At 47.2% G+C, this 72,089-nt stretch overlaps 3 protein-coding genes across 3 annotated transcripts; all 3 read left to right on the top strand.

Annotated features, from left to right (window-relative positions):
* The first annotated feature begins 29,142 nt into the window (after nt 1–29,142).
* On the top strand, nt 29,143–30,729 carry LOC135384788 (uncharacterized). Its single transcript, XM_064613974.1, has one exon. The coding sequence runs from the start codon at nt 29,143–29,145 to the stop codon at nt 30,727–30,729; it is 1,587 nt and encodes a 528-aa protein (XP_064470044.1).
* A 160-nt stretch (nt 30,730–30,889) lies between these two features.
* On the top strand, nt 30,890–34,495 carry LOC135384789 (uncharacterized). The gene has a single exon (XM_064613975.1). It carries the CDS (start codon nt 30,890–30,892, stop codon nt 34,493–34,495), a length of 3,606 nt encoding a protein of 1,201 aa, XP_064470045.1.
* A 14,382-nt stretch (nt 34,496–48,877) lies between these two features.
* On the top strand, nt 48,878–49,669 carry LOC135384790 (uncharacterized). Its single transcript, XM_064613976.1, has one exon. It carries the CDS (start codon nt 48,878–48,880, stop codon nt 49,667–49,669), a length of 792 nt encoding a protein of 263 aa, XP_064470046.1.
* The last annotated feature ends 22,420 nt before the right edge of the window (nt 49,670–72,089 follow it).

Here is a 72,089-nt window from a genome sequence, read left to right on the forward strand (position 1 = left end):
AATATCATTGCTGGCGGTCAACATCTGCACATGGGAAAGCATACCCTATTCGCGTGGCGACTGCAGAACTCTCTGCAGACTCTCTGCGCATGACTGATATATGTATTTACTATTTCCTAGAATAAATGTTTAGTTGGAAGTCTTGAATCGCTGGTCCGTGACGTACTGTGGTGTCCTTGTCCTTGTGGGCTGTTCAGTCATGATACCATACCAACTAGGCCAGACTGCCATCTTGTTGAAGCTTCTAGTTCCTAGATTGCAATTCCTCCCCATTTTATTCCCCTGGTCCTGAAACCTACTCTCCAGCACTACAAATAGTCCCTAAACCTGCCATAAACCTTGGTGCGTTTAGTCCCGAAACGGAGTCGTGTTTGTGGCAGTACATCTAGTCTAGCATAAGAATGACATTACTCTTCCCTACCTTTCCTTTCTTAGGCGGAATATGCAATTGTTAAACTACCACTGTTAGGATGGAATAAAACGCGACAATATCATTGCTGGCGGTCAACATCTGCACATGGGAAAGCATACCCTATTCGCGTGGCGAGTGCAGAACTCTCTGCAGTTGGCAGCACTCTATGCCGATGTATACTTTCTGCAGCACCTAAGTAGTTTATTTTAGCTCGCGAGAATGGACACTGTTCACCGACTCAAATTCTACTAACTGCAAGCTATTGAGGACACAGGCATACGAGGCTCGTCCGTAGTGACGGATACGCTAATGGCTTACGAGCATGTGTGCGAAAAAGGATACAGGCTGTCTCATGAGCAGGTTGCAGCCCATTTTGGTGCCGTGGGGAATGAGCAGGCCAGGTCCCCCAAGGTCGCCATTTTCCCTTGTATTTGTTCCTATCCCGATGCGTGCAATACCGGAGGCCGCCCTTAGATACCCCATTGTTACCAGACGTTGGCTTGCGGGGATTGTAGCGCGCTAAAGTTCCAGTTGAAGCACAATCCAAGCCAGGCGAAGTCACCGAAGGAGAAATGGACGACTGTAGCGCCTGCGGCGCCTGGTACGACAGGTACACGATGTGATGCACGCAGCCGTACACTAGATCCTTCCGATCGCTCAACACGTTTAAAACCGGGACCAAAAAGTGAAACACGACACAGAAAGTTGTTATACGCGTTTTATTTGGACATATAAAGACTAGATTCATTCGCAGAAACAACAAAAACATTTTGCCGCTAAACTTAGCGCGCTGAAGTGATCCGGAACGGCAACAGTGGGGTATCTAGTGGCGGCCTTCTTCGTTGCACGCTTTTCCGAGGTGAGTTTGGGGGACCTGGAGCAGGCTGACAGCGCTATATAGAAGCAACTCTCTCATCTAGGAGACGAACGAGTATTGCACTGCTGAGAGGAGACCGTTGTTCCATTCTTCGACGTCTAGTGGTACCCTTGGCTTACCGCCAATGAACAACTGACATTCTCCCGCACCCAGACTTGCAAGAGTTCATCCAACGCTAGCTTTCCGGAGGCCACGAAACACTTCTCGTCAAGGTGCCGCCGCATTAATTCATCGGATGCGAGAAAATGTGGCTTTTACATCTCAATGGCGTTACTGCTTGTGACAAGTTTACTCTCCAAGATGCCGTCACTACGGTGACCTGGAAGATCTAGATCACATCCTCCTTTATTGCTCGCACTGACAACCTTTCAGAACCGCACTTTCAGTGTCTCCAAATCAGCTGGACTCTCACCCTTTCACTGTGTCAAAATTGCCTGGTTCATGGCCAAATCTAGCCCACCACGAACGCTCTGCCCTAATAGCACTTCTACACTTTTTGGACACCGTAGCGCTTAGGTCGTCACTGTGAGGCGATTCATTATTCCAGCTCACCACATTACATCCAGCAGTACGGTACAGTGTCGCCCCCGGTGATGAACCTCCACACACATCATCATTAAAACAGAGTTATTTTTATTTTGCTGCGGAGTCATTCGTACTGAACTCTCCTAAAGCAGTTACCAGCTCGAACATCTTCAGAACTTCGAACATAATCGCAAGAGGTAAACAGAGGGGAGCCGGACAATGTGGGCTTGGGTACAAATTTGTTTTCTTTCTCATCTTGCACGATATTGCGTTTTGGCCCCAAGCAGTGGGCTACGGTGGTCTGTCGTTCGTTTTTTTTTTTTTTTGTGTGTGTGTGTGTAGGTATGACTCCGTTCTGCTATACGTCATGTACGTTGCTATATCGCGATCAAGAGGTGACACGGGACATTCACTCTCCAGGCTTTAATATAAGCTTCTGGGTGGACATGGTGAGCCCTCTGCTGCAATTCGTTACTTGCGCCCGACAAATCCCTTGTCGCTTGTGAGGCGCATACACTAGTAGCAGCGATATCTGATTCTGATCAAGATATACTACCAGTGCCAGTTGTTAGAATGTGCGGCCCGTGTCGTTTTCTTGTGATATCACCCCGTTGTAGATAATAAAGGTAATTGGAGCAGATTTGCACGTACGGAGTGTCAGACTATTTGTGTGGCGGCATGCTGCACGTACCAGCTCGCGTGGCTCAGTGGTTAGCATGTCCGTGTCAGCTGGCCATGTCGCAGCGTCCACACCTTGTCAACTATATACATGGGGATTAGGCACAGTACTTTTGGAGCCGTTATAGAACAGTGTGGAAAATGCTTACTGTACCATTAAGGACACCATTAAGTAGAATGAAAACATGTTTAGTCTTTCGCGTAGGGTTCAGTTTATTCTTAAATTGTTTTTTTTTCATTAGTAATTACTACAGGCCTTTTTCTGAATGTCATGGTGGAGTGGGACACACAATGCGTCGTAACAAGAACAAACAACACCCAAAATCGGGTTGCGAGTGGGAAACGTATCACGAAAGCACCAAGTATCAAAGTGACATGAAACACGTGCGGCATACATCATACTACCAAGCGTAATTCACTAACCTAGTACTCTATTTTTTCTTTAAATCAATCAATCAGACCAGCTGAAGTTGTAGCATGTTCCATTGCGTAAAAAAAGAATGGGCGAAGGCATCCGTTCTAGAATTACACCGTTTTAATTGCTTGAACTTGTGAGACGCAGCTGTCGTTGTAGGGACGGCTAAGCATAGGGGTCGACGTTACCTTTTATCTTGTGGTTGACATACGAGTTAACAGAATCTTGAGCGATGCATTTCTCGTCAACTTTGAATGGCATACATTTCTGCCCTCTTCTATAGGTCTTCGTATGAGTAAGAGATTCATAATGTTGAAAAATAAATCTTAAATGAGGGATAGTTCACTCCCCAGGAAAACTGAAAACAACGTGCTGGACGTGTGCAATAAGCATTGATCAACTGCTCGCCAGCCCCTTTCGTTCGAAGTCGATTTATTTTCTGCGTTTTCAGTATTTTCCCATGGGCACCTGCAGCAAGACCGGGCGCAGGGGTAGGACTATATGACGGCAGGCCGCGATCGGCTCCTTGACATTTCGTGACATTGCTTGAAGGTTGGCGATAGGAAGCCGCATCTCTACCAGGGAAACGAGAACGCCCTCTTGTGGTCACATTCTTGTCAGACTGACGTCGCGCGTACGTCATTCTTTGCGGGAAAGCCTACTTATGTGGATCTCGTTGCTTTGAGGTGCCTGCAATAAATCATGCCAGTGGAGCTGCAGGAAACTAATATATGAACCTGATAAAGTGCGAAATACACTACCGTTTGCAGAAATCAACGAATCCATGCTTGGAGAGTGAACTATCCGATTAAGACTCCTTTTTTGACACAGCTGCCATATTTCTGATATCCTGCGTGGTGACGAATTCAGTGTTGTACACGTTGCACGAAACAGCTAATTGATTCCCGTTGCTGGTACTGTTCTCGCAAAAGTAATATCCACTATTTCAAATATTTCAAATTACTCGGTTAAAGCTGGAATCAGGTAACGGCGAAAATGTAAAAGTAATGCGTTACGTTTGACAGTTAGTTTCGATAATAATATGTCACATTGCTAGAAAAACATAATATACACATACCTTGATGTCTTACATCGGAGTTAGTCGCTTTCGAAAAGGACTTTTCTCTTGGTAAACACATTATGCATTTAAACACCGAATTGTTAGGCAGCAAACTACGAACTCAGTTTTCTGCGCAACTTCTATGCGCATCTCCTACCAAGGCGTTGAAAGTCTCTCAGGGCCTCAACAATGGAATGTCGTCATTCCAACTCAGGATTTGCAAGTGACTCACTATGTCAGAAGCATGACCTACTGTACACACAGTAATGTATGCTAGGAAGGGATTAGTGTGTCCCCGGGTCTCCGCACGAGCGAAATGATGTTTCAGTGACTTCTATTCATTACGATGGGATACCGGAGTACCGGAAAGACTGGGATGGAGCCTAATGCTATTGATTACTCGGTCATCGATACCCAAAATTGTAATCAGATTATTCAAAAAAAAATTACTTCCTTGGAAACTGCCAACATAATCGATTACGCGCAAATATTATTCAAAAAGTGACTGATTATTACAGTAACGCAATTAATTGGGACGCGTTACATACAAGTCTGTCCTCTACGAATTGATATCTCCGCGAACTCAGCGAGTAGTAGAAGGACATCGATAACTCCTTTAGGTTCCGACTGACGACGCTTCATCGAACGTATCGCGACGTGTGATGAGAAATCTAGTTGTTATTTTTCTCTTCTTTTTTTTTTTTTGTCGCAGTTTAGAAACGGTGTGTACTGTCATGAAGTAGGATAACCACAGATGCAGGCAGCCCCCTTGACACGGGATGTGTATTGTCATCAACTAAGAAACCTCCCTATGGAGGTAGGCCCCTTTATGCGTACTAAATATCTAATTCACGTACACACTGGGTAGGGATTGCTGTGTGTAACCGCCAGACCATGCCCGAACAAACAAGATCTCAGGAAGGGTCGGTTCGGAGGCTAGTACTTCCCTAGCACGGCGACTAGAGCATGATCTCCCTCTCACCTTGAACATGGCGCGAAAAAGACGTGTGGAAGACAACCACCGCCGAGAGCACTCCAGGTTTCCATACAGGCTATGCTCATGTCCCCATGTGCGCACGGATGCCAGCACAAATGACTAGACGGGATATACAAGGCGTGTTTTTTTAAACTTTTACAGAATTATAATAAAGCTAAGAGAGGTGTACCTAGATGCGGTTTTTACAGGTTGCTCATCCGGCCAGACGGGCATCCTGTTGGTAGAATCAAGTAACTACTGGACGACTGATTGCCTAAAATTCACTACCGTATTTTTCGGTGTATAACGCGCACCCCTAAAAATGGGCCGAATTTGAGAAAAGTGTCATGTATAACGCGCATGTGTAGCAACATTGCGGTGCGAGTTATACATGGAACGTTTTTCAAATTCGGCCCGTTTTTAGGGGTGCGCGTTATACACTGAAAAATACGGTAGTAATCAACCAGGGATGGGTAGTATTTAAATACATTGTAATTAAAATACAATTTAAAATATAGAGACATGTATTTATATTTTGTATTTAAATACAGACCCGAAAAATTTATTTATAATTACATTTAAATACCAATTTCCGTGTATTTATTCTTGTAAATACTTTATAAATACCCCTAAATACAGTATATAGTGACGTTGCCTTGCGTTTGATCTTTCGGGAAGAAGGGTGAGTTTGGGGCGCAGTTATGCCATGTTTGCGCTAGCATGCGCATGCGATAAACCATTTCAGATGGCAAGTTCCTCACTTGTTGCGAACAACAGTCGCGACTACCCAATCACCTTGTTGTACAATGCATCTTCGTCAAATTTAGTACAAACCTTTGTTCATCGGCACCTGTGGAGATGTTGTTCTCCTTTGCGAATCCGATTGTACGGCCGAACACAAGATGCAGTCTTCGAGAAACTTCTAATATTAAAATCGCCATGATAATCAAATAAATAAATGCTATTGTTCGCTGCTGATTTGTTGTTATGATCATCGTCATTTCTGTAATTCCGGATGATATTTTTCTCACAGTATTTAGGGTAGTAGTTACGGTATTTAAATACTGTATTTATATTTTGTATTTAAATACTCATGTGGAAAAGTATCTATGAAGGGTATTTAAATACCCCTTTCAACAAAGTATTTTGTATTTATATTTAAATACTTAAAAAATTTATTTAGGCCCATCCCTGTAATCAACGTATTAATTAAATGTTCTCGGGGAATTGCGAGATAGTAGAACTGGAGCCCGCCATTATTCAAATCCGTCCTGTTTTTTTTTTTTTTCTTATACCCTGAAACAAGCTCATACTTTGAGATATAAATCGCAAAATTTTGCTAAGCAAATGACCCGACACTGAAACCACGCACTTCTGGAGCGCAAAAAGAGGGAAGGCCGTTTGCGTCGAAGGGCCACGTGTTCTGTATAGCGATCGGGCTGATTGGAATAAACGCTCATCTGTTGGCCAGATAGACCGCTTTCAGGCCCAGACAAGGCGGAGGTCATGTCATTTCTGCGCTCGAGAAGTGCGTATTTTTTTATTCATCTCATTTACATATCAAATTTCGGCAATTTCTATCTCAAAGTACGTGCTTGTTTCAGGATTTTAAAGAAGGAGGGTGGATTCAAATAATGGTTGCCTCCAATTCTGCTGGATGAGAGTATCATTAGCCACTTTCCACTGCTGTGGTAATGCGCAAGTATCGAGACACATGTTGAAAAAATAGTACGAAAATTTGGACTCCACCACTCAGCATAACATCCTAAGAAAGTAGACTGGATTTCATCAACACCTATGGCTCTCTTTCTTCGAGCTTATGAAGCATGTTCAAAACTCATTTTGCAAATAATATGTACAGTTGGGAGAATACCTACAGGTTGACAGTCTTATGAACAGAGTAAATCACTACCTGTTGCAAAAACAAAAATATAAAAAATACTGGACGGTGACGAATCGCGTGACGTGAAATTCAGCGTCATCTGTGCGTGTGGTAAAATGAGGCGGAATGGAAGTGTGTAGACAAATTTATTTAAGCGTGATGAGTATTGATTTGTGGTCGCTGAAATGGTTGGCGAGGTGAGTGGTGTCCTGAACGAGGGGGCTATTCTGGAACACCAAGTCTATGCATGAGCCATGTGTAGTTGTGGATTGGAATATGTCGGTGCAGTTTGTTCGGACATATCACTTAGGAGTGTGATGTTCTTGGCCGATGAAACGTCCACGTTGAAGTATCCGTCGACGAGAAGCTTGTGCGTGCGGCAAGGCGCGAGTTCATACACGATAAAGTCGCGTACGCGTTCCGGCGCGGCGCGAAGTAGCACACAGCCACCACGAGCCCTGTGGGAAGGTGCAATTTCTCCGACGTCGTCTCCAGGAAGAGCGACCTCAAGTGGTGTAGCCAGTATGCCGGCACGCAGGTAAATGGCAACTCCGGCCGCTCGGTTGCCCTTGCCACTGCGTCGCGCTGCGCAGCTGGACTTGAAGCCGTCGACTTGTATCGGTCTCTCCGTCTTCATCCATGTCTCGGAAAGACAAAGACGTGATGTCTTACGGAGGACACAGTTGTGTGCACGTCTTCTGCTTGGAGCTGTACGGAGCGTACATTTAGGGCTTCTAGTGTCAACGAGTGGGGCTTGTCTATAGTTGTTCCACGCACTGTGTAGTGATGGTGCGTAGGGCGGTGCTTTTGCAGTCGATGAAATTCGGCCGCCAAAGTTCTGTCTATATTCGCCTTTCCGTAATAGAAGTTGTAGTCATTGCTAGAATTTGTCAGGTAGAGATTACGGATATCGGTTGCACGGCTGCGCGCAACGTACACCACTTTTTGAGGGTGCTTTTTTGAGTATTCATACACCACATGTGAGTAGGTGCCTTCCTAGGACTTGTGTATGGTTATAGCACTACCTTGCACCAGGGGAACTGGGTGCGACGGCAGGCAACCTTAGTCTTTTGGTTGACCGTGCACGTCACGGTCCACTTCTCGACGGGGACCCATTCGGACCTTATGAGACGATTTTGTTTGCTGCCGTGCTTCGTCTGACGCCGCGCAACATTTTCCACGCCACCGGCAAACTTGCACCAGAGTCTTGGGAAAGTCTGCAGTATGCAGCTGGCGCTGTAAAACTGACGTATTACAGCGTCAGCTGTATAGTGGAGATTTTCCCGAGATCGCGTCGGCGTCGTCCGCATTCGCATGTCCGCGCAAAACTCTTATCGCATGTGCGCTCAACGCTGGGAGTAACAGTGGGAGTAACAGAACTGGGAGTAACTGGGAGTAACAGAACAAGAAATTAAAAAATGCAGATTGTCTCATCTTGCTCCAACCCTCGGGGCAAGACGCGACATCGCGTGGGGCAAGATGAAACACGCCGTGGTTATAAACTATATAATTTTTGCAATCCAAGCAGACAATGAGAAGCCCGTGGGCCCCTACATAACCCCCCTGAGCCCACAGCACACATGATGTGCAATAAAACCTCACAGAACCTGTGCTATTTTGCTTGACCGTCCTTCGCAAGCAGGGCAGCGCCCGTCTGATGTGTCGCTGGTCGCTCGCCCTTGTGTGCGCTTCTTTTTTGCTGGAAATATCCTGGGAAAACAGGAAAATTTGCTGAAATATCCTATAGGCAATTTGCAAAAAAAAAAAAAAAGAAATCTCCGAGGAACACATAAAGCCACCTAATAGTTGACTTACCCGTTTCTAAACCACATTAAATTTAAATTGCATTAAATTATAATTACATTAAATTGTCGCGTCTTGCCCCGTGAATATCATAGGATGCATTAATTTTTCTGCTCAACACCGGATAACCAAGAGTGTCCGTATTTTGCATATGTCTAGACGAATCAATAAAGAAATAGGATGTTAACTTACATTGACAGAAAAAGCCTGCGAAACGCTGCTGTGCAGACTACAAGAAAAAAGAGTACAGAAAATCGTACTTTTTTTTTGGGGGGGGGGGGGGCTTTACATTCGAGGCAGCAGTGTCCGATTTTTTTTTTTCTCTTCAACGCATACACCAATACGTACAATTCTCACGTGCAATAAAGCGGACATGTAGACCCACCTGTGAGTAAAGTTTCAAGTGCATGGAGCAACGCGTCTCTGAGACAGGCGGCGTCGAGCAATAAATGTCGCGCCTTGCCCCGTGTGTCATCTTGCACCACCTTTTCTTTTTTGTTTAGGGAATAGCAAGCCGGCATGCTCCATGGCTGACCTTTCCCCTTTCTTTTTCTGCCAATAAATCCCCCCCCCCCACCTGCCATTAGCCGGCATTAGCCTGACTGCCATTGTAATTTTTTTCTTTCTTTTCATTCTATTAAACGCCCCCCTCCCCACCTTATCCTATATAGCCGAAAGCGTACACAAGCGCCGAGAAGGAGAGATAGGGAGCGCAAACGCCTTGCACTGCAGAAGTCAGAGGATTGCGCAAACCAGGCTGGTGCTAGCCATGCCCATCGACCAGATCCCACCACCGCCGCCGCCGCCTGACGGGACCTTACTCTGTGCACCGACATCCGTGAACCCACAAGTAGACATGGATCATGCATAGACTTGGTGTTCCAGAACAGCCCCCTCGTTCAGGACACCACTCACCTCGCCAACCATTTCAGCGACCACTCATCACGCTTAAATAAATTTGTCTACACACTTTCATCCGGCCTCATTTGACCACGTTGAAGCGTTACACGCGTCGTAACCGTCCTGTAATTATTTACCTCACTTTCTATCGATAGCCGTTGTAAACTGCCATGATTCCCCTCCTTATTCCCAGTGCTGAGCGCACATGCGACAATGGTTTTGTGAGGACATGCGAATGCCGACTACGCCCACGCGATCTCGGGAAAGTCTCCACTATACAGCTGTCGCTGTAAAAACCCGTGTGGCTGGCTATTTGTACAGGACTACTAGCGAAACTCTTATTAACTCAAAGTTTTTCGACTTCCCATCGATTCTCGGGGCAAATATCTTCAAAACGGAGTGGGTCTTTAAAAACTGACTCAACATTTCGTTTAAGAAGCGGTGCTTAGGCATCAAGGCACTTATGCTGAGTAAATAAAGATGAGACCCTTGCTTTCAAACTCTCATCGTGTTTACACTTCTTACGCGGGCTTTCTTCCATTTCGGGTGAATAATATGTGTTTACCAATGGACTAAATCGTTCGTGTGGGGACACACAAATATACACTTATACGCTGCGTGCACAAGCGCTGCCCATGAACGGTCTAGAGCACACGTCGGTCATTAATACAGATGCACAAATGCGCCGGGGGGCAGCCATGAATACTTTAAAGGTCAGCTACGCCGATTTCCCGATGTGTTGAAACGGTTGTGATATTCAGAACGAGCACATCCTACTGCCCCCGAAACGCACCTTCGTTTCTCAATTTTGTCTTCCTATTACGAAAATTAATTCATCAAAGAAACCAAAACAAGCCATGGGTGCAGCCATTTTTGTGACGTAGATGGGATAAACCTGCTCCATCTACGTAGATAGAGAATCGTGCGTCTGATTGGATGAAAGCTGAGGCTTTCTCTGACTTCCCTGGCGTCTTCTCCCGTTTGCGAGGAAATCCAGTTATGGCCGCCGGGGCTACGATGAGCGTTTCGTCCGAGGTAATCCCGAGAACTATTGAACGATGGAAACAACAACCGGGAATTCACCTCAACATCATTTTCGGCGTGAAATTGTGATTATGTGCTCGAGAACTTCGCAGTTCAACCGTTCACCTGCCATTCACGTCAACCCGTTTGCTGGTTTTACTACAAGTGCAGGAATGGGAGCGATTGAGCAACAACGTGAGACTTTGTGATTGTTTGAGCATATACCTGCAGAGGACTGGTCTTCAAAGAAAGGCCGTATTTCTGCCCATGCACATCGTGCGATTGCCAGGCTTGTTACACGAGATACATATATCGTGCAGCATCATAGCGCGACTGCAATGAACGACGTAGGAATGTATCGTGACCACTCGAACTGCATTCGTTGAACCATTCGTCGGTTATATGAAAGTGCTCATTAGAGTTGCCCCGCACAAAAAGTGTTGGATGTAGTTTTGTAGTGTGTTGTTTATCTCGTAGAGCGCATCGCGGCATGTAGGTCGAGAAACCTTATACGTATTTTTTGCATGTTTACTTGAGTGTGCGCATTGTTCTATACCACACAGGTCATATTTCATTCATAATAGTTTCGCAAATAAAGACGTACGGGTCGATCTCATATTGCTTTTGAGTTAGGCATAGTGTCTTCAGATCAGGGTATGTGTATCCTGTTTGCTGGGCCCAACAGATGTTATTAAGGGTAGTGCAACATTTCCCACCTCTTGAACCATGCTGACATTGCCAGAATAAGGAACATTACACTGTGCTGTGTATTCCACACTCAGTTGTCTCGCGACGTAAACCCCCAATTATTATATTGGGTACTCCACATGTTCAACCAGTCAGCACTTCCCATATCCTATTTTTTTTAACATGTGCTTAAAATTGCACAACTGCCACTCAAGTAACTTTGCCACCAAATTAGTCAATGACAAAAGGTATATGTACTTTATCACAAATTTAATAACCTTGGTGGAAATGGTTGATGGTGTCCCCTGCCTTGTATGGTGCACTGCATAGCAAAATACACAATTGTCCAAATGTTTCCTTGTCCACAAATGCCCTGTCAAAGCTGAAAGACTCTTATCAAAATGGGGAAGCGGGCTTGCTTGTCCAGAGAAACAAATATGAAACTGCAGTGCTCAACGTAAATAACTGCATGCTCAGCAACTAAGGATGGTGATGCCGAAGACCTAATATTTCTAGGTTAAAAGGAACAAAGGAGAAAAGACCACTGTGGCATATTAATGTTGTTTCAAAAGTATAACACCACAAAATTTGTGAGAGTCAGTTGGTTTATTTAGTTATGTTGGTCACCTCCTGCACAAATTTTTAATAAGATTCAAATGCGTTGCTACCAACCAGGACCTAAGCCTGACCTATGATCTAATAATAATAATAGTATCTATCTATGACCTATATGGACCTTCACCACTAGTTTGGTCTATGTTTCACACGTGGCTTCTAGTGAAATTCGAAGCTGCTCTGTAGAGCTGACAGGAGACTTGCAGAGTAGAGTATTTTTTATTTATATTTTCCAAAGAACATGTAAAAAACAATGTGCTGTACCAACTGTATTCAAAGAAATACAAATATACTTTGTTTTAGCTATGTGCATGTTAGCAGATTACAGGTGACCAATGACACACAATGGGCGTCAAGGGTGGGAACACAAGAATACCACTGCAGGCACTGTCTTGAAATTCTAAGTCACCATTTGTCAGAAAGCAGTGACCACGCACAGCCTAAGGATCATATTGAGCTCCTTCCATTATTCTTTTTATTGACAGCATGTTGGCTGCCATCCAGTCCATGAAAGTGACCCTTATCGTTGAAAGAACGGTTCAACAGCAAGCGAGCTGGTGATAGTGTCCATGATGGCGAGACCTGAAGAGGAGATACAAGAAGGGACATAAACACGCTATGTTGAGACATTGTGTATGTCCCTTCCTATCCCTCGTCTCAGGATTTTTCGCTATGGACCTTCATGATGTTTCCTTCAGCAAACTTTACATATTTTTATGCAGAACTGTGAAGGTACAGCCAGGCGCTGTTAGCAAATCACACAGTACTTTTCTTGAATCAAGAATCCATAGAAGGTACACAGTCTTCTTCAGCATTGCACACATCTATGGGACATGTTAATCACTTTGGAATGTCACAGACATGTCATGGAGGCCGGCACATGATTAGTGGTGCTGAACAGACGACTATTTGTCATAGTTTAGGCATAAAAAGCAGTTTTGTCACCTGCATGTTGAGACAGATGTATCTCTACATACTTTGCCATGACACAAATATATGAAGCAACAAATGTACCCTCTACTTTATTATGGCTATTAGTCAACACTGCCAAGAATGTGGGAACACAGTCTTGTACCACCTACACTCTTCAAAATGACCTTCACACACGACACATTGTAGGTCAACGAGACTCCAGAAAGATGTCCTCTCCCTCCCCATTAGCTGAAAACATTTTTCTACAACCTTGCATAAGAGGAAGTTAGTACAAGAAACACACACATTCCTTTTTTGAGCAAATCAGTATTCAGAGCGTTACCATACTGTGGTAGGCCTGCAGTGCATTACGTGGTACAGCACACACTGTAAAAAATGTCACCGTAGAACATGTCCCCCATTCTAATGACAGTCTTCTCCAGTTTTTCAAACTGCCATTTCCCATAGTGCTTTATGGTATGACACAGTATTTCTAAATCTTTACTGTAGTTTACTGGTTGTAGCAGAAAAAAGACACCACTGTTTCTGATCACAGGACGCAAGCCATAAGTGCTATACGGAAACAGTACATGCTGCTCTCTAGCAGTTGTTTGTGTTTGGACATGGTATGGTGCATGCAGGGTAAATTCCATGGTTAAAATATCCAAACGTGAACAATTGTTAGATTACATGATGTAGAATGCTCTGTAGTACAGTAAATCCTCCAAAGCCGGACACCTCCCTACTTCGGACAACTCCCCATGATTTCATTGCACGGGCAGGCTCCCATTGAAACTACATGGGGACGAAACTCTCTATGTCAGACACCTCCCTATCTTGGAAGTAGGATAGGGTTTTCCCTGCAAAGTCGGACAAAACCCTGGCCAAATTACCTCAATATCGGCCCACCTTTGCACCAAAAAGACCTAAAATGAGCCAGTAGCCTTGACTTTTGCCCCTTTTTTCCCCTATAATGGTCTCAGCATTTTGTTGCTTTAGTTTTTAGAGTCGAAAAACAAGTGCTGTCAGTCTACATTGTAATTCTTTATGTGAGCACTTGTCTTCAGTTTGTCTAGAGCCTCTGAACGAGCACTGCACCAAAGCTATGAGAAGTGGGCTGACGCTTCAGAGAAAAGGCCTTGCTGCTCGAAAAGCTCCAGAGGTAATGCCATTGAGTAGAATCTGAACGGAATTGAATATACTAAAATCAGTAATAATTATCAGTGAAGAGTGGGTAGAGGTACCACTACCAGGCACCACCACCAGGTACCACTAAGGACCTTAAATTGAAGAAGGGGGACATTTCTCACAGCTGTGATCTCTTCCATTTTTTGTTACCGTCATATTCTGTAACTCGGACACCTCTATAAGTAGGAGACGCTTCGGCTGCACCGTGGGTGTCCAACATAGGAAGGTTTCACTGTATTTATGTTCCGTGTCATGTGACCACAAACAATATATGCTTTTGCTCATGCTGCACAGCACAGGCGAATTGAGCTGCATGTGAGGATAATAACATGAAACCCGAGGCGCGGAGGAAAAGGCATGACTTTACGGTCTCTGTGTCAGTTGTTTCATGTTGTAATTGCGTACCAGCTGGCCTGTACCTGAGAATAGGTTTGATGCATTGTACACACACCATAGACATGCAGTATGTGGTGTGTTGTGATAGTAATGCCACTGCCAATTGAAGAATAATGCTCCAGGTGGATTGTTTTGGTACAAGCTTGAACTATGCATACCAAGGGGTAGGGCGTCTGCATGACAGGTTTACCTGGAAGTAAGAATGTAAATGTTAGCTGAAGTCATAGAATAATTAACATTATCAATATACTGCTGCAGATGATACAAACAATAGCACACAAGATGCTCCGATATGTTCTGCAGGAATGTCTCTGCACTCACAATATTAGTACAGCAGCTACAGAAAGGCATAAAACAAGTTTTTGTATACATGATACCACTTGAATGCAACCAAAGCTTCTGCTGCACTGGCAGAACACCACGGCGGACAGATTTACCTTACTTCACCTGAGAAAAAGTATGTACTGTTGCACACATGATGCTGTTTGAATGTCTCGAAAAACATAATTTATGACCGAAAGACATCAACTGGAAGATTTCGATTTACCTTAGTCAAAACTGAGAAAAAGTATGTGCTGTTGCACACATGAAACTGCTTGAACTGCCCTTGGGCACTCTGGAAGAACACCTTATTTGTGACCAAAATACAACAGCTGAGCCAACATTGAATTTATACCTTACTCAAAATACACAAGATGTGCTGCCGTGCATATGATACGATGATACTGCTTAAATGTACTCTGAAAGCGCTGACACCTCAGGCATGGTTGCTCTAAGCTAGCGAGCAACAGCAAGGGTATACGAACACAAGAAGTCGAGCACAAGTGATGGAATGCAGTTGATTAATCAGAAAATGAAATGGCTCAGTACCAGGTGTTACTGTTCCGTCAACAAAAACAGATGAACTTTTAAGGGGCGACTGGTGACAGCCTTCAGCTTGAAACCCAGACGGTGATAGTTGAGACGTGGTGCGCAAGCTTTTCGGTGGTGCCAGAATGCCTGCGAAATCATAAGGCAATTCCAAATCTGTACTGAGAATACACTCGCTGGGCGTAATCTCTAAAGGATGAAGCAGTAACTGACAGATAGCGTATTTTTCTCTTCTACGTGATGCGATTTGCACCGCATGACTGACTTGTCTAACATTACGCGTCTTACCTTTATCTGCTGCCTAATCCTGCCCCTGCAATCTCCTGCTGCAGATAAGGTTGGCACAGCATCCCGGACGAGACATCTTCGGCTTCTTGTGAAACAAGTTGCGCATTGCTTCCGTAACATTCGTACGAGCCAAATGAACAGATCAAATCGCTGTTTCGAAGGTGGCACCCAGTCGGAGTTGTAACCGATTGTTGCAGTCAATAGATTTCTCTTTCGCCTTTCGGAGAATTGTGGTTTGAAACATTGGAACTGCATGCTGAGGTGTTCTTGCAGACGGGAGCAAAACGCTCACGCATTCTCGGCACGCAGCACAGAACACGAATCACACCAGGAAGACTGTACTGGCCTAGCAAATGCTTTGCAGTCGAAGGAAGCAAAACTCACGTTCCTCGTGGGTTTAGTGAAGTCCAGAAATATACTGGCGCTCTAATAGCGAACTGTTTATCACTTCCCCAATGTGAATCTGCGCAGCAGACGGCTCGGCAGAAGAAACTGGCCGGCTTGGCGGAAGAAACCAAGCCAAAAGTCATGCCAAGCCGGAGCGCGGGCAGACCACCAATGTGTCGTCGACACAGGGTTTGCGGGCCACAAGACGGGATGTCAGTGAAACTAAAAATTCACTTTTTCGGAAAACCGCGAGGAGTTTGGGATAACTATTTTGCATACATAATCAGTGTTCCCTTATGAACACATCGTGTGAGTACCATTCCATTCTGTAACACTCGAAAATCGGCGTAGCTGAGCTTTAAGTCATATAGCATTCATGCCTTGTACGAGAAAAAAATCAAAATTTTTATCGCTTCTCGTACGGTTCACAATCTGACATGACGATGCTATAGTTCCAATATTACCAACAAATGATCTGAGATTCCTCGTACGCGGTGAGTACGATATAGTTGTTGTACGAACCACTCAGTCCAAAGTCTAGTACTCCAGCCATACTGACAGGGTGGAACTCCTTTGAAGTAGGGGTCCGTTACAGCTTTGAAGGTCTCCTTATTGATGAAAGGGGTTTGCGCTGCCGAAGCAAAACACTGCCGATCTTCTTTAATTTATCTACTAACGCACGCTGGCGGTTCAAAGAATCTTATATTTTCAAGCATTAAATTTTATATTGCTAAATGTGTACTATTTCATTCAAATAGTCCCGCGGGTGACCTTAGTTGCGAACTAGCAACAAAGGTCCCAAGCGCCGTGCTGGAAACGAAAATGCGGTGATATCGATACTGACCAGCTTCTTGCGAGATCATTGAGTTAAAAATCCGTTATTAGGCGTCATGAGACTCTGATAAGTTTAAGAAACTGTTTTGCCGATTTATAAAATTTTCAACTAGTGTGTTTAGACCTCTCATATACAGATCACCGGTTGACCCTATAGCGAGATGTCAAATCTCTCCTTCGGGAGAGGAACAGCATCGAAGAGGAGATTATATCTGCGTTGTCTGTGTAGTGGACACAAACGCCGTTGGTACGCTCTAGGCAAATTCGCGAGCTGTCTGCGCCAGTTCGCCAGGTTTCATCTCTCCTCTGTTCCCGGTGGAGCGGCTTCGTTGGTTCAATTGCCAATTTGGCGCAATATGGCAATTGTCCGATTGGCCCAATGTGGCACCTTGTCCCGCAATCAGGTGTCTGTAACTACTAAGAAATCTGGGCCGTGGGACAATAAGAGAAATTTAATGTCCTTTACTTTATTGACCGTGCTACGAGCATTGAAAATTTTCAATGTAATGGACGCGCCACGATTTGTGACTTGTCATTCCAAGCGGCTGCTTGAATGGCGATCGCTTATTTGGTTCCTTGCTCCAAACAGGAAATCATCATTGACTTTAAGTTTTGTGATGCACAGTAACAATCTGTCTTTGATTTGGCAGTTTTCCAATTCATTATCCCATAATTTTCCTTTCTGATTGCCCGTACTTCCTGGAAATTTCCTCACTGATTGACGTCGCCGAGCACTTCCACATACAGCACACTTCTTGAGTGCCTTCACCTCCTTAGTGTAACTTTGAAATTACATTAGCATCGCAGTAACTGCAAACGCGTTATTGTCACGCAACTACTGGTCCACGGTTCGATATATTAACATTTCCATTATTGAATACACACTCACGCAAGCACATAAGGGGATGATGTGTAGGGCCACATCATTTCATTGAGATAAAGGGGTTCAAAACCAAACAAATAGCACAATGTGAAAAGAATGGTAATAACGTCATTATTGCATCGATACAGTCCAGTGAGGATTTTCATTTTGATTTCCGTGTGAAGAAAGGTGGGACGCGAAGCCTAATGAAGAGTACGGAACGCTCACAGAGCGACACATAACTCGCGATGCTGAAGGCCAAAATGAGGAATTCGCCGCCTTTCTCGCGCTGATTAAGGTTTCCTGCTTTGAGATGCACAGCTGCGGAGATTGGAATGCAAATGGGATTCATTGCACTCCGTTTTGCGAGCGCTCTCATCACAGATGAGCCACCAAAGAGAGACTTTGAAACGAAGTACAGGCGGCCAGTTTGCATAAGCATGCCGTGCCAACTGCAAACAAAAGGCGGTAAGCTAGCTTACGTCCGGGAACAACGTCAGGGAAGTTCAGAGGCGTGTGTTTAAATGCTTTACTTGTCTTGGAACGAGGCGACAGGCCTAAATGCTTTACGTTCGGCGTCCAAGGATTCTGAGGTCTGTCGAACGTTGGGTGCTTCCAGGCCTTTAGCAGGGAATTAGTGGGCTGAAGCAGGGTAGCTGGTAACATTGCATAACGAAAAACTGCAGCAAACTAGACCAATGTCAGAACTAGAAAGATCAATGCTACTGCGGACTCATAACTAGCGTTTATTAAGAAAAAACGGCTAGGTAAGAACAGACAAATGCTGCTCTCAGGAGTATATCAACAGCCAATTGCTGTTGATTTATAATATATATATATATATATATATATATATATATATAGATACTCATTGAACGATGCGACAGCACCAGAGGACACGTGTTTCGCCGTGTTTGCGGCTCGTCGGCCCTGGGTAGCTGCGCATCGTTCGGGATTGGCAAACCAGGGGTCACTCAGCGAGCGATATACACCTGGGAGGGTGACCAAGCACTCCTCAATGCCACAGTGCAAGCCAGTGTCTTTATATATATATATATATATATATGTGATATTTTCTTTTTATAGTGTTGTATGAATTGCGTATGAAAAGTTAAGTTTTTACCCCTTCGTCATGTAACGCCCGCAGGGCCCTTGACGTAAATAAATAAATAAATATACTCCTTGTGGTTGTGGTGGTGACGAAAACCGGCTTGCCGTTGTTGGCCTCACGTATGTGGGCTGCGTCACGACTGCAGCCGGGATGAGATGAGATGGTGTGATAACAGATGGAGGAATATACTCCTTGTGACACCCTACAAGGTGTCACAAGGACCAATGCCAATGTTTTCATCATGCCGTGATGACAACGGCGTTTTCTTTATTGATCAAATAATTGAAAACGTGATCTCTCGTTCACAGAGTCAAGGAGAGAGAGAGAGAGAGATACATGATGACGATGATATGGGGATGACTTCCGCTCAGAGTGAAGGAACAGGAAGTCTAACTTCGAAGTATTTCCCTATATGCACACTGCTCAGAACCAAGCGCAACCTGAAGAATGTTGCGCAGAAATTTGATGTAGATGTGGTGTTTTCGGCCCCTCATAAGACAGCTCTGCAACGTGCTCAATGACCAATAAGGGCCGGTGAGAAAGGGAGTCTCGTAACAAAAAACATCCGAAAAAGTTTGTCCCCTGCGTAAGAACTCATTTATAGGATTCCGCTCAGTATAGCGGGTGAGTATATGTCGGACAAACCGGCAGATTGCTTAAACGATCACTTAAGGGAGCATGCGGCTTCACTGAAAGCAGTGGGAGGCGCACACCTATGTATTGCAGAAAGTACCAGCGTAGCCCGGTATGTGAACGAACCCAGGTCCTAGTGAAAGCAAAAAAAAAAAAAAATAGCTTGAAAGAGTGGTAATTGAGGCAGCTGAAATAAGAAGTGGCTCATCTAGTTGTATTATAGTGAAGTTCCATTTTTTAAAATGACTTTTATTTCAGTTATAGAATTTTTCACTTGTGTCATGCCTTATCAGTTTGTACCGAGATTATGTTTCTCGTGCATAACTCATTGTCTGTTTTTCCTATGTGACTTTTCTGACATACATGTTTTTGTACTTGTTTGTACTTGTAGGGACAACGTGCGACAACTCCAATTTGAGCCGATAATACGGACGACTCGCTTTATGGGCATTTTTTGTCGGTGACAAAAGTTTCCATATTTATGGGGCACAACGGTGTTTATTTTACAAAAGCATCTATCAAATTATCGAAGTGCATATTGGCTCCTGACTGCCTCCACTGGCGAACAGTTCAATTCAACATCCCTTCTGAGCCACGTTGGGTCACATATTATCTGATCCACTAGGACTTTGCAAAATACTTTGTAGCTCGACAAGATATAAATGGGCCTGTCTCGAGCTTTTGAGCCGTTGTGCGTTCCCCCGTCGCATGCACTCGAGCGAGATTGTGCACCACAATGAATCCGTAACATTTTTCTCCAGAGATGCCAGCACCGTACGGTCATAACTTAGGGACCTTCGAACGCAATAGCCTAGCGTTACGAATGTAGCATCGGAAGCTTTATCAGCAGAAAAGCCGTCAGGGCGTGCAGAAATACGCGCTGTGAGTGGAAAGCCTATCCGGGACGATGCCTTCGTGAAAGAGGTGGTTAACAAGAGCACCAACGGCAATCCCACTTGATCCTTCGCATCTTCCACGTGGAATCAGAGGTCGTTAGCTTGGTGGCCATAAGGTCGAAACAGACAGTGTTGGTTGTTGGGAATGAGAAGTGTACATATTTGATGGCACTATATATGCTCGGATGTAATACGTGTGCAGCACAGAGCGGGTGAACAAAAGTATCCTCTTCAGGAGCCTCATTCTGCCGTTGTGTTTTCTCTCAAAGTAATCGAAAACATTACCTAGAACTGCCGTTAAAGGGGCTATGAACTCTATCAAGCTAGTCCGCCGACTGTGTCGGCTCCAAATGGCGATTTTCACTTGCGATTTTAACTTTAATGCGCCATCAAGGCAGCCTTGAGGTGCCAATGAAACCTCTCCACCCAACTGTTCGACGCTGGGTGGTACGAAGTTGTTCTTACGCGTGAGGTGCCAAGAAGATTGGTGAACGCGGTCAAAAGGCAGCTTTCAAACTGAGGACCTCGGTCTGTTGTTACTCTTGAGGGCACACCGAAACGGGCTGATCCAACTGCTTAGGAAGGTGATGGCTACGGCTTCGGAGGTTGTGTCGGTGATGGGCTTAGCCTCTTGCCAGCGGGTGAACCGGTCAACGGCCGTGAGAAGGTACCGGTATCCGCGTGAGATGGGGAGAGGACCAACTATGTCCAGATGGACGGAATCGAAGCGGGTGTCGGGCGGCGCGAACTTGCGGGGCGGGGTGACGGTGTGACGCTGGATCTTTGAGCGCTGACAAGCGACGCAGCACCTCACCCAAGCTCGAATGTCCGCATTCATTGATGGCCACACGTAGCGCTCGGCGATGAGTTTCTGAGTAGGTCGGGCGCCGGGGTGGGACAGGTCGTGAACAGAAGAGAAGATAGCGCGCCGGGGCTCTGCTGGCACGAAAGGTCTTCCACGGCCGATCGAAGTCTCGCAGCACACAGCGTGATGTCCGTGCCGAGCAGCGGAATGTCTTCCAGCCGTAGGGAAAACGACTGCGTCTCACGGAGTCGGAGGAGCTCTTGGTCGGAGGGTTGAGCGGATGCGAGGTCTTTCGGCGAGACGGATGTGGCACGTACAGAGAGCGGCGCGATGCGGTTGAGGGCATCGGCTGGACCGTTGGCGCTTCTCTGCACATACTGGATTTTCGTGCAGAATTCCGCCAGCTAGGACAACTGCCGGGTCTCACGAGGCCACTAGCAGCCACTAGCAGAACGAAAAGCATAGGAGAGAGGCTTGTGGTCCGAGAGGATCGTGAAGTCTCGGCCCTCCAAAAAGTGGCGAAAGTGCCTGACCGCAAGGTAAGCTGCAAGGAGCTCCCAGCCGAACGTGCTGTATTACTGTTCGGCGGGTTTCAACTTCTTACTGAAGAAGGCTATAGGGCGCCAGCTGTCGTCGAACTTCTGATTCAAGGCCACGCCCACGGCCACGTTGGAGGCATCCACCATTAGTGCGGTCGGAGCGCCATGCTTCGGATGGTACAGCTGTATCTGCGCGCTGAGGTCCACCTTGATCTTCGAGAAGGCGGCTTCGGCTTCAGCTGACCAGGGAAGGGCTTCGATCCGCCGCGATAACTAAGTAGAACTTCTAGCAGGCGCAAAGTAGTGGCACCGTGAGTGATGAATCACTGGTAAAAGTTCATTAAACCGAGGAAACGTCGCAACTTGGCGGAGAGACGAGGCTGCGGAAAGCTGGTGATCGCGTCGACCTTGCTTGCGAGAGGAGCGATGCCTGTGGAAGAGACCATGTGACCAATTAACTCGGTGGACTCGACGCCAAATTCGTGGACGTTTATGACGACGCCATAGGCGGCCAGTTGAGCGAAAAGTTGACGGAGGTGGTTGGCATGCTGCTCGGGGGTAGAACTTGCAACAAGCAGGTCGTCTATATAGGCAAGGAGGAAGGGAAGGCTTCTGGTGACAGAATGAATGAACCACTGGAAGGCCTGTGCTGCGTTGCGCGGCCCGAAAGGCATCCATTGGAATTCAAACAGGCCGAATGGGGTGGTAATGGCGGTCTTCTTGATGTCTTCGTGGGCAACGGGAATTTGATGGTATGCCTTCATTAGGTCGATTTTAGAAAAGATGGTAGCGCCATGCAAGTTGAAGTCTCCTCGGGAAGCTTCTTCTTTGTGGTTATTTTGCACGTTGTGAGCGCTCACGTGTTGTGATGTCACCGCCCTGAGCGAAGAGCAGGCTGGCAGCGAGGCTGCATCTTCTCTGACCAATAGGACTTTTTCATTTCTTCCGATAGCTCGCATTCTCGTAAGATAAGTTTAACTGGATGTGGTGTATTGAAGCTAGGTGACTGCCCTAGGGCGCCTGCAGCTCCAGTTCTTACGCGTTAAAATATAATAATTGGGAGTGATGGAATTTAGAAGCGGTCTTTTATACCGCTGTCTTTTAAGAAAGCACAGAGCGCTTTCAGTGCTTTGGATTGTTGGTGCCTTGTGGGCCATCTTCCGGTAATCTTGCAGAAGGAGAAAGGCCTGTTGTCCAGTGCCACAGGAGTCTGTTGGAGTTTAAGTCTGGCTTGGCTATATTCTGGGGAGTTCATGATTATGTGGTGTGTATCCTCTGGGACTTTGCATCGTTTGCAAAGGTCTGAGTCGTAGAACTTTAGCTGGCGCCTTGTAGTTCCTTCAAGTCGTGTGCGATGTATGGCTGTTTTGACTGATCGTTCAATTCCATTTGGAATTATGCTGTCTGCTTCAGGGTCGATGAATGCAAGGTGGTCCTTTGGTCTCATTGATTGTTTCCAAATTGTGCGCGATCTTCTTTCTGTACTTTTACGGAGAAGGCTCTTGGCATCTGCCTTTGTAAAGGGGATTGCAGATATCCTACTTTTGCTAAGGGCTTCCTTTGCAGCTCTGTATGCGCATTCATTTCCGGAGATGTCGCAGAGAAACGGTATCCATTGGAGTGATATATTGTGTCCTAAGGCTTCGGCTTCGCTGTGCGCCTTCATGATGTTGTAGACAATACGGTCTTGTGGGGGGGGGGGATATGTTTATTAAGAAAAAGAAAGGAAAGGTCAGCCAGACGAAGGTCGGCTTGCTATTCCAAACAAAAAAGGCAAAAGAAGGTGAAGGGAAAGGAAAGAAAAGGGGACGAAAAGAAAAATAAAAAAAAGGAAAAGGAAAGGAGAAGAAGAAATGAAAAGGAAAGGAAAAGGAAAGGAGAAGAAGAAATGAAAAGGAAAGGAAAAGAAGAAACGGTCTTGTGGGTCCTGCTTTTGGATGGAGTAGAGGGCCGCTCTGGAGTCGGAGCACACTACCCATGTCCAGCTTGGGATTTTCTGATGTGGCGTAGAGCTTTCAAAATTGCATGTTGCTCTGCTGCTGTGGATGTTGTCTTGTGGGACAACCTGTACGCTTTTGTTATGCCGTCGGTTACGAAAGCACTGGATGATCTGTTTTTTTTTTATGTGGAACTGTCGGTATACACCTGCATTGCTACCGGGTAGTTTTCTTCAATATGTGCCATGGCTAGTGCTTTTAGGGCCACTTGTGGTGTTTCGTTTTTCTTGTCAATCCCTGGTACTTCAGTGAATATCTTTGGTGGGAGTAGGAGCCAGAGGGCCGTGTCCTGATAGTGTCTTTTTGCACAATGCTTAGGAAGGATGCGGTCAATGTATCGGATGGCCTTGTAGATGCTACATTTGGTGTGTTGCTTTATCTTGTCGATGAGGGGGTGCCCGTAGTGTCTTGTGAGGAGACGGATAAGGTGGCGCTCAGTTTCTTATTTGCGAAGGGTTTGGATGGGTGGCTCTCTTCCTTCGGCAAGTATTATATCCGTTCTGACAGTTCTAGGAAGTCCCAGGCAGATGCGTAGACTGCGACTTAGGATACTTTGCAGTCTGTTATCCTGAGACGGAGAGAGATTTTGAAGACAAGGGATGCTGTAGGCTATTGTTTGCCTGATGAGGCCACGGTGCATTGCTTGAAGAGCCTTGCTGTTACCCCATCCGTATCCACCAAGGATTTTAATTATGTTTGTGTAGGTTCTTGTGGATTTGTCCAGGTGTTTAACTTGGTGACCCCATGTTGCATTCCTGTTGATGGTGACTCCCAGGTATTTGTGCTTGGTGACCCGCCTTATTTCGGTTCCGGCCACTGTGAGTTTAAAGTTTTTCAGCCGTTTTCCTGTAAAGGGTAAGTAGACGGTTTTGCCGGTTGAGAGGTCCATGGCTCTTTCTTCAAGGAAGATGGCGATGGTTACTAGGGCATGCTGAAGTGTGTTTTCTATTGTCTGTATCTGTCTTCCACTGCTCCATATGCAGAGGTCGTCGGCATACATGGTATATTTTACTTTGGGTGGTAGTAAGCTGGCGAGCTCCGACATGAGCAGATTGAAGAGTGTCGGGCTGAGAACTGCTCCTTGCGGAACTCCTTGTACGAGTGTGACTGGGGGTGTACTCCCTTCGTTGGTGTCCATAAAGACCTTTCTGTCGGTGAGAAAGCTGTTGAGCCATGCGAATGTTTTTCCATTCAGCCCTGATTTTCTTGCTGCTTGCAGTACGTGGGCCCTTACGAGGTCTGTGATGCAGTCTGTTGTACAGCGGGATGTTCTAAATCCGGCGAATTCTTCGGGTAGGTAGTTTGTTTGCTCCAACCACCATTGTATTCGAGACAGAACCATTCGCTCCATGATTTTGGCAATGCAGCTTGTGAGGCTGATTGGTCTGTAGGCGGTAATTTCCTCCTTTGGCTTCTGGGGTTTTCTGACTGGAATTACGCGTGCCGTTTGCCATTTTTCTGGTACGTTTCCTGTCCTCCAGCTCTTGTTGTAGATTTTGAGGAGGATCTTCAAGGCTTTGGGTCCTATGTTTGCTAGGCACTTATATGATATCCCGTCTGGACCTGGGGCTGTCTTTTTGTTGGAGGCTGCTTGTATAGCACGTTGAAGTTCATGGACTGTAAAGTCCATTCCCAGTTCTTTGGGGGCGGCTTTGCCTTGCATACTGTTGGCCACAATTGCTGACCGTAGAGATTGGTGGTAAAGGGCACTTATGGAGGCCTCTGACGTCTTGTTTAGGGCTGCCAGGAAACTGTTGGCAATTTCTTTTTCTGTGCTGTTCGTTTTCAGAGAGATGGTGCGGAAGGGTGCTGTGTGGGAGGGGACACATTTGAGGCTTTTTACCATGGTCCACATCTTATTCGCGGTAGGTGTGGGGGCAAGTTGTTGCAGGTATCTGTCCAGCTCTTGATCGATAGTTTCTTTAGGTGTCGTTTTATTTTGGCTTTTGTAGCTTTAGATTCGATCCAGCACTTTATGTCCCCGTTTCTCCTGTATTTTCTCTCTGCGCGGCGGCGAATTGCTCGCAGCCGTTCATACTCTATGTCGATACTTGTATACGACTTTGGAACGTTGATCTGCTTGCTGGTTGCTTTTAGGTTATTTGCAATTTTCTGGGCAAATTCTTTCGGCGTGTGTCCTTCATGGAGGGATGCTGTATTGTGCTGTCTGAAGTTTTTCCAGTTGTATATTCCTAACGTTCTCCTGTGAGGCTTTGGCTTGTATTCATCATAGGAGATGAGGATTGGTATATGGTCGCTTCCTCTTGTCTCAACGTCAAGTGTCCAGCCTAGGTGCGACGCAATATCACGTGTGCATATGGTGAGGTCCAGTGGAGAAAAATAGGTGGGTCCTTTCAAGTATGTTGGGGAGCCACCATTGAGCAGGCAGAGGTCGTTTTGCTCAATTGCGGACTCGATTAGCCGTCCTCTTCTGTCTGTCTTGTGTCCCCCCCCCAGAGCTGTGAGTGAGCGTTTAGATCTCCGCAGATGACAGTATGGGAGGGTAGATTCCCAAGTAGGTTATTTATTTCCCGTAGAGAGACTGTGCAATGAGGGGGTATGTAAACGCTAATAACAGTGACTGTTCTCCCTTTCAGTTTGATCTTTGCGGCGACGTATTCCATATCACATGCATTGGAGACGTAGAGGAGGCAGGAAGGGAGGTCTTTGCGAACTGCCAGTAAGGTACGAGGGTTGTTGCCTTGTGAGAGGTTCACTTCAGAGTTAGCCAAGCGAATAGTCCCCTTGATGTTTCCTTCGCATATAGCTAGGACTGGGACGGGGATGCAGGAAGTTTCTTAGGTCGTTGAGCTTGTTTTGCAGTCCATTTGTATTCCATTGGATGGCGAAAGCTGTGGAGTAGAGCTTATCCATGATGGGTTGCGGTGAGTACTCTGAGAAGCTCCGGTTCAAGTGCGAGAACTTGCTTGACTTCTGGGATATCCCGTGCATTTGGGAGCGAGGCTACTACTGCTTTGAGTGCAGCTATTACGAAGGGTATTATCTGCATAACCAGTGTGGATCCATCAAATGGGGTTTATTTGCTGGCGGGCATCTCGGCGGCTGTCGTGTGAAGCTACAGCCTCTTTGTCTTGCATGATTATTTGCTTTGTATTCTGTTGCTCGGCGTTGTGTTGCTCAAGTTGAGTGCGCCTTTTACGTCTTGGGGCTGGCACAGGGTTTTTGGCCCTTTTCTTTGTGTCTTCTGTTTCCCACACGCTTGTCTTAGGCTTTGCAGCAGGGTGGGGCTGAGATCCACTTGTGTTAGCCTTTTGTGTTTCGGGTTTCTTAGAGGTGTGCGGAAGATTTGGGAAGTTTTCTTCTGGTATATGGACCAACTCAGCATTCATGGTCCGGATTCCTTTTCTGGTTACTTTCTCTTCGCACGCATTATGCTTGACTGACCTTGCAGCAATCTTTCGTTTGGGGCAGCCTCCGTATGTGGCAGTGTGAGGCCCCTGGCAGTTAGCACATTTCTTTTCACGTTTAGTTGTACATTCTTTGTGTTAGTGGGGGCCGGCGCAGTACTTGCAACGTGTGTGCCCCCTACAGTTTCTAGCCAGGTGGCCGAAACGTAGGCATTTAAAACATTGCGTAGGAGTAAAATACTCTTTTAACTTGGTATGTGTGAAATCCATTCTCGTGCTCTCATACATGCTCATTGCGTTCCAATGTTCGTTCCCAGGCTCGTTCGTCATTTTCTTTTTCTTCCCGTCTCAATATATAGCTCGCTAGTCGTGTGAAAATAATTAACAAACATGTACATCACTGTAAGGATAATCGTCGAGCTATACGCAAAAAATTGTAAATCATTTTCCTACCCTGACGATGGTGTCGGGTGAGAATGGTCTTAAGTATGATACGAGAACTAGTGTGTGCTAAGTTCTAGTTCACGTGGGAGTCCGAAACCAGAAAGGAAAGACGTAGTGGTATCAGAAGTATCAAAAGAAGAAAGAGGAGGAGGCTGCCCGTTCTCCTCAACGTGTACACTTATTTCATAAACTTTATGTAACTTTTTCTTCAAGCATGGAAGTACAAGGCGCAGCCTTACAGTCAGGCTTCATAAACAGTGCGAACAGCATTTCTTCCCGGACGGAACAACTTTACAAAATCTATCTGGTCCAGTTGAAAGGCATCCTGACGCCTAAAATAAATTCGCAGTGCAACAATTTTCTAGTGAGCTTGAACAGAACGTCAGTGAACTGTTTTAATTCCATGTTAGCAGCGCGAAGCAAGAGAATGGTATGAAACTATTCAAGACAATCGACCTCAGAAAATCCACAGAATCCTTTGCTCTTCCTTTCATTGCTACACCAACACTATGTCCGCAATGTACTATTAAAGAGAACAATTCGAACACTACTATATGCATTCATTTCGCCTTTGTTGTTCATCACAACACCCGTAGCTATTAAGACGGACTGAAGTACACGGTCACAAGTCCTCACAAATGGTGCGGAAAGCGTTTCTTGGCGGACGGAAGAACTTAACAGAATCCGTCTCGTCCAGTTGAAAGGCATCCTGACGCCATCACGTCCATGGGCACAGTTAGCTGCTTGTGTGATCGCCCAAGCGAAGAATCACTCCGCCATCTCTCTTGGGCAGCTTCAACGTCAACGTGTCGTTACGAATAACGAAACGAAGAAACTTATCGACGCCCTGCTGTGGCACAATCCCTGCTCCTCGTTTAGCTTCTTCGTTGAGGCTCTTGTGCTCGTAACGAGCCGTTACGTGTTGTGATGTCACCGCCCTGAACGAACTACAACTGCCAACGAGGCTGTAATCTTGTCGACCAATGAGGTTGTTTAATTTTGTTTGGATAGCTCGCATGGTTTGTCTATGGTTTGTCTATGGCTTGTCATTGTCACTTCTTCGTCTTCTTTCTCGTCTTCATCTGCATCTTCTCGAGAATATCTCGCAGCCCTCATATAACCACTGGTGTAAATATGATGAAAGGGGGAGCATGTCATTTTGTACACAGTGTTGGAGCAATGCATGTTCGTTTCCGCAGGAATTCCGTTTCTGCAAATCTCCAAATGAAGATGTTTCACATTCCAACGAGTGGGTAGACCCACTCGTTAGGCAAACGATCTAATTTGATCGTAACTGGACCGAGAAGTTACGCCCCTGTCACTTTAACGAAAAGAGCGCGTCATACACCACGTGCTCGAGCTCCCGAGTGCCTCACGCCTCGTTAGATCATGAGGCATGTAGGCGATGAAGCCTGTGAGCACGTGAACACATTCGTTAGGCAGACGACACCGTCGGTCGTTACGCGAGCAAGAGATTACGCCTTCGTCCCGTTAACGAAAAAAGCGCGTCACGTGAAACGTGTCACGTGTTCGTGTTAACGAGAGCTCCGCCCCGCGTTGGCTCGCGAACGATGGAAGTGATTGTGGAAGAAAGAGGAGGAGGAGAGGGCTCTTAGGCTCAGCTGTGGACGAAGGCGAGGAGCGCGAGAGAGAGGAATAAAGGTTCAGTTTGTAGAAGGCATCAGAACCGATGGTCACGAATTCTTGGGTCCGATTCGAAACATTTTGGTGCCGAAACCCGGGACGACGACCCTTCCCGATGCCCGTTGACCTGTTAGACGGCCTGAAGCGGTCACGAGCCGGGACCCGAGCAGCAGTCACTCGCACCGTCAATCGACTACGTGAACCCCGGACAGGGGAGGTTTCCCTCGAAGATGTTGAAGTCGACGTCGAGTATTTAGTGGTGAGGAAGGCTGCGCTGCAAGACTTGGACAGTCAGATCCTGGCGCTGACCGGCGAAGAGCAGTATGACCAGGAAGTCCAAGGCATCCTGGAATGCGAGCAGCAGCTCGAAGCCGCCATCACGCGCGCGAGGCGGGTCCTTCGAACGGCAGGACAGCTCACATCGCCAGTTGCGCCGTCTGCCGCACTGGGCGATTCCACTCCTAGAGAATCAACCAGCCGTTCTGTTTCCTTGCCGAAGCTGCAAATTCCAAAGTTCGGAGGGAAGTTGCAAGACTGGGCCAGGTTCTGGGAACACTTCCAGGCAACGATCCACAACAACGGTGCGCTAGCTACAGTGGAGAAGTTTAAGTATCTCCTGTGTTACGTTACCGATGAGGCCAAGCGCGCTATTGATGGGATCAGCCTTAGTGGAGCGAATTACCAGATAGCTGTTGACGCCCTGAAGCAGCGGTTCGGACGAACCGATCTCCTTGCAGCCGAGCACGTCGACAAGCTGTTGTCGCTCCGCGCAGTGCAAGGTTCTGGGTACGTGACTCAGCTACGTCACTTGTTCGACGAAGTCTCGCGCCACACGAGGGCCCTGGAATCACTGGAGATTCCGCAGTCTGGCTATGATGTCGTGCTCTATAGGGTTGTTACTCGCTGCCTTCCACCCGATCTCTTCGTGCTGTTTCGGCAGAGAAGGAAGGAATTGGCCTCTCCTAGCGAGAGCGGAACAGCGCCCTCCACAGAGTCTACTCGCATGTCGCCCACTGCCGCGGAGGTTCACGCACTGATGGATTTCCTACTCATTCAAGTGGAAGCAAGGGAAGAAGTCGCTCTTCACCGGCCTCGGCATACGCCTCCGGTCCACGCGGAAGACGAAGCGCCAGCCCCCTTTCCTTCGGCCGCAGCGCTGCCAGCTGGTGTGCGCACAGACTCCACACGCCCTGATGGAGCTCCACCAGCACCACCGTCCGATGTCGCTTCGTGTGCCCTTTGCCGCGCGTGCGATCACCGCACGGCGACTTGTCCAGCGCCGCTCACACCCGAGGGAAAACGGCGAAGCCTCACGTCAGCGCGTCGATGCTTCCGCTGTGCCAAGCGGAACCACTTGGCCCGTCAGTGTCGCTCTTCAGCTAGTCTCACGTGTACCAGATGCCACGGACAACATCTGACTGTGCTCTGCGACATACAATCGAAACGCGAAACGCGACAGCGCACCGCCAGGAGCGTTGGATCGGCTTCAGCATCGCCAGCGCAAACACCTGAAATCCAAGCCACCACCGCGTCAACCTCGTCTACTGTCACATTTCTGCAGACCGCTGTGGTTCAGGTTGCCGGCCCTGGCGGATCCGCGTCCGTACGTATTCTTCTCGACAACGGAAGTCAGAGAACATTCATCACCGAGGAACTCGCTCAGCGGCTTCGATGCCCGGGATTGGCATACGAAAACATGTAGATCTTTGCGTTTTGGCTCCACGCAACCGTCCACGCATCGCACATACCAGAAGGTGTCCCTGCGTATCGATGGCTTACATCAGTCGTTGGAAGTAGAGGCCATCGCTATACCACAGATCTGCAGGTCGCTCAGCCCACCTGTGGATGCCCGGACCTTGCAAATGCTACACGATCGTGGTCTCTCTCCGGTCACAACGACTTGTCTATCGCAGAACGTCGACGTGCTGATAGGCGCGGACTACTACTGGCGATTTGTGTCTGGCAGAATAGAGCGCCTTCCCAACAATATCACAGCCGTCGAAACGGTATTTGGGTGGATCGTCCAAGGTGTTGCCCCACTGCGTTCCTCGCTATCAGACTATCCCGCCACCACGTCACTTTTGTGCTGCACGAACGACGCGCCCGAGCATGAGCTGACCAACCTGTGGCGACTAGATGCATTAGGTATCACGGATTCTGACGTAGCTGCTCCCACCGGAGCGGCAGACCTCCAAATGTTTCAAGAGAACATCAAGCGGCAGACAGATCGGTACGAGGTTCCCCTTACGATCCAGGCGCCTGGGCTACCACCAGAGGCACACAATCGGGTAACGGCCGAGACGAGACTCAACGCTCAACTCCGGCGGTTCCGAATGGCACCCGACGTTCTCAAGCAGTACGACGCCACAATGCGCGAATACTTCGTCGAAGGGCATGCCGAACCAGTCTCTGGCCCAGACCCAACCAGGAACGTATACTACCTGCCCCACCATGCCGTTATACGTATGGAGGCCGTCACGACCAAGGTCCGCATAGTCTTCGACGCCTCGTCCCATGTTCCCGGCCAACCGTCTCTTAATGAGGTTCTGTCGAAGGGTCCCAACTTAAACAGCAACCTCCTCCATCTCCTCATCACGTTTCGGTCTTCTCCCATTGTCTTGACCGCCGACATTCGCAAGGCGTATCTTCAAATTCAGATCCGACCAGAGGACCGAGACGCCCTCCGCTTTCTGTGGATCCAGGAGCTACCGTCATCATCCAACCCTTATCCTGCGACTCAGGAGTGGAGGATGACCAGAGTCCCGTTCGGAGCATCGTCCAGCCCCTTCCTACTCGCGGCAACTCTGCACCATCACTTCGACGCGGTCGCTTCGCGATACCCAGCCACCGCAGCTCGCCTCCGCACCAGCTTCTATGTTGACGACCTAGTAATTGGCTGCGACGACGTGCAAGATGCCGATACGATATATGCCGAGACCAGAGCTGTCCTGCGGGACGCAGGGATGGAAATCCGAAAATGGGCAGCGAACTCCACCGCACTTCAACAGAAATTTCTCGCAGACGAAACTGCCTACGATAACGTCGGTTGTACAAACCCAGTGCTTCGTATCTTAGGTGTACCATGGGACAGACAGGCGGATGTCATCCTAGCACCAGTCACCGCGGTTCACGAATTCGCGCAGAAAAATGAGCCCACGAAGCGCACGGTGCTCAGGACCTTTTCTAGACTGTACGATCCGTTGGGTTTGCTCCTTCCCTTTACGGTCACCGCGAGGCTCTTGTTTCAGGCAATGTGGAAGGAAGCAGTTCCTTGGGACCAACCCATGCACCCCCCGACACACCAAGCTTGGCGCGAATGGGTACGCGGCCTTCCCGCGCTCTCCACAATGCAAGCACCGAGATCTCCCTTCAATCCGGCCGGCACCGTCCCAGACCTTCACATCTTTGCAGACGCAAGCCCGCGGGCCTACGGAACGGTTGCATACGTACGCACCCACAAGGCTCCCGGGGGTGTCAGCTCCCACCTGCTCATCGCCAAAGGTCGCATTGCACCACTGAAGACGGTCACTCTTCCGCGTTTAGAGCTCCTTGGCTGCCTTCTCGCCGCTAGACTGTTCAAGAGCATCTGCGACGTCATACCTGCCCTGCAGTCACGGGTCACGTTGTGGACGGACTCTCAGATTGCACTGCACTGGATAAAGAATGGGAAGATGACTCAGTCGCAGAATCCTCAGTTTGTCGAGGGGCGCTTACGAGAGATTCGCCAGCTCACGGACCCGGCTAGATGGTGTCACTGCGACGGGAAAAGCAACCCCGCTGACTTGCTCACGAGGGGAATCACCGCGACTGAGCTGCTCCACAGCAAGCTGTGGTGGACCGGTCCACCCTGGTTATTTGGCAACGTGGATGGTCTCGTCGCGGCCCAAAACACATCTCCGCATTCCCGGATCGAGGAGACCTGTTGCGCCATCGCTGTTCAGCATCGGGACCCCCTTCTTCAACTCGAAGATCACAGCTCCCTTAACCGCGTGCTCCGTGTGACAGCGTACGTGCTCAGGTACATCAACAACACCCGGAGACCCCAGTCGAAACACAGTGGCTCACTCTCAGCGGAGGAGCTACACTCAGCAGAGCTGCTCTGGGTCCGTTGGACTCAGTTGGAATCTTTCCCCACTGAAATCGAGGACCTACAGACGAGACGCCCCATCTCTTCTTCATCGGCCGTTTTGCTATTGAACCCGTATATCGACGAGAATTCATTACTCCGCGTCGGTGGTCGTCTGAGGTACGCCGACGAAAGCGACAGCGTACGGCATCCCATCCTTCTGCCGTCCAGACACCGATTCACAGAGCTGCTCGTGCTCGACATGCACTGTCGTCTACACCACACAGGAGTTCAAGACACACTCTGTGAAATTCGCCAGAAGTATTGGATTGTAAGGGGTCGACAGACGGTTCGTCGCGCTCTTCATACGTGTCTACAATGCAAACGACGACGACTGGATCCGGAAACAGCACCTGTCGCTCCTCTCCCGCGGGAAAGGATCACGCCCACGAGTCCCTTCGACGTAGTGGGGGTGGATTTTGCTGGACCGCTCTATGCATTTGACAATAACGAACAGCGGAAGGCGTACATCGTCCTTTTCTCATGTGGCGTTACCCGCGCGATCCACCTCGAATTGGCGACCGGGATGTCCACTCAACACTTCCTCGGCGCATTTAGGCGTTTTGCGTCCCGACGCGGGGTCCCGTCACTGATCACGTCAGACAACGCTCGCACCTTCCATCAGACGTCACGGATTCTCTCCACCGCGTCCTCAGAAGTGCAAGATTTTGCCGCCAGGAATCGCATCAAATGGAGGTTTATTGTCGAGAGAGCACCCTGGTGGGGCGGATGGTGGGAGAGGATGGTCAGATGCGTGAAGGACTCCCTCAGGCGTTGCTTAGGAAGGCGCCATTTGACGTATGAAGATCTTACAACGGCCTTATGCGAAGGAGAATGCATAGTGAATTGCCGGCCGCTGACGTATGTGGATTCCGATCCCGCCGCCCTGCACCCTTTGACTCCTGCAGACTTCCTCGTAGGGAAGCGCTTGACTGCCACCCCAACACCGGGCGAAGTTGCACAGCCGTTGGACGCTGGGAGACTCAAGCACTACCTGAAAGCACAGGATAGTCTTCGCCAGCAGTTCTGGAGCAGGTGGCGCAAGGAATACCTCTTCCAGCTGAGATCCGCGCATATGGCGAGACGGGACCCGGAGAGTCAACTGAGGGTCGAAGACGTGGTCATCATCCACGAAAGAGGACCGCCGCTACTCTGGAAGCTCGGCCGCGTAACTCAGACCATTCCCGGACGCGACGGTGTCGTTCGTGCCTGTGCGGTCATGCTGGCCAACAAGACCATTCTTCACCGTCCCGTGCAGTTGCTGCACCACTTGGAAGGGGATATCGCACCACCCGTGGCCCGGGAGGATGTGGAAGAAAGAGGAGGAGGAGAGGGCTCTTAGGCTCAGCTGTGGACGAAGACGAGGAGCGCGAGAGAGAGGAATAAAGGTTCAGTTTGTAGAAGGCATCAGAACTGATGGTCACGAATTCTTGGGTCCGATTCGAAACAGTGATTAAGCCCCCTGGTGTCTTAGTCTGTCGAGATAGTCTGCGACGTGCATTCCATGATCCTCTAATTGTAATGAGCTCCTGTCCTCGGGCTACACTGTGTGGTTTCACTGGGTTCCGAGCCACGACGGCCTCCACGGCAATACTTGCGCTGACGCCGCGGCGAAACATGCACATGCGTTAGAGCCGATTGGTGGAATACACATCTCGACGTCCGCCTGTCAATTGCTGCTACGCCGCTTCCTTACTGTCAGTACGAAACGGTTTGTCAAGGGCGTTGCCAGGACCAATTTCTTCTTCGGGTCCATTGGCCCAACCACGGAGTACACTATCTGCTGTCGTGCCTCAAGGAGGGAAGAATCTGTCATCCATAGGCTCCGCCTCAACGTCGGCCGCACTCCGTCGCTGCTGTTCAAAATGGACCAGCAAGCGACGCCCCTATGTTTTACCTGCAACGTTGAGGCAGACATTCGACACCTTCTTCTCGACTGCCGCCGTTCCAAGCCCTTCCGCGACAAGCTCAAGTCTCGCTTCACCAGCCTCGGATACTCCATCTCTCTCGCAACACTGCTTGGCATACGGAGCGGCGCTATAACCGCGGCGCTTCTCCACTACCTGCGTGATACAGGTCTCCTCAGCAGCCTGTGACATCGTGGGTGGGACGGCGGAAGACCTCTCACCTCAGACCTCACATCGCCTTACTCTAACTACCCCAGGAACAAGACTACCCACAGAGGAATTATTTAACAAGCAATAGCAAGCCGTCCTTTCTGGCTGACTTTTCCTGTCAAAATAAATAGATACCCCCAAGCTTTGATGAAGCATGTCAACAGCACTGAGAAAGTTTTGTGTTCTTCTTGGAGGCGTTGGGCCTGGCGAAGACATGGGCAAACATCAGGGGTTTCGTTTGATCTTGTTACTGCATGGTAGCTAGTCATTGATGACTCGATGAGTGGTCGCCTATGATGGCGGTTGCTCCCCTTGACCACAGGAAAAACTACTCAGTCTGTCGAGAATAAGCAGACGTAAAAGTTTGATGTTGGGATTCCCGCACATCTCGAGCAAAATAAGGTTATTGCGTAAAAACTGCCTCGTGTTCGAAACATTCTGATGGGAAATTATGTCCACAAATGCTCATATGCGCTATGTGCATTAAATTGTGGCTGAAATGTCCATCGTCTGAACGCGAAGCTCAATGTGATATAATATACCTTTGTTGTAAGTGATGGCATACGTTATGGTGCGTAAATATTGCACAGCCTTTAGACGCATTGGGCAGCGAGATGCCTACGGTATTGTGTTGCCTAGAGAACAGTATGGTAACGGAAAAGTAGCGGCATGTATTAGGCATTAAACCTGTATCTCGCAAGCATGTGTCTGGTTTCAGTCTGGAAACGCGAGCCCTCCCTCAAGGAAGTCCAATTCTCTTTGCCGTGGGTCATCACCCCGCTGGATGACATTCTGGACCGCTGCTTTTCGAGTGTCGTCGCCGGTCCTCCAGCGGTATAGAAGCAGAAAAGAAGCAGCAGACCGGGTAGCTGATGCGATTGTACATATTGGACAAGCTTCGACCTTCTTTCAGAAGAACAAAGTCGTTTTTTCGTCGCGCGGCTGCCTTCCCGTCTCCGGTCGATTATTCCTGATGAGCAAGAGGATGGTTCTATCCTGGGACGGCGGTTCCTTTTTGCTGAATACGTACTGGACAGACTACTGAAACAGGCTCAACAATTGATCAATATATCGAAGAAAGCGTCTGCTACGTCATAATAAAAACTAGAAATTACGCGACCAAAAAGTTTGTCAAGTAACAGGTAACTAAGTAACACGTTACCGGTGTCGCTACTGACTGTACTCATCAGCCATACGACCAGGAAAAAAAAATACTACCCATACCTTGACAAGCTTTGTGGTATTGGTGTTCATCGCCTTTGATCGTGATAGGAGCTGTACACAACGTGGTAAACACGTTTTGTATTTACACAAGAAATTGTCTTTTTTTTCCTCTCCATCACCATAAACTTCTCCGAAAGCAGAGGCTATGATGATAAATGTGGAGTAGTTGACGACATGGCAGTGTCGAAAAAGGAGGGATAATCGCAATCACGAATTGAGTATTCGGCGCAGCCTCTTTGTGCATCTCATACGAAGGCGTTGACCCTCAAAGCCTTAAAGGCCAGTTATACCGATATCGTAAACAGTCGAAACGGTTGTGATATTCTGAAAGCCGTCATCCAACTCTCTCCGAAATGCACCTTCATTCTCCCAGTTCTGTACAGTACCATGTCAAAAAACAAATAATTCATTCCAAGACACACATGCACTTTAACACACCATTCGTTAAGGAAACTGTACCAGCTATATACGACGTTGTTTCCCCATGGGCTTAGCATACGGCTTTTAGAAATAAACATAAACCCTTTACAAGTCTCATAAACAGTTATACGTTCTCGCCTATCCCAATAGAGAAAAGAAAAACGACACAGAACTTACCGCGACCTTTAGCCTCACTTCGCTAAAAACGTCGTTCTCTAAACCGGCTTTTGCTAAAACGTAATCGATCGCTCTTTTCTCCAAAACGTTGTTCTGAAGGATTAACACATACACTGGCTTAAGATAACATAACATGAGAACAAGTTTACTGTGCGTCGAAACGTCACAGTAAACTTGTTCTTATGTTAAGCCAGTGTACGTCTCCATCCTTCATCAAGTTTCCTGACTTTTGGTCAATCTTCAAAACGTTATTCTCTAAAGCGTGTCTTGACATTGGTTGATTGTTCGGATTGGTTGACATGATTATGGTGGGCTGGCTTGCAGTCGTAGCAATGCTATAATGTCGCCAAACCATGATCAGTACGCAGGTTCGTTCGTCCGTTGGCTACGTGTCGTATGTCTTTCAAATGTCATCTTGTAAGTGGAGGACAGGAATCCACACTAGCGAGCCTATATATTAGACAGTGCAAGTGATCATGTACGCGTCCCGTGTGGGTATACGGCCAGGACAGAGTCAGGTACCTGGTCTGAACGCGAAAGGCGACGATTTTGATAAGTAAAACAATAACGACATGACGTTACTGAAACGTATTAAAATATATATTTCCCCATACCCCCTCAGACTAATTTCTACCCCCTTGAAGAGTTAAGTCACATCACTCGACGCAGTGTATAACATTTACAACTTCGAAGAGACAAGACAGCAAGAAGAGAGTAAGAGGATACGCTACTTAAGAGTGTTTCCAATGTCTAGTGACAGCGATTGTACACTGGCAAAAGGATTGAAAAAAAAAAAAAAAAACCCTATGTTTCCTTAGAGTGTACTTTACTTTAAACAAGTTACGTACAAGTCTGCTAAATACATAAAACCGAACCCCCTCTTTATTTTATTCTGGATCGAGTATGTTCTTCTATATAGGGTTGCTCATACTCGGTTCGTGAAATCCTGCCACTCGTTAAACTTCACTTACTATGTCTAACTATGTAGCGTCACTTTGTCTAGCACCTTGTGTGTTCTTTGAACACTTCATCGTTCAGGTCCGATTTAACGATAAAAAATGCGTCTCTATATCCGCTCTCGTTTTAAATCTTTCTACCCAAATAGGCGCATCCGAGGTTTCCTTGTATACAGCTATATTGGTATTATTATTTTGTGTACACTCTTTGTGGAAGCCTTGTAGCGTTCGAACAGTCCCGAAGCTATTCTCCGAAATGCTGACAAATGGTCCCACAGCAGCTGGAATAGGGACGCTGAAAGCGCACAATGCACTCTTTTGCGGTAAACACGGCATCTGTTTTCATTACGTGTCGGAGGCGGAGCCGTTGGAATGTCTCCGATGAGGTTTCAAACAATATGTTGTTTCGAATTCCTTTTGTGTTCTTTCTTTCTGTTTTTGTAGAGAAGGTACATCCTTCTATAGAAACGACAAGCCATTTCGGAATTCAAATTCACTACTGACATGCAGAGTGCCGACGTGGAGCTTGGGCCTTCCTCAACGTTGGTTATAGAGCCTCACAAATGCAATATTTCCAGCGCCCGCTACAAACGCCCTAGTACTCCCCTGAAAGATGGCACAGCACCCCTTACAAAATATCTGCCAGAACGGCCAATAGAAAGCTCGAGACGTCAACAGCTACAGGTGCCACATCACTATACGAAATTCCAACACTCTCCTTCGTGTGTGTGTGTGTGTGTGTGTGGGGGGGGGTATATTTATTAAAGATAAAGGAAAGGGGGAAAGGTCAGTCGTGGGCTCTATATGTGGTGTGGTGCTAAGTAACTGCTGAGGACGGGAGCTTAGTCAGCGGTTCGTTCTACTAGCACGTTCTGCTCATCTGGAAGATGAATTCGGCAGAATAAATACCGCAACATGTCGGTTGTTTCTAGAGCTCTATGTTAAACGTTTACACGTCACAACGCTTAAACGTTTTCTTAAGAAGCGCTTTTTGTAACAGGTTTCGCACATTGAACGTTTGCTTAAAACACGTTTAAACGTGTTCTGTTAGATATACGTTCAACAGCACGTACACGTATTTAAACGTTTTCCCAGGATACGTTTAAACGTTTTCGTCCGCATAAACGTACAGCGGCACGTATACACATACAAACGTTTTCTTTGTAGACGTTTAATCGTTTCCTTTCCTCCTCTAAACACTACAGCTTCCTTTCCTTGAAAGACAGTGCAGGGTATCGTTAAAGTGGCATGTTATACCCCTGTCACACGGGCATTTTCGATCCTTCTCGACCGAACCTGCTTGAACCCAATGCAGATCGGATGGTGCTACACGGCCGCTTCCAAGCAGGATCGAACTTTGATCCTGCTTGACTCAAGACATTTCCCATAACAGGATTGAGAATTTCAAGACGGCTCGACGGACGCCATTTGCATCTTCGACCCCGGTGAACTGTCATAACTTAAGACGGACATGCGCGCGAAGCTACAAATGATGCTTACATCGGTATACGATAAATTACCACTACTATCGCTGTTATATAGGAAACGCGAAATTAATGAGTCCCGTTTATTCATTTGCACAGGTCAACCATTCAATGCGCATTGAAAGTGGCCGTGTAGCAGCGTCAAAACTCGAGCGTGCTCGGGAAGTTCGATGCAGATCGGATTCGAGAAGGATCGAAATGCCCGTGTGACAGGGGTATTACTTTGTCCCGCTCATTTGTGACCGTGTTATGTTTAACAAAGAACAGCCACAGCGCAGGGCGCATTTTATTCCGTTTCTTGGTGGTTAATAGAGCGTTGCCACGACCCCGTTCGCAGCGTACACCGAACTCCGCCCCGCGTGCACTCATGGCATTCGGATCGCTGACACTCCAAAAACGGAGCTTTATCTCATCGACATCGTCCGGGAGAATTACAGTTCTGGGTGTTATCCTTTTCTCCATCCCAATTTGTTCATAACGGGAGATGTACGGATCTTTGTGGGAATTCGCGTCAGCGCATCATGCCACAAAAGTCGTGCTCATCCCTTTTTTCCCACTCTGGCGCAAGGATGATATCATTAGGGACAGTGATTGGTTCTTAACTGGCAAATGTTCTGGTTTTAGAGTGCAATAGTGGGAACCAGTAGGAAAGAGCAGGTTACATGCTGCAGGATAAAGTAGTCACTCAAGGTGACAATCTCCCGCGTTGGTCTTTTCACCAAAGTACTATTCGCTTAAAGAAGGTAAATACGGAATTTTTAGTATGAACTACCCAAATGATTCAAACGTCATCACCGATATTATGAGCGCGACATGTTTAAGACTGTAGTGAAACATGTCGGTTCATAATTAAATGTACGACAAAAATGAACACTGATAGGGCACTGATAGTAATAAGCTACTTATAAGACAGTTAGAAACTGGCGTTGTTGGTAATTACTGATGGGAACCATAGACGCGCCAGGCATAACGGGGACAACCTCTGGCTCTGTCCCAGTAATGCCTGGCGCGTCAATCTTTCCCATTAATAAAGATAAGAAGTTGCTTAAATAGCTATCCATTTCGAAAGGCGTTGCGTTTCGTATTAACAAGACGTTTAAACGCTTCATTTTAACAAAACGCTTAAACGTTTCACATTAACGACACGTTTAAACGTTTCGCATTCACAAAACGTTTAAACGTTTCGAATTCACAAACCGTTTAAACGTTTCATAACGAAACTTTTTCCAGACTATACGTGAATCTAAACGGCGTATAGAACGTTTAAACGGAAACGTTTTAAACGAAAGTCGGAAAAACGTGTTAGATCCCGAGCCCTAGTTGTTTCTACTGCAGGTATCTTTGAGTGCGCACATTTCTTCTTACGTTTCGAATATGCTGTATCCTACAGGAAACGCTGATTTTTAACCGTGTTTCATGATGTGATCCATATTCCGTTGGCGGTGTCCTTGTGTATTATTCCGCGCTCTGCTAATCCCGTGCTCGTGATAAGCACCGAGAACTGTCTAAGATGTCTTCTACATGCTCGAACATGATATTTAGCTAAAATTTAGCGTTTTTGTCTAGGCTCCGCAACTTTATGTGCGCACAAATACAGACACAAAGTATGTCACGACGCGGCTGAAAGCGAGTAAGGCGCAAACTGAAGTAAACAAGTATTAAATATGTATTGCACTTTTTTCCCTGTGGGCATACCGATACACTTTCTCGCGTGTACCCTGTGTGGGTCTCGGATCGGGGTTAGGAAATGCAGCGGTCACTCGGCAACTTCGATGCCTGATATAACAGCCCACCATGCCTGGGGCTAAATCATACACAGGGTCAATAGTAATCATCGGGAACGTGTGCCATCGTCATCATTTTGGTGTTGTTGTTGTAGGGCTCTTTAAACGCTCGACAGAAAACTAAATGTTATCACTCTGAGATGCGAAATGCTAAGCGCATGATCTGATTAGTTAACTTTAAACAATATGAAGGTGAACCAACCCTATATTAAGAGTCGTGACTTTGTTTGCCGTGCGCCAGAGCCCTCTTGGCTGTGGAAGGACAACGTGGACGAGAGACGAAAGCGACTTAAAAGCACCCGCCTACGTATTGTCCTGTAACTGGGCACTTCTAAGCCAGTACGATTACACCTTTTCGAGGGCATTTGCGGGTTCCCTGCAATGGATATATTACCCGCTCATTGCTGTGTATCGGCTCGGGGCGTGTTCTAGCATAGACTCTTACTATATCGTTGATTACTTCAGGTGGTGGTGGTGGTGGCTTGCTATTTCCGAGCGATCTGCCTGCCGGTGTGGCGGCATATGTTACTCGGGGAGATCGTGCGTCCTGGGCCGACCTCACAGGAACCTGTGTCCGCATTTGTCTTGAAGCGTCTGAGAACAACACAGGAAAAACACCCATGCTGAGACGCTTACTAACTACAACTAACTAATCCGGGTGTAGGAGTGGTAGCTGGTCAGTTCGTATAGTCTGCAGTAGAATTAAACTGTAATTTAACACCAGAGTGATATGACCATTCTAAACGGGATGGCCTTCTTTTTCTTTTCTTTTTCTTGAACATCAGCCGCTCTCTTCTTCTTCTTTTCTAGTACCACCAATAGATATCAATAGCACAAAAATCTGGCAGAATACTTAGGTGCGCTAACTGATTACATTTGCTCCATTCCATTACATTCCTCAGGTCATTGAAATGAGTGTAGGCGCCTTATGGTGTGTTTTTGGTCGCCCACTAGAATGAAATATCATGATAAAGGTTTGCTCAACGGCACGCGACGATATGCCATGCAGACAATGTAAATTTTGTTTTCCATTATGTGTTTTGCGCTGTCCGTGCTCATTTCACCTTGGGCTTCGGTTTGCTTTCAAATTCTGTGTTCTTGTTTTTAAGTGTTGAGAGAGGTCAGCCAATATTTCGCTTGCTACTCTTCAAAAAAAAAGAACAAAAAGGAAAAGTTCACCCGGACAAAAAAAAAAGATCACGCACACTCGCACACAAAAAACAAACACAGGGAAATGAAGATGCGCGGAAGCACGTGTCACAGCCAGAGGTGGGCACCCTCATGAGGGCGTCCGAGGGTGAGGGTTTCCTCACCCTCACCTCACGATATTTGAGGTGAGGTGAGGTGAGGGCCAATTTTTCTGGTGATGTTTGAGGTGAGGTGAGGTGAGGAAAATCTTCAAGAAACATTTTGAGGTGAGGTGAGGAAAATATTTTTAAAAAATTTTTAGGTGAGGTGAGGTGAGGAAAACTTTATGAACGCGCACTTTATGAAAACTTTTTCCGCGCGTACACGGCATATATTTCCTTCTTTTTGCTGCTTCTATCTCTCACCTGGGCGGGGACTGTCCCCCTCTCTCGCCGGTGATACGCGCAACTTTTACGCGTATAATAATCGTTCCACGAAGCGTTTTCTGTGATTGACTAGGCCAAATCTGCCAGCAAAAAAACAAAACAAAAAAACGTTACATTGACTAAGCAATTTCACGAGTTCATCAGTAAAGTCACCCAAAGCCAACGCGACTTTACGGATGAAGATTCTTCAAGCCCTGCGAACATCACATCGAATACACAAATAGCTTGAAAAAATTGAGGTGAGGTGAGAAAATTTCAAAAAAATTGAAGTGAGGTGAGGTGAGGAAAAGTCTCAAAAACTCCTTTGAGGTGAGGTGAGGAAAAATTTTCAAAAAAATGTGAGGTGAGGAGAGGTGAGGAGAAATTTTCAAAAAATTTTTGAGGTGAGGTGAGGAACATTTTTCTCCCTGAAAACTGAGGTGAGGGCGAGGCTCGTGAGGACCCACCTCTGGTCACAGGTCCCGCAGGTTTGCGGCCTTCAGGATTCTGTGTTCCTTTCTGGCACGCGTAGTGTCTACGGCTGCATATTGCGCACATAACAACGTTCTTCTGACCTCAAACATTAGAGTATGTGTCAGTGGGTTCTGTGACATTTCATCGAACACCGTTTCGTCAAGAAATTAACATTTCGTCGAACACCGATTCGATTAATCCATTTCCGTTTCATCGAACCAGTGACGGCCGTTTCATGAAACCGTTTCGGTTCGCTGGAAGCATTGTATTCGATAGAAATCGGTTAAAAAACTTACTCGAAGCAAGTTTCCCCTGTCTGCTAAGGGAATGGTGTTAGCTACTATCCATCACGTGAGACAGGTTGCTCCATCAATTCCGATATCCGCTGGATTATTTAAATCAAAGAAATTGCATGAAGCTGAAAAGGGGAATTTCCGAAAAATAAAAGGTCGAGATATGCAGAGAGGGTGGACATGAATTATCGTAGCGGATACATATGTTGAAGACCACAAGCAAAGCGGAACAAGATCATTAAACGCGTGTCTCCCGGTTCCTTCTTTACGTCTACGACGTACCATTTACCATTCCGGCCATGTACCTGTGCCCTCTCCCTGCTGACGAAAGGGCAACCTTGTGTCGAAGAGCTTCGATGGCCAGAACCACTCTGAAACTTGATGACGAAATGAATGCCTCGTTTTTGTTTTTCTTTTTTTTTTCGCCACATCACATCGCTCTCAAACGTCTCCTACGTCCGTAATGCTTCACGAAAAAAAAAAGTCAGCTCTGCCATCGTTACGCCATGTTCTATTGCCTCCGGCTAACTCTAGCTAATAAACAGTTGCCCAGCACTAAGAAATATTTACTTATCATCTCACGATGAACTTCCAAGAAACGTCAGTTTCATATCACTGTTTTTACATAACTCTTCGAAAGAAAGCGATACCTCCCTGAGGCATCAAATGACAAATGTCCTCGAGTTAATAATTTACTACAGTAACGTCTTAAAACAGACAATGCTTTTTGGTGACATGAAACGGCACGCAAGAGTAGTATGACGACATCGAGAGTTGCCCGCTTTGCAGTTGGGGGCGCAACCATCGCGATTTTTGTCGTTGCCGCCGACTCCCCTGCCCGTGCCGACAGTTTTTCCCCTGGAAATAGTTGTTTATTGTTGCCACTTTGTAATATCAATTATTCTTCCTGCCCGCCGCCGAGCAGCAGACCCGCGAGCCCTCATACAACAACAGCACCTATAGATGGTGTCGATGAGATGGGGTGCAAATAATACATAGATGTACGCTTGAAAATATTTCATTGAAGCTCTACTTATTTAATTTAGACGTCAACGTCCCGCGCACACCTGCGCGCCGACATGCAAAGAATTCACGTACACGGTTGTACACTTGAAAATATTTTTGTTATCCTAATGGAATTGAATTCAATCATCTCACACATGCAAGGATCTTTTTTCAATCACCATACGAGTAGGTGCGACAACATGCTGGAACAAGTCATGGAAAGTGATAATTGTTCTACTGGACCTACACATTTTCAATCAAAATAAGACGAACGGAATCACGGTGAGCAATAATTCTACCTGACATACATACCATAACCACCACATAAAACTCACCACAAATTTTAAATTATGTTAATATCAAACAAAATCAGAGGACTAGTGCCGAAGCAAACAATAATTATTCTACTTTGTGTTCTACTTTGCAAATTTTGTATTATGTTAATATCTGTTGAAATCACAGGGACATAATCATAGCGGGCAGTGGCGTAGCCAGCAAAAATATTTCCGGAGGGGTTCTATGGGATTTTACGTGGGAGAAGAGGATGTCACCCTCGTTTCGATCTCCCAAATGCACTACCAAAGCTTCGGTTTAGAGGGGGGGGGGGGACCCCCGAAACCCACCTTGGCTCCGCCATTGATAGCATGCAGTTAGTAAATTCTATTTGACTTCTGACACAACGAACGTTCTAGATATCCTATCTATTCATAACGTTCACTGCAAATGCTATGAACAGAATCGTGAGCAATAATTATTCTACCTGACATATCGTTTCTTACAGTCACCAAAAGTTTTCAATTGCAATCCGAGGAAATGAATCAAATCGAGCAAGCATTGTTCTACCTGAGGTGTCACAAGACTTACCAGCAATGGTGTAGGGTATAGCGCCCCCAAACTCCCCAATCATAATCACAAAATAACGTTGTTGTTGTGTAACACTCAGCACAATTTTTCAATCGACGCGAACAAATAATTATTCTACTTGACATATCGTTTCCTATACTCTGAACACAAATTTGAATTGAAATCAGAGGAACACAATCAAGGCGATCGACAATTATTCTGACATATCGTATCTTAAAGCTACCAATACCATTCTGTCATTCGAAATCTGTGGGATATAAACAAAGTGAGCTATAATTATTCTGCATCATAACAGTTACCACAAATTATCCGTTTTAATAGCGTCAGACAAAAACGTAAACAATCCTTGACCAGGGACGACATTACAGATGTCAAAGCACGCCTTCCGCGACACTAGGCATCTCTTCTTCACCGTATGTTGCATTTACCCCAGTTATGAGGCAGTGCCTTGGCCGTGCGCCGTCGCACCTTCGTGCATCATGTAATGTGCGCGCTGACCTACACCACCTACTTATGAACCCCCCTCAGCGCTACCCTCAGACAAATGCTCCTGCAGTGAAGCCCCAGTCTCCTCGACATATTGTCCGACAGAGTTCTCGGCCCCCGCAGCAACCTAGCCAGTCTGGAACAGGTGTCTTCAACGCCCCTGTCACATATGCTGGTGCTCTAAGCAGCCCACGGAGTATCAGCTCACCAAAGCCGGTGACCTCGAGTCGATTGAAGTGGTCCTGTAACTCAGCATCGAGTGCTGGCACTGTAATGCCTGCGCTGCTTCCTCTTTTGGTTGTTGCTCTCAAAGCGATAGTTTCTGCGTTCTCTGCCGCCGCATCGTTGCCTCAGATTCAGCAGCTTTTCGCTGTAGATGGCCTGCTCGCATCGTTCCATCTTGGACAGTCTTTATAAGAGGACCACAGTGATGCAGTGGAATGCAAGAGGTTTGCGCAACAAGCTCCCTGAACTTAAGTTGTTTTTGCTTAAGTATCCTATTCCGATTCTGACTTTCAGCGAAGCGTACACGAAGGACGACTTCAGACTTAGACTTAGTTAGTTCCGACATTTTTCATGTCGGAACTCAAGTGTGTCATCGAGAACTGCATTATGTGTAAGGGCAGATTTGACAGCTACCCGTTTGCAGGGCCCCCAGATTGCTTCGACCATCGACCATGTAAGGTGCAAGGTGCGTTTGGGTAATCTGTCACTTTCAGTCGTCAGTTTGTATATCCCACCATCTTCACCCTTGATGCCGCAGGATGTTCAAAATCCCTTTATAGGGCTAGAATCACCTTTTTTGGTTGTTGGCGACATCAACGCCCACTATCTGGTGCGGAGAAGTAGAACGACACAGAAGAGGAAGAATCTGGAGTGATGCCATCGAAGATCTGAATCTCTGTCTCCTTAAAGGGACTATGAAATGATTTTTTCTCTTTTCATCAGGAAGAAAACCTTTTTCCGAGCCTAGAACCAAAATTTTACCTTCATCATGCGAGGAGTATTCTCGGGAGCGAATTTAAACAGAGCGGCGAAGGAAGGACAGCTGGCGCCGCGCCGTGGCGAGCTGCCGAGCGGAGACACAGCGAGCAACTTGACGGGACCACGGCCGGCTCGGCAACACGTCGTCGTGACGTGTTGCCGAGCCGTAGGATCCCGCGTCCCGCCAGGAGCATGCGCCGTAGGATCCCGCGTATGCGTTCATCGGTAGTGGAAATCTCCATGACGGCAGGTTAATTCTTATCTGCGTGACTCTGAACCTTGCCGCCGCTTACGGCACAGAGAGAGTAAAAAAAAAGAAAATAGAAGTTACCGAATCTAGTCCCTAAACTCAGGTGGTACACTTTGTTTACCGTGATCTTAGAAACCATACTTCAACAAAATATTTGTGTAATATGTTGAACATACGTATCCGTTCTTTTCTCTTCACTCATCCGCTTTCATGTTTACAGGTGACTTCCTCAGCGGAGCCTGAAACCCCTTAGATGAGACAGCATGATCATTGCGACCCACTATTCAGAGCAGACAAATGCTGTGCACCCTCTATCCAGATTCCTTACTTCCAGTTTTTTTTAAACTTTTTGTTATTTGATTTACAGTTTGCTTTATCATGTGCACAATTATGATATTGAGGGGAACATTTTCTTGTTTACACTTCTTATCTTACAATCATCGCTCAGTTAGATTACATCATTTGCATTCACCGGAACTGGAGTTCTATACTGTGTTATTTTCTTCTCTCAAATCAAGTCAGCCCATGTGTATGGCAGCTGAAGGCTTTCACCAGGGTAACATGCCAGAACAACTCCAGCAAGTGCTCTGCAGGTCACCTCTAAATTAAAGGAACGTACCTTTGATGCACTATGTCCTCATGAGATTTTGTTCTTGCTACAACTCTGCACTTTGTTTCACATTACCAAAAAATAACCCTACCAACCATTATCATACCAGTGACGTACTACTGTGTTCAACCAGTTCATCTTGCTCTGGGCATCCTGCAAGACTGTGCAGCTACTTCAACCCTTATTTGCCGGTAACACTGGTGCCAATACAATTGTTAGATGAGCTGTGTGACAGTGCAAATAGAACATATCCTGTGTTCTATTAAAAATAAAAATTGCGCATGTATAGCATATAATGTGTATATGTAGATGTTAGGTATTAGTTATTGTACTATTTGAGCGAAATGTCGACATTTCAGCTGTTTGAGCCTGATGCCCTCGTCCTTGACGCACATACAAGAGTGCCCACACCCTCGGAGGAGCCTGCATAGCTGAGGACTCTGTCCCGGTAGCAAATCGAACAGTTCTTTCACAAAGGAAGCAGATTTCCGCCAGAAGACCAACAAGCAGTTTACTTGAAATGGTACAAATTACTTGTCGTTTTTCTAATTGCAAAATATTGGCCATGCTACGTGAGTACTGGGGTTTTTGCTTCTTTCCAGTTACCTCAACTGGTGACTTCAAGCTTAGGTAACACAATAATACAAGATGGCAATGAAGCAGGCGAACTGGTGTCGTTAGATTGTGTCCCTCAGCCTTGGCGTTGGAAACCTGGTTGAACAATAAATTTGTTAAACGACAAACAGCTACCAGAAATAACTACGATATGCAGAATACTCTTACGCAATACGCTGCAGTTGAGTTTCTGTAGGCATGGTGGTTGGCAACGATAGTTCAGATTTACGACGTGCTCAACATTGAATACAGAATACGTGACGTGCTCATAAATACATTCTTGCATGTGTAGCATCATCGTCATCGCCGCGCACCGAGCTTAGCACGGTCCCCGTGCGCTGCGAATAAATCACTTTCGATTGACCTTCCGAGGCTCCCGGTTGTCCCTTCTTGGATCGCGCTATACTGGTGACCCGGCATTTGCTACGATGCAGCCTTCTGCAACCGGCGACGCGCCCCGCTTCCCTGCACCGCCCGTGGAACAGGCCGCCCCTGCCTTTGCTGCCCAGTCTCAGGTCGGCCATTTTGCCGTTCGCCTGCCGCCCTTCTTCAGCCAGCAACCCCAGCTTTGGTTTGTGCAAGCTGAAGCGCAGTTTGCCCTCGCAGGCATCACTACCGAGACGCGGAAGTATTACCATGTCATTTCCGTTCTGCCTCCGGACATCTCGCTGGAAGTCTCTGACTTGCTTCTTCACCCTTCACCCACCGAGCCCTATACCGCTCTCAAGACAGCGCTCGTTGAACGCACAATGGCTTCCGAGCGCAAGCGGCTACAGCTCCTGCTCGACGCAGAAGAGCTCGGCGACCGAAGACCATCCCAGATGCTTCGGCATATGGAGAACCTCCTCGGCTCGCGCGCCGCGACCTTCGATCGGGTTCTGTTGAGGGAGCTGTTCATGAAACGCCTTCCCAGCCAGGTGCAGATGGTTCTGGCCACCGCCGCTGACCTGGATATCTCAGCACTGGCCAAGCTTGCCGACAAGGTTCTTGAAGTCAGTTCTCCCACCATCTCGGCTTCTACAGCTCCGGTAGCTGCTCTGACACCATCTCAAGACCCAGCCACCGCTCAGCCCTCTTCCTCTCAGTTGACCACGCTCACTGAAGAAATTCGACGGTTATCTGACGTAGTCGCTTCAACCTTGTCGAGCCGGCGCCCCCGTCGCCGACCTCGATCATCAGGGTCAACGGCAGAGAGGAGACTGTCTCTAACGACAGACTAAAGCCGGCCCATGTTCTGAATCCGGACCTCTCTGCTGAAGCCTTGGCGAGTTTCTCTCCACCCTCGCATCCGCCATCCAGCCCTTCACCCAAGACAGTCACTTGGAGACTATAGCTCTCCTCCAGCGGGGGGGCTATGTAGCATCATCGTCATCGCCGCGCACCGAGCTTAGCACGGTCCCCGTGCGCTGCGAATAAATCACTTTCGATTGACCTTCCGAGGCTCCCGGTTGTCCCTTCTTGGATCGCGCTACACATGAAACATATTCTTAGGCAAACAACAAGTCCTTCGACGGAAGGAAATACAGCCATGTGTAGAACAATAAATGCAGAGTAAATCAAAATCTCCTGAAGGCGCGAAGCTGCTTTGAATAATAACAGTAATGATGACGAAGGACACGAGTTGAAACAAAGTAAAACAAAACATTAGACCACCCAGTCTTTTACGATAATTCGTACAAACAAATCGAGCAACAAAGGCGGCATCTTCCAAATACTGTATAAGTAGTAATTTTCGCGAGGACCCATTTTTCGCGAAATTCGCGAACGCTTTTTTTTCGCGAATTTAAAGTCCCGCGAAATATTCAAACCAATGACAGAAAAATACGTGAACGAAATATACCCAGAAATTTGACCCAGGACGCGGAGGCAACTTATGTACACGGGGTTTCTTACGCTATTACACTGCATTGTCTCACAAAGTGCTCTGTTCGCCGCTGCAACTGGAGTCCCGCCTTCATGTACGAATCCCGCGGAGATGTAGGCGTCCCGTGATTCCAGTTCCTTGTTAGCCTGGATCATCCAGCAAGCGTGTATGCACTCTGCCACGCGAAGAGTAATTGTATTTGTAAAAGTTGTCGCATCACTATCGAGCGCCAATCGCACCTGCTCGATGCGATGACAAGAATGACGGGAGACCGGGCAGTTCGGCAATGCCATAGATACAAGCCGAGTAGGACCCCCTAATCGCAGCCCTTTCAGTCAGAACTGCTCAAAAGGAAGACAAACTGAACGAGTTGCCCAGTTGTGACACCTTTTATTAGCTTCTTCCAGGAAGTTCAAGTTGGAGGGCCCCGGTCGACGCGGCGCTACCGCGAATTTAAGGTTCCGCGAATAATTGTCTGATCATGGCTTCTCACAAATTCGCGAATTATTGAGCCCGCGAATTTAACCACTTATACAGTATCACAGTCGCACTTCACAACCCACTTCTTCACGTAAACATAAGTGCAACTGACGTAAATATATCTGCAACGCCAAGCAACCAACAGACACTTTCCATTGGTGACGGCGATACAACTAATACACGTTGCGGTGAATCGCTAGAGGCCCACGTAACTCGTCAGCAAAACTCTCAAAGCCACGGAGGTGCGTGAGTTCCTTGTTGTGAACGGCCGCAGAGCAGAGGACGAATACATTCATTGAAAAAGTACAGCTCACATGTCATACTTGCCAGCTCAGGTGTAACAAACGATTCACACACAAAATGCTGTTCATTATAGCGTGTTATCCGAACGCCTCCAACCAAGAAAACGTAATGCTTCAACTTTAACCCTCAGACGCGACCAGAGACCTTGCGACCTTCTATGTGCGACTCGGAGGCGACAGGGCGACAGCCACAGCGGGCTCGCAGCATTACTTGCCATTGCACAACACCGGTGACGTAACGGGGCACAGAAGTGCAGCCCGTACAGTTACACCATCGACGGGAGAATGTGCGCGGGAGAGGAGGAACGCGGAAGAGACATTTCAAGCGCGCGCTCCTCACAAAGTGGAGCGATTTGGTCCGGAAAAATTTGTGGCATATTAGTTTCTCGGCGGGAAGAACAGTTTCCAGCGAAAAAAAGTATGGGGGTTCCGGAAAATTCATAGTTTCTTTAACGATGGTTCACCCACTTACTTGCGCAGGGACTTCACGACAGACGCCCTAGACGTTTCACTTTGTTCCAAAGACGTGTCTAGGTCTTTATATCATGGGCTACCGAAGTTGATGGGCGAGGCAGTGATCACCTGCCTATATATATCTCGTGTGATAGATATGTCTCACAACCTCGATGCAAAACGGTTAGGTTGACTAACTGGAGCACATTTCGCGCGGCGGTCACCAGTCATGTGCACCAGGGCACGTCAGCAGACCAGTTAACAGAACTACAGGCGTCTTCTCTTCGGTGATCATCTCGACATGTGAAGGTCACATCAGGTCACATGGGTACAAATCCTCGTGTTGAACAGTTTCGAGCATGCAGGAGAAGGGCTGAACGGAAGGAAGGACGGTCGGGATTGCTCGAAGACATTGCAGCTGCTCGGCGTATCGCCAGATCTGTACAGAGGGCACTTAAGGTAGTACATCGTCAGCGATGGTGTCGCTTTTGCTCAACCCTCTCGCCCTTTCACTCTGCCACGAGAGTTTGGAGCGTGGCTCGCTGTCTGAAGGAGACTCCACCTCAAAAAAAATCCGCTGTGTGTGCTGGCCCTTTCGCTCAATAAGACTGAGCATGATGTTGCTTCCGATTTTTGCACAGTCATCACTGCCAGTAGTGAGGAGTAACAAGTACATACCTCTCGTCTTCAGGAGGTAGTTGCACGGGCGACCCTTGCCACCCATCGAGAAATGGACATGGATTTTTCTTTGTCTGAGCTCAAAGCTGCTCTAGGTTCATCTCGAGCTCAATCATCGCCAGGCCAAGATTGCATTACTTATAGAGTCCTCCGTAACCTTAGTGCTGCTACTATGTCGTGTATTGTTCACGTGTACAATGCGTCGTGGAACAACAGCGCGGTTCCCAGGGGCTAGAAAGAATCCCTGGGTTGTTCCTCTGCTAAAGCCTGTGAAGCATCCTCAGATCTTGCATCGTTTCGCCCAGTCAACCTGACAAGTTGCCTGGGCAAAGTGCTGGAGCGCATGGTGCTTCATCGACTAGAATGGTGGCTGAAACGGCATCGGGTATTTCCGAACAAGATGTCTGGCATTCGTCCGCACCGGAGTTCAATGGACTCCGTCCTTGACCTTGTCACCACTGTCCAACCAGCAAAGTTCTATAAGAAAATCGTAATGGCGGTTTTTTGGACGTGAAGGGAGCGACACCGTCAGCCATGCTGTGGTGTTGCATGAGCTATTACAAGCTAGTGTTCCCTCTAAACTTTTCCGGTGGCTCGCTGGCTTTCTACAGCAGAGATTTCTATCGGTGCGCACACGTGATGGAGCCACACCGGAAGTAGTGGTAATGCACGGGGTACCACGTAGTGTGTTAAGCCCTATATTATTTAACCTCGTCATGGTGGGTCTGAAGTCCTGCATAACATCCAAGGTCAATATCTCAATGTATGCTGATGATCTTTGTATCTGGACAGTTGGAAAATCAAGACCTGCAATTCGGCGGCGTCTGCAAAGCTCACTGGACAGAATCATGCAGTTCTTCACCAAAGTCGGTTTGGATCTTTAGAAAAAATCTTCCCGAAAACAACACCGCAAGCGATGTTGCCCCGACGACCGTTTTACGGGCCGCGCATTCCAAGACAGGGCCCACCCGGGGGCTTGGATATATCGGGGGACAGATCCGCAGCTCTCGCCTTCACAAGGAAGCATATGCATCGATACCAGCTGTATCAAGCCGGTGAAACATCACAGATTTTTGGGTGTCGTCCTCGACTGCAACTTGTCCTGAAAAAAAAACACATCGATCAACTTGACCTCCGGTGGACCTCCGTCCTTAGTCGTTTTGCTGGCGCCAAGTGGGGTATGGATGAGCAATCACTCCTGGCTGTTCACAAGGCTCTCGTTCGTGGTTTACTTGTGTGTAGCCTTCCTGTTCTTCACGGCATTTCTGAGACGCAAGTTCAGCGGCTTCGGTGCTTCCTTGCACGCAGCCTGAGGATCTGCCTTGGCGTCCCCCGAGCTGCAGAAACGCGAATGGTCATCGCCGAAGCTCATGACATACCAATTGAAGTCCTCTGGACGAGGGAGACTGTACGTCACGATTTACGCCTTATCCCTCATCACCGCCGTCACCCATTGGCAGAAAAACTTTATTGGCGCAAGCAGAGCAACCTCTACAAAATCATTGCGGAAGCAAAGCCTAAATTTCCCTCGTTTGTAGTAAAGCCAACAGTGTCTTCGTCTCCCCTGTGGCCTCTGCCACTGCCCTCGATCTCCCCCGGCATTCCGAGACTCAACGTTAAAAAAAAAAATAAAGTTCCACCGTCAGTCCTTCGCCAGATGTCATTGGACATGATGTTAAGCGTCTACGCTGAGCACACTGCCGTCTACACCGACGGGTCCTCTACACCTGTAAGTTCATCGGCCGCCTTCGTTATTCCATGGGTCCAGGTGTCTCACGGGTATCGCCTGGCACATTGCACTTCCTCTGCGTCCGCAGAGCTTTACGGCATCTTTTTGTTCCTGCGGTATGCTCTGCACGAAGCTCTGCGAATATGGGTTGTATACACGGACTCCAGGGCAGTCCTGCAGTGCATAGAGAGCACGAGGTGGGTGCACGAGATGCACGAGAGAGCCAGAGGTACATTGGCTTCAATTGTCACGGACATCCTCAGCGACGCTCAGCGTCTTTGCGACGTAGGTCAGTCCATCACTTTTCAGTGGATCCCAGGTCACTGTGGACTAAGCGGAAATCAAGAGGCTGACAGAGTGGCTGCTGTTGCCAGACAATGCCAGGTGATGATACCGAATATGTTGACCCGTGGTGACAGGAGGGCATTCTTGTCGGCGATGATCCTACCAATGGCGTCCCAACAATACCGCCGGGACATTACACAGACAGGTCCTTGTTGCACGTCGTCGATCCAACTTTGTCGTTTTCTCTCCCAGGCCGTTTGGCCCGCTGTCTCACCTACCTTCTGCATCGACTTCGCCTCAATGACGCTGAATACCTCTGGTGTCCCTTGGAGGTCCGACAGGGCTGATCCCGGGCAGAGTGGTGGATCATTTCCCGAGCAAAAGGTGGGATGCCGTGAGACACCATTCGGTACTCCATGCACTCTGGCAAACTCGCGCCCGCTTCCCAGGTCTTCCAGCATTCTTACGCTGAACCCGTATCTTGACACCACCTCACTCCTTCGAGTCGGTGGCCGCCTGCAACAAATGGAAGACACCGAGCGCGTTCGACATCCCATCCTCATTCCCAGCAATGCGGTGATGGGCGGCGAGGTCCTGGACATCGGGGGAGGAGAGGACTGAAATAATGCGGGCGGCGTGATGGAAGGTGCACGCGTTGTCTGACATGAGTAGGGATGGGACACCCCGTCTGGAGATGAAGCGACGAAAGGCGCCAAGGAAGTGCTGCGTGGTCATTCCGGAGACTAGCTCTAGGTGGACAGCTCTGGTTACTCCGCTGGTGAAGAGCGTGTGGTAGGCTTTGTGCTGCCACACGCCACAGCAGGCCTGCCTGAATTCACTGCTGTCTGCTGTGATTCCAGACAGATTCCAATCTGCACTGGCATCTCGGAGGACCTTCCTGATTTCGGAGTACAGACTGACGGCTTCGCTCACGTTTTCGCACCCAATGACGAGGTCGTCCACGTAGAAGCTCCTGCGAAGTCGTGCCGCGGTGGCCGGGTACCTGTCGCTAACCGCCTCGAAGTGGTGCTGTAACGTCGCTGCCAACAGAAACGGGCTGGAGGAAGCGCCAAAAGGGACACTAGTCATCCGCCACTCTTGGCATTCAGGATGGAGGTTTGTAGAGGAAGGCAGCTCGGTAAGCCACTGGAATCGGAGTGCGTCGCGGTCTTCCGGCCTGATTTGAATCTGCAAGTAAGCCTTCCGTATGTAGAAACAGCAGGTCAGCTGCAGATGAAGTAAGTCACTGTTGATGTTTGCACCCTTCGAGAAGACGTCGTTCAGCGAAGGCTGGCCCGGAATGTGAGACGAAGCGTCAAATACGATTCTTATCCTGGTGGTGACTGCATCCTTGCGTATTACGGCGTCGTGAGGTAGGTACACTCTAAGACCGGTCGAGCATAAAAGACGGATAAGAGGCGCATATTTTGCTGCTGTTGTTAATTGTCTGCCAGCCTTATCCGCCACACCACGGAAACGTTAACAACAACAAAAAGAACGCAACAACAAGACAAAGAAAACAAACTTCCCACATGTGTTCACTGAAAGAAAAGTGGAAGTATTTCTTTGTTTTGTTTGTTGAGTGCCTCGCGAAACAGTGTGGCGGATAGAATCGTGGCGGCTACCAATGTTCTCAAGTTCGCAGCTGTGTCATTCAGTCATTAAAAATAATAATTTCATCACGAGTAATTCACCTTTCCGTGATTGCGTTTCTACGTCATGTTGCACTTGCGTTTAATTTTCCTCCGTGTGAAACTCTTCTTTCTTTCAGACTTAACTGGTGATATTCCGTCCTCCGACTACACTGGGGGGAACACTGTGATCTGAATATTTCGGTTAAAGACATTTCGAATTATTCGTAGCAGCTGGTGTTCGTTTACTGAGATAGCTTAAAGGTAAGCCCTTATCAACTCGTGTCTATGCCGCACTATTTAATTCGCAATAATAAATTGGAAATTGAGGCACATGAACACGATAAAAACAAGGCACTTGAGTGGAGAAGAGTGTGAGCATGTGAATGTGTGTCACAAATTATTCGGTTAATTGTAGAAATGCTTAAATGTCTGCACTGATCTTTGGGATCGCGATTAATGTGGATTCACCTGTGAACTTGCATTGTAATGCAGGACAAACAGTTTTTTCTTGCCTTCATATTTTGGCGACTTCATGGGCGCCTACTTAATCCCTTACCATCCTAAATGTGCATAGCAGCGTTCATAACTGCACTCTTATTTTAGTTCTGTTGATTATAATCTACTGAGAGATATCGTATTGACTGCGTCCTACCAAAGTAAGAATGGACAGACATCATACTCAGATTACTTTTATCATAGGACCCTGGTCCCTCAAGCTCAATTAAAGAAGTCATTACGTGTTGAAGTACCTCATCCACTACAGTGCCCTTCAAGTTCATCAGACGTTGGTGCTTCTGGTACAGTACTGTTACCTGCTGTAAAACTGATTTGTTGTATTAGCAAGGGAACAGCATGTTGAGGCACGAAATTGTTCAGCTTAATTTCTGTTGCTGTTGTATCTAATTTGGTATCTGGGCAATGCATTTTGATAGAAGCATTAAAAAAAATGTACTTCTGCATTGCACATATGTCTCCAACAAGATCACCTGCAACAGCCACGCTCGCATTGCTCTAATATAGTTCTTTTTGTGAAAATCCAGTAGCTAAAGAAAAACAACTGTCTTGTCAGAAATACACCCGCAGGCCTGATAGACACCGAAGTAGTGGTGTTGTACATGATCTTTGTGTGTTTTGTACCAATAAAGATTAAATTCGCTTTCAACACAGGTGTGTGAAGTGTGGTGACTGGAAACATAGCATATATTTGAAGTGGTGCATACCGGTTGAAGCGAATAAAATGCGCAACGCATAACAGTGGAGGCGTATAGGAGCCGCGGCGTGTAACGTGGAGGCGCATAGAAGCCGTGGCGGTTAACCCCTGTGGCGGATATATCCGGCCTCAGAGTAAGCGCTATAAATTTGCAAAAAAATAGCGCTTATTTATCCGCCACCGGGTTTATAGTGTAATACAGGTTCCTCGGCGGGTCCGGGCCTGTGACAGGTTCCGCGTGGCCCTCTGTGAAATATTCCCGCATGGTTTTATCGTACTGCTGAAGGACGTCGGGCGCCATGCGGAAACGTTGTAGCTGCGCGTTTAATATCCTTTCTGCTGCAATGCTGTTGTTGGCTTCTAGAGGGAGCCCAGGCTCTTGTATCATCAACGGTACTTGATATCGGTTTTCCTGGAATGTGATGTCTTCCTCGAAAAGGATGCGGTCGACTTGTCCTTGGTCTTTGCTGGCGGGAGCTGTGATGCCCAGTGCATCAAGCCACCACATTTCGGTCGGATCTAGGACAGCGCCTGTTTCAGCGTAGTACAGCAGCGACATGGCCGATGACACTCCAACAAAGGAGGAGATGTTGGCGGGCTCTTGGACTGTCCATCCGAAGAGAGTGTCCACCGCGGTCAGGTCGTCGCTAGTCGAACAATTTTGCCGGACACAAATCGCCAGTAATAATCAGCGCCCACCAGAGTGTCGACGTTCTCAGAGGGACAAGAAGTCGGCGCGGGTTGTAAGCCATGCTCTTGCAAGAGTGCTGCAACAGTGCCGCCTACCGCAGCGCTGAGGGCCCTGCAGATCTCTGGGACCGTGAGAGCGTCCAAGTCTTGGGACTCGTGCAGTCCGCTGAGAGAGAGGCTGACCTTAGCGCACGTATGACGTGTACAGCGTCATGTCGAGCCGAAGGAAAAGATCGCGAGATCTTCGGAACCCTGTGCTTCGCACCCTAACCTTCGGGTCAGGTCCTCTGTTACAAAGGTTCGTTGGCTGCCGTTGTCTAATAGTACTCTGACCCAGAGTGTTCCTGCTGTGGCGTGAATTCAGGCTGTGCTGTGGGCAGCACAGCCTGGAATCTGTACGAGACAGCGGAATTCACTGCAAGTGAATTCCTGCTCCATCCTGAATGCCAAGAGTGGCGCATGACTAGGGTCCCCTTTGGCGCTTCCTCCAGCCCGTTTCTGTTGGCGGCGACGCTACAGCACCACTTCGAGGCGGTTAGCGACAGGTACTCGGCCACCGCGGCACGACACCGTAGGCCGTTCGACACAGTGAGTCACTTCATCCCATCGTTATTCATGCAGTAGTTGCTGTTACCTATGAACTGCCCTGTCTACAAGCGAGAGCGCGAGATCTTGCAGCACGGAATGCATGCAATCGACCACAGTCCCTTTACTATAGCCTAGGCAGGATCTGGGCCCCTGGTCCAGTAGCGTTCACTGCGGGAACAATGAGGGGTAGTTCGTGCCAGTCCATAACGTATGACTAGCAGCAGGGAAGACACGGACAAGAGTGGGTAAAACACAAACAGGAGCAAAACACATAGCAGCTGTCCCGTCCTGTCTGTGTTTTACCCACTCTTGTCCGTATCTTCCCTGCTGCTAGTCATACCAGTAGCGTTCATATGCACCAAGGTCTCCGTCACCTTTGGGATTTTCTGTCATCAACAGGCCTGTCCACCCTGCTTTGATCACCTGAATCCTCATCTCCATCATCATCTCTCACTATCTACAAATGGCACTGGGGCAGCGTCCAGCCTGCTGACCGGCATCAGCCCCATCTCACCATCGTCTATTTATGTGTGTGTGTACAAGTAATACAATACAACGTTTTAAACTTTTTATGACAACACTTCTAGGCTGACTGTATCGAAGTCGAAAATGGTTCTGTTGCACTCCTAGCTGCTTCTCAGCATGGTGGAAATACCCCAAGCTTTCCTATCACCACTTTCCTAATTAAAAAGAACGGATCGGGACTTCCGCGTGTTGACCCATCGCACGAGTTTGCTGATCAACTCATATCACCATGAATATATCTTCCTTATAATAATTTGTTGCCTTACATCGCGAGACAACCATGATCATTGAGCGCCGCCACAGTTTAAATGTTTATAAGTCCCAAACGTCGCCACACCAGCATTGGAGGACATCACGTTCCACGTGACCTTCCGACGCCACTCGCTCAAACGTCGCCCACCTACGCATTGCTGGTGAAGGCCCAATAAGGCCGAAACCTGTCCAATGCTGGTGTGGCGACGTTTGGGACTTATAAACATATGTTCAACGTGCAGCCATAGAGCGTATGCTATTTTTCTTCATTTGCCACAGTTTAAAGTGCGTTTAAACAGTTTAAACGGCTTAAACACAGTTTAAGCGGTTGCTTAAAGTCCACTGAAGTCACAGCACACGGCGCAGCGGTTTTAACGTCCCCTGCGAAAGGAATCTATATTTGCCGCAGACTGAGTAAACATTACAGTATTGCACTATGGAGTATCACAAGAAGCTACTAGTCGTTTGTCTACACCTGGTAATACAGAGCAAGGAACCGACATTTCTTTGTCGTCCTGACATGTATCCATTTCCACACCTCAGGCAAAGTAAATAATATCGCAGTACTCACGCAGCATGAAAAAGCATCCACCATGGGCTGTGAGGTTCACTAACAGCGAAAGCTGCTATCTGGTACCAGACCGGGACTATTCCCTCAAGGTCCTGCTGCAGAGTCCCGGTCATTCCCCTTTCATGTAGTCACCAACCTATGTTATTCATGACAAAAGCGCATGCGCTGCTCTCTTTCCCTTGTACATAACCCTCTCCCATATATAAAGCTTGTTCTGGTCACCAAACCCCCGTCCCGTCGAAGGCAGCGCTGAGGGCCGAAACGTCGACCCCGGTCCCTAAATGTTAATAAACTTTCCTTTGTGTTTTCCTGTAAGCCTTTTGTCGTTTTCAGATTTTTCCTCTATCTATCTATCTATCTATCTATCTATCTATCTATCTATCAATCTATCTATCATATATATATATATATATACCCTGCGTTGCTCCGATGAATCCCAAGTAGGACGAAACGGCCGTCCGCGGCTGGGGGTGCACATCAACCAGTAAACGCATTATCCGTGCAGCCACAGAGCTCCGGAATTTTTCACTTGTACGTGAATTTGCTGGCTTGCACTGCGGCCACCACAGATGGCGCTGTCACCGTGGTACATTGATGTCCCGCCGAGACACACTGTTGGTGCCGACCCAAGATCGTGTCACTTCCCTACGCCGCGCCGATGACTCCCAAGTAGGATGAAACGGCCGTCCGCGGCTGGGAGTGCACGATCAACTAGTAAACGTATTATCCACGTGCAGCCACAGAGCTCCGGCAATTTTTCACTTGTATATATATACAGGGTGTCCACGCTAAGTGTGAACAGATTTTTAATATATATATATATATAACACTTTTTCCAAGATGAAATCAATTGCAATATAGCATATGCTGAAGGGCACTCCCTAGGAGGGCATTAGCAAAGTCGAAAGGCAATGTCTCAATCAGAGAGTCGTACCGAACCCAAACCCGAACCGAAAACCGTTATTAACCGTTATTTTTGGCCGAACCGGAACTGAACCGAACCGAAACAGTCGACGCCATCTTGGAGCTGAACCGGAACTGAACCGTTAAAAAAATACCGGTAACCGGTTCAAATAACGGTTCATACGGAACTAAGGGCGGAAACAACAAAACAACGAGAATTGGCCGACACAGAGAAGCCTCAAACGCCAGGACATGTTTGAATTGGTAAGGGCGGAACTTTGCATATTGTGCATGAACATAAAACTAATTTTTCTTCTTTTATTAGCTTCGTAGCTTTAATGTTGATTGCTTGTTGTTGTTGTTAAAGTCGTGCCGGGCAGGAATGCTCTAGATTTGCTTGAGTCGCGAAATATATACAAATATGTTAACTTCAAAATTGTTACTATTAACGTCTAGGACATAGACGTGATTGCATATAAGGATTAGGGATCAACCACAGCGTTGGGTGGCTTTGATGAGGTGACGTACACAGCTATACATGGTGTCCACCCTAACTGCAGAACTGATCGTTGACACATATCGCGTGTGAGCTTACATAAGCCACTTACAAAGTAATCGGTCTGCCACCCTCATGGTGGTCAGAATGAACAACAACTTTATTTAAAGTTAAGAAAATACCAAAGTTGATGAAAGATGGAAGTCACTGAAAAGGTTAGCTATCTGTAGATCACGAACCCACAATTTAGACACCCACATGGTGTCTCATGTTCATACCAAAGTTGGTTTTCTTTGTGCATTTGAAATTAAAGACGTGAAAACAAATACATGTACTGACACCGCATTTAAGAATCGGCAATGCGTCGAAAATGGGTCGATCTTCTCTGTTTGCACTTACTCTTGCCCAGTAATTTCCCCAGAAATTCATTGCTGGGGGGGTGCCGAGCTTTCAAGGGGGGGGGGGGGTTATGCTTGGTCAAGGTTCCGCTTACGGAATTTTTCTTAGACACGGAAAGAATCGTGGCACTGCGTTTGCGGGCCCGCACGCATTTTTGCTCGTATATGCGCGCAATATATGCATATTGAACAGTCACTTTCAAATGATTTTAGAGAAATGCATGCTACGATCATCTGCATGGCTGTGGTCCTACAGCCCAAGTTTGACAGTACATGATGTAATTCGCTGCGCCGGACTTACCAGCTAGAACGTGCTGGTGGCTGAGTTGGTTGGGGTCACCTGAGAAATTTCAGGGGGGGGTGTTGCAAAAATGCAGGGAGGGTATACACCCCCCCCCCCTGAGGGGGGTGTAGGGAAATCCCTGCTCTTGCCCGTACTGTCTTTGTTCCACAGACACTTCACGTTACGGCGACATGGTAGCACGGCGGCGGTCAGTGATAACACGTTAACGCGCCTTTTACCTAAGGACCTCGGTTTCAGAATGGCATCGTTCCAATCCAATTTAATTAAAAAACGTCAACCTCCATACCTGGAAGCTAAAATGAGCTAATCCAACTACCATGAAGCGTTGAAAGAATGAAACGTCGTGTCATGAAGTAACTGCTACCGAAAGTAGAGGCTGTCATGAAATGTCATGAAGCGTCGTTCGCTGCTTAACGTGTATTCGCGTCCATACTGACTGGTAATCAATAATTTCAATGACTTAAAAGGCTTAGGCTAAGGGAGCAGGCTTGGTTAATTGACTGTTATATACCTGCCGAGATTCTGGTGGGTTAGTTACTTAACTACCGCGACACGAGCTACATCAACCCAAACTGGTAATTCATGGTTATGCTGCTATCGTAACCACTACTAATCATGTCTTTCATATCGCGCAAAATCTTTCAAAATCTCGAACGACTGTTGAGGCCTTCCTGTCCACTTCAAGCACTATACCACACAAACGGAAGTGTGATTTAACATGCCTGTTGTGCTTTATGCCTGTTGTGCAAACCCGTGGCCCCTGAATCGGTTCGGGAACCGAACCGTTTGGAAAAAACCGGTTCGAACCATTATAGTCGCCTTCCGGAGCTGAACCGGAACTTAACCCTTATCGTCAAACCTAAACCCGAACCGAACCGATAAACGTTTCGGTTCGACTCTCTGGTCTCAATTAACTTTCATTAATTAACTTTTTAATAATAAAAGCTACAAAGTTGTCCCAATGAGAACATCTGTTCCTTTCGGTCACCTGATATCGTAGCCGTTTTCAGAACAAAAATTCGTTCGATAGATCGCCCGCAAAAAATTCGTGAAGGAACGCCATTTTTTTCTTTATTTTGTTCATTGCGCTTCGTAGAAGACGCGTCTTTTCTTCACCCCCAATGTGAGAGGAAGAAAGAGCACACTATCGCCTATCGCGTCCTGGAAAAAGTTTAAAAGGAAACAGAAAATGCAACCCAAGATAAGGCCAGTTCCGATAGAGTCACCCAGTACATTTGTTTTGTTTTGTTTCCGCAAGTTAAAGCTCACCTTCGACGCATGAGGCGGCCCTGTACTCCTTTCTCCTCTCACGTCGGGGATGAAGGAAATACGCGTTTGCGAAGATGCGCAATGAACAAAATAAAGAAAAAAATGGCGTTCCTTCACTAATTTTTTGCGGACGACCTATCGAACGGATTTTTGTTCTGAAAACGGCTACGATATCAGGTGACCGAAAGAAACAGATGTTCTCATTGGGACAACTTTGTCGCTTTTATAATTAACAAGTTAATTAATGAAAGTTAATTAAGGCATTGCCTTTGGACTTTGCTAATGCCCTCCTAGGGAGTGCCCTTCAGCATATGCTATATTGCAATTGATTTCATCTTGGAAAAAGTGTTATATATATTTTTTAAAAGTATGTTCACAGTTAGCGTGAACACCCTGTATATATATACAGGGTGTCCACACTAAGTGTGAAGATATTTTTTTAAAAATACCTGGGCTTCACAATTGACCGATGCGTCACATGGTCCTCTCACGGGCAGACGCTTGTTACGAAAGCCTCCAGCCAAGTCAATGTCCTCAAACGTATTGCATGTGAGTGCTGGGGCTCGTGGTGCCAGGACCTCCACCGGGTTTATACGGCTCTTCTTTTGGGCGCACTGCGATACAGCCTTCCGATCCTTCATGCCCTCAGCTGCACCCAAGAACTGCAGCTCCTGAACGTCCAAGCCAACAGTTTCCGAGTCTGTCTTGGAGTCCCTCGAACAACGGAGAAATATTCCGTACTTGCCGAAGCTCGGGAGCAGCCTATCCCCATTCTGCAGGACTCTGCCACCCTCCGAGTCTACACCAGCTGTCTGACGCAACCTTCTCATCCCCTTTACCGCATTGCTGTGAGCTGCCCTACGTCCGCTTTTCCCAATGCAGTCGCCCGCTTATGAGACTATCTCCCGTCCTCGACACCTGCCCCTTACTTTGTGTCAGCAATGTGGACCTTAGAACGGACTCCCACCACGCTTCTATACCGGACCTTCCCCGAAAACAGGCAATCGGCTCTGTGGTAGCCCAACCTCGCTTTGACCCACTTCACCTCTACTCATCCCCATTGCCGACAAATCTTCACCGATGCCTCCGTAATGCCTGACGCATCGGGCGCGGCCTTTTACGTCACCTATACAGACCATGAACATGCCTACAAACTGCCCTACGCCGTATCGTCCACCGAGGCTGAACTCTTCGGCATACTTACCGCCCTGGAACACATTTCTGACTTGCCACCTGGGAAGTGGGTCGTCCTCACCGACAGCAAGGCGTCCCTCTTCCGCTTGATGTCGTCCCGCCCCAGCCTCCTACAGTCCCGTACAGTGCCTCATATCCTGTATGAGGCTGGTGCCTCATACAGGATATACCCAGTCTGATCATGCAGACGTACAACACTCTCAGCTCCAATGGTGATGCTTTGTCCCTCCAATGGGTGCCCGGTCACGTGGGCCTGACTGGTAACATACGCGGAGACACGGCTGCAAGACGAGCTGCCACAGCTGCTACTTCTTCCACTGCACGTCTGCCCCTTATACTTTCGGCTTGCCATTCATCTATTCGCCGCCGGTGTGCTGCCCGTGCCCAAGCATTTAGATCTGAGGTCACCGCCTACAGCAGTCACATGCAGTCCATCGGTTGCCTTCTTCATTGCGTGTCGCTGCAGTCGTCAGGAGGAATCACTGCTGCATCGCCTTCGTCTCAACGTCGCCCGTATACCACTGCTTCTCTTCGAAATGGGTCAGACCAGCACTCCCCTCTGCACCAGCTGTGGCGTGATGGCTGATATCCCACTGCATCCTACAGTCCCGGTACAGTGCCACGGTAACCTCCAGAATAATTGGCAACGTTGGCCCGTCTGATCCAGTTATGATATGCGTCGTTTGCTATTCGTTAAGGATCAATTCGCTCAGTAATGTAACGCTCTATTTTACTCCGCCGTAAAAGCTGGGGTTCGGCCAGAGCTCTAACGAAGCACAGTCGTGAAATACGCATGTTGCGAGGACAAGTCGATCGCTGCTGCTGCTTATAATGACAGAAGTAGAGAAAAATCGTTGAGTGGGTGAATTTGTCGACCTTGAACGTTTTCAATTGCTTCGTCGCACGAGTTCCGCTGCAAATTCCGTCAGGCTTATGTCTGCAGTGTGATTGTTATTCGCCAGTGGGTTTGGTTCTTCCGGCATGGCTTTTACTGCTCTGTCACCTGAATTGTTCCGTGAACGACTTGTACTTACCTCATTTCACTTCATCCTCATATATCTCATTTAATGTTTCACATACGATGGGGTGGGGTACTGGTGAAAGACTTCTCTTTGCGCATTCATGTGCTCGCCCTAAACTGACCTGTGAAATTCGTCAATAGTTTCGTGGTCGATCAGTCGCTGCTCTGCTCACATTTCGGACAAATTTGTCTGATGTTTATAATTAAAACGAGCACATATTTATGCTAGAGGTACGCAGAAAAATTGTACTTTGTACACAACACTGAGAAAGCCACAGGAACTTGCGACAACCAGAAATGTCATCCCGCTGGATTCAAGGCGTTGAACGCCTCAACGTACCAACGCTCTGCACGCAATCGTTTCACACAACTGACCAGTTGTACTAATATGAGGTGACATTTAACATGGTTCGAAACCCTGTTTCGTACGTCGAGCTACTGATTGTGCAAAATATTATCACTGTTGCGGTTTATTGTCACTACGCAATCAAATTTATCAAAGACGGTCGAAGAAAGCAGTCGCGGACGGCCGGCACTCTCCCCCCGCATGATTTCAGGACCCCTCACCTTTCTCCTTTGTTTCTGTCTCCTCAGCTCACGCGCTTCTATATCAGTTGGTCTATGTCACGAGTTACATAACCGGCCCTGCCAGGGAGATAGACGTCACGACGTAACCTCCCCCTTCAATCGTTCTCCTGCACGCTCTTTTCACGAATGAATGATTTTTTAAAACGTGTGCGGAACCAACACATCACCCGCGCCCTGCATGTCACGTGCGTTTGCCGTTCTTTCGGGGAAGGTAATTTTATTTGTTGCAGAATATGCCGCAGGCAATATATATATATATATATATATATATATATATACCGGGTGTTTCAGTTAAATCCCCGTGCCAAATAATTCGCGAACCGGTGCACCAGTCGAATAACTTTCATTTTTACAAGTATCTGTCCAATACCGCTTACAAGATGCGCACCGCGTGAATGAGCGGGAGGCGCTCATTATTTAAATAAAAAGTCAAATGAGTTTCGTGAAAAAAGCTAACTTCTGAAGTAGGGCGCCGTCGGCATTAAAATGGGTACTACCCCTTTTGGGACCTTCAGTGGACACCTTTTAGAGAAAAATCTGCCACCGCAGCGGGTCATTTGTTGCAGTAATTAATTGGTTTCGGTTTACGTATTTTTGTCGCGGCTGGTCGCGGCGAAGCGCAAAAGGACGTAATTAATTTGTGTAATTCATTGGTGTAAGGACATAATTCATTGGTGGATAAGGGAGTGGAAGAGCGTCCTTTTGCGCTTCACCGCGACCAGCCGCGACAAAAATATGTAAACCGAAACCAATTTATTACTGCAACAAATGACCCGCTTCGATTGCAGATTTTTCTCTAAAAGGTATCTACTGAACGTCCCAGAAGGGGTAGTACCCATTTTAATGCCGACGGCGCCCTGCTTTAGAAGTTAGCTTTTTTCACGAAACTCATTTGAATTTTTATTTAAATAATGAGCGCCTCCCGCTCATTCACGCGGTGCGCATGAGTGATGATTCACGCGGTGCGCGGTGCGCGGTCGCTCGCTGAGTGACCCCTGGTTTGCCAATCCCGAACGATGCGCAGCTACCCAGGGCCGACGAGCCGCAAACACGGCGAAACACGTGTCCTCTGGTGCTGTCGCATCGTTCAATGAGCTGTTCACAATGAGCAGCTGTGTTCACGTAGCATGAGCCCTTGCGTTTTGTGGTCTATTTTTGACGCGTGATGTGGGCAAGCTGACGCTTGTCCCATCCTACAGTTGGCAATACAAGTTCAATGAGTATCTGTTTCTCTACGTGAAGCCATAGAAGCCATTTTAATCTGTAAGTTTGAATTCCAAACACGTCTAGCATCATTTACTTATTTTTTTAATGGCTTTTCCCCCCTCTTTATAATTCACTGGCTTGCACTGTGGCATTGAGGAGTGCTCAGTCACCCTCCCAGGTGTATATCGCACGCTGAGTGACCCCTGGTTTGCCAATCCCGAACGATGCGCAGCTACCCAGGGCCGACGAGCCGCCAACACGGCGAAACACGTGTCCTCTGGTGCTGTCGCATCGTTCAATGAGTATCTGTTTCTCTACGTGCAGCCATAGAAGCCATTTTAATCTGTAAGTTTGAATTTCAAACACGTCTAGCATCATTTACTTATTTTTTTAATGGCTTTCCCCCTCTTTATATATATATATATATATATCCTGAAAAGTTGGAGTTGGATCGGACGGCTACGTAATTATAGTTGAAATAAATGGGAGACAGAAGACGAAAGTAGGGGAAGTAACAAAAAAGGGGTTTATTAAAACTTAAAAATCATAAAAGTTAGGGAGGATGTCTACGTTACGGCGGAAGCTCCGCCTTCTTCGGGACGCCTTCTTTAGCTCTTTTGTCCCGAAGAAGGCGGAGCTTCCGCCGTAACGTACACATCCTCCCTAACTTTTATGATTTTTAAGTTTTAATAAACCCCTTTTTTGTTACTTCCCCTACTTTCGTCTTCTGTCTCCCATTTATTTCAACTATATATATATATATATATAGGGTGAGGTAAAAGGGTTATCAAAGTAAAATGGGCAAGGCGTCGACGTTTCGACAGTGGCACTGTCTTCGTCAGGACAAAAAAAGTCCTGACGAAGACAGTGCCACTGTCGAAACGTCGACGCCTTGCCCATTTTACTTTTTAACGTCTCCCCATGTAATAAACTAGTGTTTTTAACTTCCCTAAAATCTGTTTCCGCGTCTTTTTTTGAACTTTATATATATCTATATATATATATATTTGGGGTAACTTCAGTGGTCCTTTAACCATGCTTCTCATTTGCGAACAATTTATTGTTTCAGAACACATACAGCGAACAGCAAATATCTCATGGCTAAATAACGCGATAACAAATTATCTGACAATGCTGTGCGGAAACATCGGTGTTTTTTATCAGGAATACCTACCAAAAAATGTAAACTACACTTTTGCTGCTTTGAAACCCTGAGCAATTTCTGCTCTGTTTCTGGAGAACGATAACGCAAAAGAAAGGAAAAAAAAATCATATACAGAAGACATAGTACTTAAAACTGCTCCAACTCTGTGCAAACGGGGAAAGTTGGGACAATCTTGAAAAGATGTATGTAACGGTGCCTCCGGCTTCTACAGTGCTTCTTGATTACCAAAGAGACGCGGCCACATTAAGTGCCTTCTGCTAATCTACGCTGTACAAGCACATTGAAAGCGCGTAAGAGTACAAACTACTTTCCCTAATGATTATAGCGCCCACAAAAGGTTCATCATGTCTTGCTATGTCTTTTTGTCATTGTTTCTGTGTGTTTGGTCTCTGAACCACCTAAAGTGCTGCTAATGCTGCTAGTGAAAGCATGCGCTGTTTTCACAGTTATGAATACGTTACGCTCTTGACTCATCTGAGAATATAAAGTTTGGACGCAATTATGCCTTACCCAGATTTCCAGTCTTTCCATGACTTGCGTGACGATGACGTATCTCAGTGCATCTTTCACCATGCATATTGGACAAAACTGGTAGTACCGGAGGAGGGTGAACAGGCACCAATATTTACTTTTAAGACCGCTTCATATTGCTTGCCGGCATTCTGAGTAGTTCGTTCATGGTAGAACGTGAAAAAAAAAAAAAAAAAAGAAAACATTGTACAAGTTTCCGGCGATGCAGAATCAAAAATAACAAAGACGGTTAAGAGCATCAACTGTTTACTATATACATAAAAAAAACAAGACTTTCGTGCAGTAGGCTGCACTTCTTCAGGTTTGAGGACCTGTTACAAGTGGTGAAGCATATATCAAAAAACCAAGTCATATGGTACAAGAGAACAGGGCAAGGGTGAAAAGAACTACAAACGCAATACAAATATCAATGAAAAACAAAACGCAATCAATAGGAGGTGGCTGGACAAGGTCAGACAGACATACACACGAGTCGGAGTTGTACGTGGAGAAAACCAATGAACATCACATGAATAGGCACAGCAGCCAGTTGGCACAAAGACCTTTAGAATGCGAACGGGGAATTAGGGCTCAAGAGCGAAGGATTGAGGACACACAGCACCTTGATGGCTAAGAGCTTCCAGACTCTGGGAAAGTAACGCGGAGTGGGTGTCTTACTGATTGTGTATCATCGTGTATGATGTGAAAAATGGCAGACAAGTGATAATACAATAAATAGACTCATAGTATAAAGGACTGTAATGGGCCGCCGTACACGTTGATGCCGTGCGGCTGTAACGTTGCAAATTTCGAAATGAAAAAGGATTCTCGATTTTTGCGTTTGATGTCATTAGCGTACCCGGATTCTAAAATGGTGATAAGTATATGCGTATGCAGATCATGTCCCGGAAGATTAAAATGTAGCGATACAGGTGACTGACGTTTATTAACAATATCTGATTTGTGGCCATAAAATGTTTCACGGATGGTGTTACGTGTTTCGCCTATATATTGTTTATTGCACAATTTGCATGTAATGAGATAGCAGACATTGAATGAGTTACAGTGAAGAGACTGCCGAATAGAGAAAACGAAACCATTAACAGTGCTACAGGTTGAGGTACATGTTGCAATAAATAAGCAAGCTTGACAGCGGTTGCTGTTGCAAGGAGCGCAACCGGGACTCTGTTGATTATTGCGGGAGGAAGTGAGTAAGTCGCATATGTTACGTGATCTCCGAAATGTAATAGCCGGAGCATTAGGGAAAATGTCTGAGATATTCATCGGCGTGGAGTATGTTTAAATGGCGTTTGAACACAGATCCTACATTACGGAGTGCGCGGTTGTAAGGTGTAATGAAAGTGCATTTATTATGACTTGGTGCCTTATTGGATTCACGAGAAAGCAACCTTTCCCTGTCTAGGGAGGTCGCTCTGGCTAGGGCATTGTCGATGAATTCGTCGGGATATCTGCGCTCCTTGAAGTCATTGCACATGTCCTTTGTATGCTTCAAAAAATCTTGTGTATTGGAACATATGCGTTTTAAACGTGTGAGTTTTCCAAATGGAATGTTTCGCTTTTGGATATTAGGGTGATGGCTGTTGAAATGAAGGTACTGCCGTTTGTCAGTCGGCTTCTTATAGAGATCTGTGACGAGTTTACCCGACTCGAGAGAAACAGTGACGTCTAGAAAGCTGATTGAAGTTGGAGAGTAGTTGCACGTGAATTTGATGGAATTGTGCCGTGAGTTAAAATGATCAAAAAATGAGAGTAGAGAGGTTTCGTCAGCTGTCCAGATGGCAAAAATATCATCAATGTATCGCAGGAATACTAATGGTGTCACTTGAAAAGACTCTAAGGCTCTTTGTTGAAAAAGCCCCATGAAAAGGTTTGCGTAATTGGGTGAGACACGGGAACCCGTCGCTGCGCCCTGAACTTGGACATAATGTTTGTCATTAAAAACAAAGTTGTTGTACTCCAAGACTAACTCAAGAAGACAGATAATGGTTTTAGTTTGAAGAAGATCAGACGGAAAGGAGGAAAGAAAAAGCTCTACAGCGTCCACCAACTTGCAGTGTTTCACTGCTGCCTTTACTATTCCGGCTGCGTCATCGTGCTACGCATACCGCCTCTCACACCGCACATCCTCCACGTCGCTGCAGAGTTGCGTGCCATTTTGTTCTCCTTCAAGCACATTCTATTCGCCAATATCAGCAGCTGGGTGATATACTGTGACTCCAAGGCAGCTCTTCAGCGTATAGCGAACATGGGTATTCGTGGATCGCTGGCGCCAGTGGTTGTGAAAATGCTTCAGGATATAAGACGTCTTGAGATGAGCGTGCACTCCTTCCAGTGGATTCCTGCAAACTGCGGCATCCGCGAGAATGAAGAGGCTGGCGGGGCTGCGGCAGTTGCGTACCATTCCCCATCAAGCATGCGGATTCCACTCCTCAAAGGCGACAGGCGAACCTTCCTCAATGATGTGGTAAGGCCTCTCGCACATGCGCAATGGTCTCGTGACACTCCATCAAGAACTCTGATGCGAGAAGTGGATCCCGACCTACGTTTCACCAATGCCTCCTCATCGCATGCATCGCTGATGCATAGGCTCCGTCTCGGGGTTGTGTTCACCCCCATTTCAAGCATCTGCTCGGATGTTCCGACTCCATGCTCTGCTCGCGCTGTGCCATTTTGGCAGATATCAAGCATGAGCTAATTGACTGCCATCTTTACAATTCCCAAAGAGCAGCACTTCAGTGTCACCTGCAGCGATCGCTGTAGCACCATTCACATTGGTACAGGTCCCGACAAAAGTTTACGGAACACTGGAGTACTGTATATAGTCATCTGAGTGACACGGTGGCTGCAAACAGGAGCAGATAGACTTACAAACAGGTGACCGGGTACGCGATGCACCTCTCAGTAAGTGTGTCCACTCCCGTTCGCCGCTAGGGTGTCGCTGAGATCAAGAAATACGTCGCTCTGGTGTTCCGTAAACTTTTGTCGGGATCTGTGCCCATTCTCGGCCCATGGTCTAGCAAGATCGAACATCGCTGTGTTCTGCAGTATTTACTTATCTTTCCCCGTAACACCGGTCTCCTCTCTATTCTATGATGCGCCTGCGTAGGCGTGTGTTGTGTGTTTTGTGTGTTCTGTTTTTGCCTAGTGTTTTGTTGATGTTCTCGTCGCGTCTAATGTTGACTCACCGAGTCCGCTGACCGTCTACCACTTACTTCAGCGTCGTTCATCGTCTCATCTCGTTCCGTCCATTGTGTGTTGAGGTGGTGCACCGCACCTCATGTGGCGAATTTCCCAATTCATCATC

This window comes from Ornithodoros turicata, chromosome 2 (genome assembly GCF_037126465.1).
Source record: "Ornithodoros turicata isolate Travis chromosome 2, ASM3712646v1, whole genome shotgun sequence".
In the NCBI taxonomy this organism is placed as follows: Eukaryota; Metazoa; Arthropoda; class Arachnida; order Ixodida; family Argasidae; genus Ornithodoros; species Ornithodoros turicata.

Bases quoted from the DNA above. Each gene is read 5' to 3' on its own strand.
- LOC135384789 (XM_064613975.1), top strand. From the start codon at position 30,890: ATGCTACACGATCGTGGTCTCTCTCCGGTCACAACGACTTGTCTATCG.
- LOC135384788 (XM_064613974.1), top strand. From the start codon at position 29,143: ATGCCCGTTGACCTGTTAGACGGCCTGAAGCGGTCACGAGCCGGGACC.
- LOC135384790 (XM_064613976.1), top strand. From the start codon at position 48,878: ATGCAGCCTTCTGCAACCGGCGACGCGCCCCGCTTCCCTGCACCGCCC.